The sequence below is a fragment of the Ovis canadensis genome, chromosome 3, assembly GCF_042477335.2.
Source record: "Ovis canadensis isolate MfBH-ARS-UI-01 breed Bighorn chromosome 3, ARS-UI_OviCan_v2, whole genome shotgun sequence".
In the NCBI taxonomy this organism is placed as follows: Eukaryota; Metazoa; Chordata; class Mammalia; order Artiodactyla; family Bovidae; genus Ovis; species Ovis canadensis.
This window is the reverse complement of record NC_091247.1, coordinates 178,304,403-178,376,491: the sequence shown is the minus strand read 5'-3', so window position 1 is coordinate 178,376,491 and position 72,089 is coordinate 178,304,403. Positions and strand designations below refer to the sequence as shown.

Sequence of the window (72,089 nt, the reverse complement as noted above, 5' to 3'; positions counted from 1 at the left end):
CCATGTCCTCAGTGAGTTGATAGTCTAGCTGGTGATGTAGGTATTCCCTAATTGATTAAAAATATAAAATGAAAATAACAGTTGTTATTTTATGGCACTGACTCTTTTTTCTTGTGAGACCTCTCTTGACTGGCTCATTAAATCAGCTCCTCCTCAGCTGATTTATTCCAATGAGGCAGTTCTTTTTCAGCCATGAATAGGAGGGAGGATCTTGGAGGACTTGGCTATGGTAAAATGGTCTGCAAACTAAAGATATTTGGGAACCACTGACCTATAGCAAGGCCCTGAGAATTGCATTAGAGAACATTTCAATTCCCCATCTCTCTTTCTCAGAGTTCATACATTTGCATGCAGAGAACGTGAAGGCCAAGGTCAGAAAGCAGTTTGATGTAAAACCTCTCAGGAGCAAATCAGCATTGCCTTACCCTAGAAAATGCAAAAATAGATACAAACTTAGGTATTTTTATCTTGCACTGTATATGGAATAAATGATTATTTTCTGACTGCATAGAGATCTTTCCCTCTTTTGAGAGAAATTATCTGCTGATTAAGCCTTCTACTTTGGGGACAGTGAGCTTGAAATCTTGACTGGGTTCTTAAATTTTCATGCTAAGAGCACCAAGTGTATTTTCTGATGGAATGAGGAGGTGTTTATTTAAAGAGATCAAAAAGGTCATCCTGCTTGGGACAGCACTAACGGTACTCACTACAAATTTATGTTCACCTCTTCTGCATCAAGGGCAGAGAGCATCCTGGTACTTGGCTTTGACGAGCCATATTGACATGGATTAAGTCACTCATTTTGAGAAAAAGAAGATGGAAGCCAGTTTATTTAAAGAAATGCATTTGGTTGTGAAAACTGGGCATCTCACATTGGGTTGCAGCCTCTCAGAAGAAGAAAAAAATAATTACAGTTTGCTTTAAAATACTACGGACTCCCTATCATCACCTATCTGAAAGGAGGCAGAGAAAAAGGGACAGAGCTTGAAGCTGGCAAAGAAAAAAAAAATCCTAACTTTTGTGAATGTATAGGCATTCAGCTCACACTGTTCATTAACACACATATTGCTAATGTTTGGCAATGAAGCGGACATTTTTCTTGAGTAAGGTCGAAAAACTAATTATTCACCATATGGTGGTTGGCGCAGCAACAATTGCTAAAGTCGTGGAAGCAAAGGGAAGTTGGCTGAGTGATTTCTTTGGGCAGTTTGCACAGCTCTGACTCTCTTGACATATGCCATTCATGTGGCCTCTGGAGAACAGATGGGCCAGGGCTGGGAACGGAGGGGACGTCGTGGCTGGGATCTGGTGGCAGCCCTTGTCTCTTTATCCTTCAGAATGACTTGGAGTCACATGGCATGCGAAAATAACAAGTAGGGGATTGTACTCAGAGGATTTCCCTGCCTTCTTTTATAAAGCCACAGCGTAATTTTGACTGCCTTTTCGTATTTTGTTTATTAAAGGGATCAGGGTTTTAGATGAAAGAGATTCCTTGGTTGTGGGTAGAGTCTAGCCTGTGCCAGTGACCCTTGCTCATTGTCAGCAGGAAAAATGCTGGCAGTTTGATAAGGGATAAGAAAATAGAGGGTTTTTTAAAATTAAAATTTAAATTACTCCTTGTTTGTTCTCCTCCCATTTGTAAATCTCACATCAGCAGGTTAAGATAAGAGCTGGTTCAGATAGGATACTCAAACCTTCTGAAGCGAGTTAGTATGGGTTATTATTATTATTATTTTCTCTTCAGAGGATCCCAGGCAGCAATGTTGAGAGTCATATGGGCATTGAAGAGATACAGCTTGGGTGCTTTCTGGGTATTACATTATCCAAAAGGAACAAGATAGAAGAAGGAGGAAAAAGTCACCAATTACAGAGTAGCTGGGTATTAATATGCATAAAACAGATTAAACTGAAATTGTTCACTCAGTAACTTCAATTTTAATTAAGAAGCACTAGCAGTTAGGGAGGGCCTGCAAGCTACAACCTTGAGAAGGTACTTAGGCTGCCATTCTTGCTTTGCAATGATAGCCCTGGAACTCATACAAAGTATAGGCCTTTGTTCTTGGTCATAATTCTGGACTTTGACTTCCAAAGCTGACTCCTCACAGAGAGAGACATCTTGAATGACAACAACTGTGTTTTACATTTCAGAGCTTTTGAAAGCAAATTTTCTTGGTGGTTTGAAATGAAAGAATTACAGGCATTTTTTCTTGTCTTCCTACATTTTGAAATTTTATCATTGAAAATTTGATCCTAGTACAAGAAGATGATCTTGAAACCAGGTGGTTAAACAACAGAAAAGCACTTTCTCATAGTTCTGGGAGCTGGAAGTCTGAAATCAAGCTGTGGGCAGGGTATGTTCCCTACAGGAGGGTTCTCCCTTGCCCTTTTTGTGTTTCTGGTCTTTGCCAGCAATCCTTTGTGTTCCTTAGTTTTCAGCTGCATCATTTGATCGTCATCAGACGACCTTACTGGGTGTCTCTGAGGCTCTTCTCCCTTTCTAAGTACACTGGTCATTTTAGACTAAGGGCCCACTACTATTCCAATTGGCTTCATCTTAACTTACACCTACATTTCATCCTTAAAGACTCTTTTCAAATCGGTCAGTTTCACAGGTACATAGGATGTGAATAGCTCTTTCTGGGGACAAAATTCAACTCATAGCAGGTGCCTAGCATGGGACAGGCATGGCTGAGAAGACAGTAGCAACCAGACCTAATTCTGCCCCTGGGGAGCCTCCATGAAACAGACGGAAAGACAAGCACATACAGTATTTTCAGGTAGTTGTTGCTCAGTTGCTCGGTCACGTCCGACTCTTTCGATCCCAGACTGCCACACGACGGGCTTCCCTGTCCTTCCCCGCCTCCTAGAGTTTGCTCAGACTCATGTCCAATGAGTTGATGATGCCATCCAACCATCTCATTCTCTGTCATTCCTTTCTCCTCATGCCTTCAATCTTTCCCAGCATCAGGGTCTTTTCCAATGAGTCAGCTTTTTGTATTAGGTGGCCAGAATATTGGATCTTTAGCTTCAGCATCAGTCCTTCCAATGAATGTTCAGGGTTGATTTCCTTTAGGATTTTCAGGTAGGGATAAGTACTATTTAGAAAATCAGACAGGGTAAAAATATTAAAATACAGGTGGCTATTTTAACTGGAGCAGTCAGTAAAGGACTCCTTTCCGCCCCCTCAGATTTATTGAGGTGTGACTGACAAATAAAAATTGTATATACTTAAAGTGCAAAAGATGATATTTTGATATATGTATACTTTGAAATGATTCCCAAATTCAAACTAATTAACATATTCATCACTTCACATAGTTACCATATGTTTATTAACTTTTTCTGTGGTGAAGACACTTATGACCAACTCTTGTAGCAAATTTAAAGTATACGATGCAGTATCCCAGGGGCAGGGGAGCCTAGTGGGCTGCCGTCTATGGGGTCACACAGAGTCGGACATGACTGATGTGACTTAGCAGCAGCAGCAGCAGCAGCATTATCGACTATAGTCACCCTTTAGTTTCCAGAATTTATTTATCTGATAACCAAAGTTTGTACCCTTGGACCAGCATCTCACCATATTTCCCCCCACCTAGCCCTTGGTGACCATTTTTCCACCCTGTTTCTGTGTGTCCAGCCTCGTAGATTCCACATGTAAGTGAGAACACTCAGTATTTGTCTTTCTGTGTCTGGCTTATTTCACTCGGCATGATGTTCCCCAGGTTTCCATGTTCATCTGTGTTGTTGCAAATGGCAGATTTCCTTTTTTTTAAAGGCTTAATATTATTTATATTACATAATATTAATATTTCTATTTATATATATATACATTTTCACTGTCATTCATCTGTTGGTGAACACTTATTTCCATATTTTAGCTATCGTGAGCAATGCTGTACTAAACATGGGAGTGCAGATATCTCTTTGAGATGGTAATTTCAACTCTTTGGGTATATATCCAGAAGTGGGATTGCTGGATGATACAGTAGTTCTAGTTTTTATTTTTTGAGGTTTATCCATTTTGTTTTCCATAATGACTATATAAATTTGCATTATCACCAACCATGTTTAAGAGTTGCCTTTTCTCTACATCCTTGCCAACACGTATCGTTTGGCTTTTTGATAATAGCCATACTACCAGGTGTAGAGTGAGATCTCATTGTGGTTTTGATTTGCATTTGCTGATGATTAGTGATATTGAACACCTTTTCATATACCTCTTGGCCATTTATATGTTTTCTTTAGAAAAATATCTATTCAGGTCCTGTACCTATTTTTTTTTAATCAGATGGTTTCTTTGTTTGTTATTGAGTTATATGGGTTTTAGATATTAGCCACTTTTCAGATATATGGTTTGCAAATATATTTTATCATTCTATAGGTTGCATTTTCATTTCACTGATTGTTTCCTTTGCTATGCAGGGGTTTTTTGTTTGTTTGATATAGTCCAACTTGTTTATTTTTGTGGTTTTTTGATCTATGCTTCTGATATCATATCCAAAAAATAATTGCCAAGACCAATGTCATGGAGTTTTCCTCTGTTTTCTTCTAGGTGTTTGACATTGAAGTCTTTAATCAATGTTGAGTTGGATTTTCTATATGGTGTAAAATACAGATTCAATTTCATTGTTTTTCATTTGGGAATCTAGTTTTCCCAACAGTATTTGTTGAAGAGACTTTCTTTTCTCCTTTGCCTTTGTCCTGGTGCCTTTGTCAAAAATAAGTTGGCTGGATGGGCATGGGTTTACTTCTTTCTCTGCTCTCTGTTCTGTTTCATTGGCCTATATATCTGTTTTATGCCAATACCTACTGTTTTGGTCACTGTACCATTGTAATATAATTTGAAATCAGGAAATATGATACCTCTAGCTCTGTTTTTCTTTAGGTAGGCAGGGTATTTGGTAGCTCCATACAAATGTTAGGATTTTTTTTTCTATTTCTGTAAAAAAATGTCATTGAAATTTTGATAGGGATCGCATTGAATGTGGGTTCATTGCAATAGAGATTGCACTGAATCTGAAGAACACTGAGGGCAGTGCTCTGATGATGACTTTGTTGAAAGTTTGTTAGAACTGAAGATCAGTTTGTTAGATAAGAAGGACATTTTGACAATATTAATCCTAACTCATGAATACAGGATATCTTTTCATTTATTTGTGTCCTTATTTTCTTTCATCGATGTTTTATAGTGTTCAGTGTATAGATATTTAACCTCTTTGGTTCAATTTATTCTTAAGTATTTTTTTTGAATTTTTTATAAATGGGATTGTTTTCTTAATTTTTTGGAAAGTTCATTATTAGTATATAGGAACATGTGGAATTTGTATGTTGACTTTTGTATTCTATAACTTTACTGAATTTATCTATTAGTTCTAACAGCTCTTTGGTGGAGCCTTTGGGCTTCCCTGGTGGCTCAGAGGTTAAAGCGTCTGCCTCCAGTGCGGGAGACTGGGGTTCGATCCCTGTGTTGGGAAGATATCCTGGAGAAGGAAATGGTAACCCACTCCAGTATTCTTGCCTGGAGAATCTCATGGACGGAGAAGCCTGGTAGGCTACAGCCCACAGGGCTGCAGAGTGGGACAGGACTGAGCAACTTCACTTTCACTTTAGGATTTTCTATCATGTAATTTACATGTAAGATAAGATTGTGTAATCTACAAACAGAATTCTCCTTTTTCTTTTCTGATTTGGATTCCTTTAATTTCTTTTTCTTGCCTAATTGTTGTGACTAAGACTTCTAATACTGTGATTAATAACCTTGTCTTATTCCTAATCTTAGAGAAAAAGCTGAAAACCATTGTGTGTGATGTTAGCTATGGGTTTGTCTTATATGGCCTTTGTTATGTTGAGGTGCATTCCTTCTATACCTAATTTATTTAAAGTTTTTATCATGAAAGAATGTAGAAGTTTGTCAGATTTTTTTTTTCTGCAGCTACTGAGATGATAATATAACTTTTATCCCTCATTATGTTAATGTGGAGTACCATATTTACTGATTAGTGTATGTTGAACTATCTTTGCAACCCAGGGATGGGTCCCATTTGATTGCAGTATATGATTCATTTATTGTGCTGCTGAATTCAGTTTGCTAGTTTTTTTTTTTTTTTTTTTTTTGAGAATTTCTGCCATCTATGTTCATCAGCATTTTGGCCTGTGATTTTCTTTCCTTGTAGTGTCCTTACTGGATTTTGGTATCAGAGTGCTGCTGGCTCTGTAGAATGAACTTAGAAGTGTTTCTTCCTTTTCAATTTTTTTGGGAGAGTTTGAGGAGGATTGGTATTAATTCTTCCTTAAATGTGTTGTAGAATTCACCAATAGAGCCACCTGGTTCTGTACTTTTCTTTTGGGGCTGGGCGGGGGGGGAGATTTTGGATAGTTCAGGACTCTTAATGGCTAAATCAGCAACTTCCCTGTACTGTTCTTAGTCTTCCATTTCAAATTCACCTGCACTTCATTGCCTAAAGGATTTTCCCCAAACACTGCTTTCACGACTCTGACTTAGTGCTTCTGGAACAGAAGAAAGTTACTTTAGAAGAAATCTTCAGTGCTGCTACTAGTGGAATGAGATGATTGTGAGAGTTAAATGAGCTAGTTTTGTGGAAGGTACTAAGCTCAGTACCCAGCATACACACAGGTCCTTGAGAAGCAAATGCTCCAGTGTGTGAGGTTTTTCATTTTCTTCTTTTACTCCTTCTTTCTTTATACTTCTTTTGAACAAACTTTTTTCATTGTCATTCTCTTTTCTTCCTCTGTGTATTTCTTAGAACTTCCCCTTCCCAATTTCTGTTAATTAAAATCCTCACCATTTTCCAGAGCCCATTTCAAAGACTGTGCATCTCCCCATTGCATAGGGTGGGAAGGTTAGAACCCATCCACTTAAGACTTCTCTGTAGCACTTTACACCTCCAAGCCTACATTTCTACGCTGTGTCCTAACTCATCTCCCCCGGTTGCCAAGGACTATTTCTATGTCCAGCTCTTTTGTTTAATTCCTTATGTTTAGGATGCTGACACATTTGGCTGTTGTTCATAGTTTTATTAAGATAAATATTTATTTGTTAATGGACTTGAATTTTATTAACCTAATCTCAGATTTGCTGAGGGTCAGAACTGTACTTGGAGCAGTGGATTGGACATATGAGTCTTATGCTCTTTTCCTAAGAAAGGCACAGTTTAAGACAGCGGTTCTACAGGCCAGTCTGGCCTTCAGATGTGCACAGTTTTCCTTGGAAAGCAGATTAAAAAGAAAGAAAGACAAAAACTCACCAGAAAAAAGTATAAGTAGGTGGATGTTAAGGTTTTTTGTTTTTCTTTTCAGAACAAATAACTTACATGTTTATATTTGTGTCATCTACTTGACTCTATAGATATTTGAAGTTGTTAACACCTGTTGAAGCTGAAACTCCAAAACTTTGGCCATCATATGTGAAGAGCTGACTCTTTGGAAAAGACCCTGATGCTGGGAAAGGTTGAGGGCAGGAGGAGAAGGGGACAACAGAGGATGAGATGGTTGGATGACATCACCGACTCAATGGACATGGGTTTGGGTGGACTCCGGGAGTTGGTGATGGACAGGGAAGCCTGGCGTACTGCAGTTTGTGGGGTCGCAAAGAGTCAGACACGACTGAGTGACTGAGCTGACTGACTGAACATCTGCTCTACAGGTAGGAATGTAATATTTGAACATGAATCAATACGTGAGAGCAATGTGTTCCATGATTTATCAGGAACTTTCTTGCACATTGTACTTGAATCTTGTGTTAAGTTCTTGAGATAGAGGGAAATAGTTATCCTTGTTTTATGGGTGATATTACTAAGGTTCAGAGAGTTTGATTTCTGTTCACCTGCCAAGAAAGAGCTAATGCTGCTGCTGTGAGTGTGCTCAGTCAGTCTTTGACCCCATGGACCATAGCCCACCATTCTCCTCTGTTTATGGAATTTTCCAGCCAAGGATACTAGAATGGGTTGCCATTTCCTGTTCCAGGGGATCTAATCTTCCCATCCTAGGGGTCAAATCTGGGAATCTCTAACTTCTGCATTGGGAGATGGGTTCTTTACCACTAGCACCATCTGAGAAGCCCAAATGAGCTAATATTCATCCCCAAATCTTCTGTCTCTACATTTAGTTGCACCTCTATAGTTGTGAAAATAGTGCATTATTGTTCAAAACATTTATTGCCTTGAATTATGGGAGGATTTTGCTTCTCTGCCTCATTGACATCAGGGTTGGCCATGTGACTTGTTTTGGCCAGTGAGGTATGAAGAGAAGTGTGTCACTTCTGTGCAGAAATTGTAAGAGCTGTGCCCTCTTTTCCCTTTGCTCTGATACCAGCAGTGTTCCACGTAGAGCCTGCTACTCTGCAGGAGACCCAGGATGAAGTTAATGTGGAGCAGAGCTAATGCCAACAGGTAGATGAACAGGAATAGAGCATGAGAATAATTCTTTATTTCTATTAACCACAAAATTAGCGGATTGTTTGTTACTGCAGCATAAGTGAGTCTTAAACTGACTCATTAATATAGCTTGAAACCAAGTGCTAGATGATTTCTTATGAGCAGCAGATCTAGAAGAGTGGTTCAGATAATCCTACTTACATGGCTGGAGCAATCAGTCGTAAACATAACACAATAATGGATGACTACTTTAATCATCCTAGCTTCCCTCCCCTTCTAGAAAAAGTCCTGTGTTTCTGCAGAGTTATCATGCTGTAGACATGTAATAGACCAGAGCCTTTTCTGATTCTAACTATCTTGTGCCATATGCCAGAGAAACAGGTTCAATCTCTAGGTCAGGAAGATCCCCTGGAGATAGGCATGGCAACCCATTCCAGTATTTATGCCTGAAGGATTCCATGAACAGAGGAGCCTGGTGGGTTACAGTCCATAGAGTCACAAAGAGTCAGACACGAATGAAGAGACTTAGCACAGCACAGCACAACACAACCTTCAGGAACCTGATGTTTCTGAGCTTCAGTTATCTCATCTGTAAAATGGGAATATTAATGTTTACTAACCCTACATGCCAGAACTACTGTGAGATGCTCCTATCCCATTGGTGCAGGTTTCCATGACAGCTTTTGTTACACTATGTGGCAACAGTATGTTTACTTATTTAGCTCCTTCTGGACTGGAGTCTCTAGAAGGTAGAGATGGGGTTTCATTTAGTTACTGCTATAAGACCACTCTTTGGGGCTTTCCTGGTGGCTCAGAGGTTAAAGCGTCTGCCTGGAATGCAGGAGACCTGGGTTCGATCCCTGGGTTGGGAAGATCCCCTGGAGAAGGAAATGGCAACCCACTCCAGTACTTTTGCCTGGAGAGTCCCATGGAGGGCGGAGCTTGGTAGGCTACAATGCCTTGCACAGAGTAGATGGTAACATGAATTGTTAGGTGAAAGTTGTAAGTCTTCTTTGAGAGTGAATGATGCATGGAGCAAAGGCCTTTCCAAGAGGTGGTAGATGTCTTGTTGACTTTCATGAAAGCATACCCAGTCATGTGTGCCTCTGTGCACTCTGGAGAAATGGGAGTGCTAAAAGTTTGTAGAAGAGTAGTCATTAATCCCTCCCCATCCAAGTGACAGTAGACATAAGAAGACAGAATAGAATCAAAGCCTAAATTTTACCAGCTAATGGTAAAGCTGGATGGGAGAAAGTGGCAGTTTTGCCTGGTGTGCTTACAGCATGAGCATTGAAAGGACCAGGTGAGTCCATCCTGAAGAAGAGCAGCAGGCATATAAGAGAACAGGAGCATGACAAAAGGAAAACATTCCATTTTCCTGCGTTGGGGAACAGTGATTCCTGTAGCTGGCAATCTGGACAGTCTTACCCTGGGAAGAGGAGGAAGCTTGGTGATGGGAGAGAGGACCAATGAGACCTGGACATTGAGTTCCTCCTACACTTAAATATAAACACATGGAAACAAAATAGATGAGGAAGGCAGGTCATCTTTGCAAACAAAGGAGTCCAGTAAGGAACACAGATAACTATAATTCATGATGATACAAGTGGCAAGAAATAAAGCCCAAGGAGGATTAGAACAGAGAAAAACGATGAAAAAGGACACAACTAGAACGCAAAAGATGAGGATTTAGGAATAGAAATGATAGACAAGCACAAAGTTGTGCTTGTCTTGGCCAACTATTGAAATAAATTCAGACCATATTGTGCCTCTATTCTGTGGGCTTGAGCAGCCAACCACTTCAGTGTAAAGTTAATGGTTACAGATTATACAGACTTTGACACCAAGGGACTTATTGACGCTAATGGGTCTAATCCTATTAGGACTCCCTCTGCACTCCTGGGAGCGATTCCTTTACCTCCAGTGGAACTGCTTCCTCATTCTTGAATTTACAAAATAAGATAAGAGAGTCTGAAAATCATTAGTAACATTAACACAGATATAGGTCTGCAAAATTAAGAACCACATCTTCTGTGTATAGCTCGATCTTCAATAGGATTGACCCATTAAATTTTTAAATGGAGTATTAAAAGTATAATACTCATCCCAACCCAACAGTGTAAATAGAGAATGCTTTGATATTGGTCTGAGTGTAAGGGAGAGTATTGTAAAATCACATGAGGGTTGTTTGTTACTTATATTTTGTCATTGCTTCTATCATCTGAAAGGTGAATGAGCAAAGGAAGTACAACAACATTTTATCTCCTTTAAAAGTTTATGGCACTTTAATTTTCTTAAATTTCGGAGTTATAAATCACAGTCTGTTTTGCAGTCTGACATCTTTGCCTGCCCAAATGAGTCATTTCACTTGACAATTTCTTTTTATCGCCTTTGTCAAAAAGACTGTCCAAAATGAACAGTGATATGATCATACAGCAATATTAGAGTCATAAAAAAGTCTCCAAAGAATATTTATTGACATGGAAAATTTCTAACAGCGGAGAGTTAGGTTAAAGATGCATAAACATAAAATCATCTGTATTATTGTAGGTGTTATATATGTATGTGTATGTGTGTATATATATATCTCCAAGGCTACATATATACATTATACATTTTACATATATTATGTTAATATAGATTACAATTATCTATTTGTAAAGAAAGAACAGAGAAAAACCACAATAAAAATAGCATGAAAATGCTAATAGTGATTATACATTTTTCCTTTTTAATACTTTATTTGCCAAATTTTGTGCCATAAGCATTTATGCTTTTATATTAGCAAATTGAAAGCCTTCCTGTTTTGAAAAGACCTATAACATCATTTGGTTTAGTCTCTTTTGGACTATCTTAGTAGCCACTGAAAGAGCAAGGTGACAAACTAAAAGATGTTAAAAATTCTTACACACAAACCTGTGGCCCCTTGTGAAAAGGTAGTGGCAGGAGCCCTCTGTGTGTCCCTGTTGGGTTAAGTGCCACCTCCTGTGCTGCCTCGGCCCCGAATGCATATCTATCTCACTATCTTCATCGCATCATTTCACAGTCTCCTCCGCATTTTTCCCCCACCTCCCTAGGTCAGGATATTCTGAAGGGCACAAACCATGCTTTAGCTATCTTTGTATTCCTAGCTTTCGGCATGGTAGCTAGAACATACTAGGTGCTCCATAATTGTTTTCAACTCAGAAATGGTCAAGAAATACAGAGGAGGACCAGCTCCCTTTCCTTCCAAGGCACTGATTTCACAGTGTTGGAAGAATCTTTGGAATTGGAGTCCTCACCCAGGACGGACTGCCCCCTCCACGTTCATTCCATTCTGTCAGCACGATGGCTTGCCTACTCCTGGAGCTAGGAAACCAGTGCTGGGAGAGGAAACGCATTCTGTCATGGCCTGTCTGTACTTATTGGAAAGGTGGTCCATCTAAGTGGTAGTGACTCAGTCGTGTCCGACTCTTTGTGACAGCATGGACTGTAGCTCACAAGTTCCTCTGTCCATGGGATTCTCTAGGCAAGAATACTGGAGTGGGTTGCCATGCCCCCTTCCGGGGTATCTTTCCTGACCCAGGGATCAAACCAGGATCTCCCACTTTACAGACTGTTTACTTCTGAGCCACCAGGGAAGCCTTCTAAAGAACTGAAATATTTTCAGTTCAATAATTGTTTTCACTAAATGGAACTGGACAGTGGGTTTGCGGGAGGGGGAGAGATGCATTCTGGTATTGCTGTAGAAATAATGGAAGCATAGCTGGAAGAGGATGATTTTAATAAAAGTGTGTTAGGGTGTATGATACCTTTTATATAGCTGGCAGAGATTGAATTTGGAATATAAGACTCTCTGATGTTTTTATCTGCTCTGATTTCCCTTTTCCTCTGGTAAAATCACTGTCCTCCCCTGCTAGCAGTTTCCTACAACTTGGGTGGGGCGACCCTACTCCAAATTTCCAGGAATGAATGAGTCCATAATCGAAATGAGTTAAATACTCATCAGAGCATTTAATTCTGCTGGGCACTGTGAAGCGGGTTTGGGGATTGGCATCTGATACGAGGAGAGACCATGACATCATGTCCTGGTGATTTTACTGAAACTGATGAAAGAGGAATGCTTTCTCCTGGATGAGCTTGCTAACCTGTGAGGATATCAGCCTGGAGCATGGGTGACCTACCTTATCTTTATCCTTATCTCCACCAGAGGAGACTGCCTGAGAATGGAGCTGATGCAGGGAAAGTAGTGCCAGAGATGGATCTGAATTCTGAGGGCATCATTTCTACATATTTCAATTCAGTTATTCCTGAGTCAAGATCTTTTTTTTTTTCAGTGCAAAGTAATAAGTTCATTTTTTTTTTGTTTGTTTTGTTTTTGTTTTTGTTTTTTTTTTGCTTAAGCCTGTTTGAGTAGATTCTAGTCCTTTGCAATGAATGGAAACCCATCTAATACAGAGGTCTGTTTTCATTCCTCTGTAGGATTGAATTTCTAGCACTGGAAGAATCTTTGGAACTGATCCACCCTCACCCAGAACAGACCACTTGTCTCAACATTCACTCAATTCTTTCAACAATATGGGAATGGAAAACCAGTGCTGGGAGAGATAAGCCATTGCACTCTTGCCTGCCTGTATTTACTGGAAAGATGTCTTCAACATCTGGTCTTCATCTGTCCTCTAGAGTAACAGAGGTCATTTCCCTTCAGTTATGAAGGTCGTTTCCCTTCAGCTATGTGAGTATCACTGAAAACCAGGTTCCTTTCTCAATCAAACTTATCTTCTCCAGACTAAATATCATCTCTCCCTTTCAGTTTAGTTCAGTTCAGTCGCTTAGTCATGTCCGACTCTTTGTGACCCCATGGACTGCAGCACGCCAGGCCTCTCTGTCCATCACCAACTCCTGGAGTTTACTCAAACTCATGTCTATTGAATCTGTGATGCCATCCAACCATCTCATCCTCTGTTGTCCCCTTCTCCTCCCGCCTTCAATCTTTCCCAGCATCAGGGTCTTTTCAAATGAGTCAGCTCTTCACATCAGATAGCCAAAGTATTGGAGTTTCAGCTTCAACAGCTGTCCTTCCAATGAATATTCAGGACTTATTTCCTTTAGGATGGACTGATTGGATCTCCTTGCAGTCCAAGGGATTCTCAAGAGTCTTCTCCAACACCACAGTTCAAAAGCATCAATTCTTTGGCACTCAACTTCCTTTATGGTCCAACTCTCACATCCATATATGACCACTGGAAAAACCACTGCCTTGACTAGACGGACCTTTGTTGGCAAAGTAGGGTCTCTGCTTTTGAATATGCTGTCTAGGTTGGTCATAACTTTCCTTCCAAGGAGTAAGTGTCTTTTAATTTCATGGCTGCAGTCACTATCTGCAGTGATTCTGAAGCCTGGAAAAATAAAGTCTGTCACTGTTTCCACTATTTCTCCATCTATCTGGCATGAAGTGATGGGACTGAATGCCATGATCTTAGTTTTCTGAATGTTGAGCTTTAGGCCAGCTTTTTCACTCTCTTCTTTCACCTTCATCAAGAGGCTCTTTAGTTCTTCACTTTCTTCCATAAGGTTGGTGTCATCTGCATATCTGAAGTTATTGATATTTCTCCCGGCAATCTTGATTCCAGCTTGTGCTTCTTCCAGCCCAGCGTTTCTCATGATGTACTCTGCATATAAGTTAAGTAAGCAGGGTAACAATATACAGCCTTGACGGACTCCTTTTCCTATTAGTACAAGGTTTTTCTCTAAGTGTGGTCTGCAGTGTTTTCAGATAGGATATAGGACACTCAGTTTATCCTTCAGATCATTTTTAGTGGTATGAGCATGTCCCATGCAATACATTTTTGTTTATCTGAAATTCAGGCCTACCTAGGCACCCTGGAGTTTTGCCTGTTAAATCTGACAACCCTAACCACAGAGAATCTGCGTCAGAATCACCTGGGTGTTCCCCACCCTGGAGGTCCCGATTCAAAAGGTGTACACTTGTTCACTGAAGCTTAAGAATGACCACTTTATTTCTCATACTCCTACTTGTCTTTCTCAGGCATGCTCTTCTTGAATAATGTTCCACATTTTTGAAATGCTCAAAAGTAAAGCAATCTTAAGCAGCATTAAGGCTCTGGAGTTTTGTGAAACATATTGAGAGCTTTTTATATACCAGACACAGGTTTAGGTAATGAACAAGAGTACATAGGATCCTGCCTTATGGAATGGACACTCTAGTAGGAGAGCAAGGCAGTAAGCAAGTGAACAAATAGATTATTATATCACTTCAGGCAGTGATAAGTCCTATGTCATTTTCTTCATGCCATATTTCTCCAAGTCAAGATAAGGAAAAAGTACTGAGATTTGAGAGGTGATATCTTAGATAATGTGATCAAAGAAGGCTTCTCAAAGGAGGTGAGATATCTGCAGAGTCTGAAGGAGGCAAGAGGTTGAGCCAATGTCAATGTCCAGGGGAAATAACATTCTAAGCGGAGGCAAGAGCAAAGGCATGGGATCTCGGAGGGAATAATCTCAGGCAGTTCAAGAGGCTAGAGTGGACCTAAAAAGATGGGGTGTGGTAAGGTGATAGGTTGGTATGGAGGTAAGAAGGAAATAGACCACATCAGATCTTGTGACCATGATTTGTTATTGTTTAGTTGCTCAGTCATGCTCGATTCTTTTGCAGCCTCGTTGACTGTAGCCTGCCAGGCTCCTTTGTCCGTGAAATTTTCTAGGCAAGAATACTGGAGTGGGTTGCCATTTCCTTCTCCAGGGGATCTAAGAGGTTTTAATCTTTCCGTAAGTGCAGGGGGAAGTCATTGGAAGAGTTTGGACAAAGAAGATTTAATTTAATCTGATTTAATCTTTAAAAAGACGCCTCTGATGGCTCCACGGAGAACAGACTGAGGAGCATGAGGATGGACATTGACCCTGATGTTGAGCTTATTGCAGGGTCTTGGTTCCTGCCTTTGGCAACCTGTTCTTGTCTTACTGACTTTCTCCCAGTCCTCTCTGGAGCTCCATAGAAAATCGGTGGAAGAATATGAGCTCCGACACCCAATGGCCTTGGCCAGCTGTGCCAATTAGTATCTGTGGGATACTAGCCAAGACTCTTAACTACCCGGGGCCTTGTTTTCTTAATTGAAAAAAAATGAGGATAATAATTATACCTACTTCATCAGGTTGTTGTGGGAAATTATATTAGTAAGTACACGCAAAATGCTTGGAACAGTTCCTGGCATATCACAGTAAATAATAAATGCCCAAATAAATATTAGATACTATGATGACTCCGCCCAGCACTCTGTTTCTTTCCTTAGGACAATATTGCCCACTTCCCCCTAGTCATCTGGCTAATTTCTGCTCATCCTTTACACTTCCTATTGTCATAAGAAGTCTTCCCTATCACCTTTGCCCCACTTAATTGGACCTAACAAGTCACAAGTCCAGGGGTAGGGAGACACACTCTTATTTTGCGATGGCGCAGAGTTGTATTCCAAAGGAAAGGTGGAGAATTAGGGCCATTTTTGGAATCTTCCACCACAGAAGCCAAGAGAAGGATTGCCAAAAGGTGCTGAAACACACACTTTTGGTCATTTAAGTACCCTAAGGGCCTTGATCAAAGATAACTTAAGCATCATGCTGTGACCTTCGAGGGTGATAAGAACCAGTTTCCCTGCCGTCCAGAGTGCTGGCTCTTCTCTTGGCTGGATTTGCTACTTTCTAAAGGGAAACGTTGCAAAAGGCAGTCTTGGGATATGAGAGCCTGACAGGGCTGTGAAGGAGGAGGACCTGTGTGCCACTGGACACACACACTTCGAGCCATATAATGATCTTTCAGTGAAGACAGCTCCAGTTGGATGGTAAAGCTTGGGGCCACGGGGCTCGGGGTCTATAAACATCAGATTCTGTTAACGCTGTTGTTCTGGCTTTGCCACAGAGTTGGTGCTCAGAAAGGGAGTCCCCACACTCTGCCCGTGAATGAGGCCCGCCTGCCAACACCAGTTCCAGCTGTGAACATGTAATCAGCTCTTCTATGGCCCCGAAAGGAGTCCCCGAGCCCTAAATTTAATTTTCATGCATATTTGTCATCTCGCTCTACTTTATGCAAACACAGTTCTGTCGCCAACACAGGCGCCAACTGTTTTGTTTGGATAATTGCTCCAAGTCAACCCCAAACTACAGGGAGCTCCCTTTTTCAGAAAAAACGTTTTGGTTAATTTTCCGTTCACCAAATGATACCTTCCTTCGGCACCTCCTTCAGGGGTTCAGCGATGATTTCTGTAGGCATTTTCTTCCTTTTGAAGCAGTTCAACGCCGTCAGGTTTATTATCCTCCGCGCTGGGTTGGTTGGAAGGAGCAAAGAAAACAGGGGCACCGCGGCACCGCGGATCATTTGCGGCTGCTGTTTTTCTTCCAAATAATTCTCTATTCATCTTGTCACAATTGGCCGGTCCTAGAGTGGCTGAACTAACCCGAGTAGAGGTTTGTGGCCATAATAGAGATGAGGAGAGAGAGGAAAATGAACTCTTGGAAAACAAAGGTCTTATTTTCATGGAAATGAATAGAAACTCTGAAATAAGGATGAGACATATGGAAAAGCATAAAATATGAACAGAACATTTTAAAATAGAAGGTCCTCAGAAATGCTCCATATGGCCCAGCGGTATTTAAGGTAACAGAAAACAGTCCATGGTGCAGCTGCAAATGTTCATTCCTGGGGTGCAGGACTCAGTTCACAAAACTGTACTTTTCGCTTTGTCTTGAAGAAGGCCTCCTTTGTCTAACTCCTGGGACTAATTCTTTTAGGGTTAGGGGGAGAGTTAAACTAATAAGTTATTAATTAAGATCTGCAATTTTAATTAATCATATTTCACTCTTAATGAAGTGATACATTACTCATAAGTCATCATCATTTCTCATCCTTTCCTACTTAGAAGTCAATAGTTATGAAATAGTTATGAGTCAATAGTTATGAAAACTGCATGCAATTTTAGAGTTTATTGAAAGCTTATGGACTCTAAATATTACAGCATAGTAATATTGCAGGGTTTATAATTGAAATATCAATCTAAAAATGATACAGGGCATTACAATGACATCCCCTAAAAGCACAGTTGACATACACTGTTAATGCTAGTGAATGATTACTATTCAAAGAGTCAACAGAGGATTTTCTGATTTTTGCCATAGTATTAAAAATGTTTTGGGGAAATTGATGTGAACATCAAACAAGTTTTGTTATTTAGAAATCTCCATAGACAGTATGCATTTCAAAATTCTTTTTGCCCTGTAGAAAATGAAGATAATATTTGATCTACCGAATATGAAGCTAGGCCACATAGAATGATCACATCAGAGTCTGTCATATGACAGACTTAGCAAAAGAGAGTGCTTCTTTTTAATATCCTTAGTTGGGGTGGAACTCAGATCTCTGGATACCAGCTTTGTTTTTTTCTTGATTTGCATCTTAAGCTTGAATTTTGAAAATGAAATGTAACCAAGAGGAAAAAGAGAGAAATATATAACCCCATACAAAATTAATAAATCTGTTTTTGTATATTCAATAGCACCTCTATATTTCTGACAGTGAGCATCAAAAATCTTCCTCTTACTTATTATCCCTTTTAAGTCTATAATCGCCACCAGCGCTTTCACCATGCTATTGTACTGACCTTTGTTTCTTCATTTTATGTTGTCTGCACAGTCCTGATCAACTAATTTAATTTTTTCTGTTGCTAAACTGTATTTTTTTTTTTTTTGGCTGAGTTGACTGGATGTTTGGCTTTGTGTAGACACAGCCTCACTGTAAGTTGGCCCCCTAATTCAATAATTCACCATGAAGACTGGTTTTTATCCTCAGTGTGTTGAACAGGCATCTAATCAACCATTAATTTCCTTTTTGTTGGATGAACATAATAACTATTTCTGTCTTTCTTTCTAATGGGAGACAGAGGCAAAGAGGCTTAGTAGCTGCCCTAAGTCAGAAATGACGGTTGAGGAATTCAGCTTTACGAATCCGTATAGTATTCGGGATTAATGTGGTGAGAAAAGACCAGACTTTGGGGGAAAAAGAGATGGAAGAGAACTCATGGATATGTATACCTATTGGGTGCTAACCATTGTGCTAAGTACTTTAAGTCAAGCCTAGAGGATTGCTTCTGCCGATGAAGAGTTTGGAAGAGTTTGGGACAGGCCTCTTAATTTCACTAGGTCTATTTCTTCATCATCTGTAGAGTGCAACAGATAGAGTGGAACTGAGCAATATTTCATTTTTTTATGTACATAAATGCAATATTTCCAGTAGAAAATGAGCAATTATTATTGTTATTAGCAGCCTTGTCATTATTGTTCTTGTCTTTTGAATTTATTAAGAGGTGGTAATAAATGTTACTATATTTATGAGGATCAAAATTCTTCATAACTCATCTAAGTAACTTTTTAAAATAAATATCCCATTTATTTAAGAGAAACAACAGATGAACCTAATAGCATTCTTGTGAATTTAGACATTTGTGATGGAGAGATCAGTTTAAACGTATAAAGAAGCACAGTTTCAGTTAACGTGATACAATAATAGTGACTAGTTTTATTAAAACTATTTGAATACTCATGGAGATCAATCAGAATTGCTTTGGTCAGAAAGAGAGGTATCTTATACATCTAAATTAAATGGAATTTGGGGTGAGTCAGGCCTCAAGGAACGTCTGAACCAGGGAATATGAGCTTCCTTAAGACCCTCCATCTTGTGCCTCTCATTCTCTCTGCATGTTGCCTTTATTTTCTCAGAGAAGCTTCTTCAATGAAAGCTGAAAACATGGCCTCCAATAATTTTCATTTCACATGTCACAGCATCCCCTCTGGAAAGGAACTGAAATATAGTCTCTTAGGTCCTAAGAACAAAAACCCATTGAAACAGTCTCATTGTCCAAGCGTGCATCAATTGCATGAACCTGGACCCATCAACTCTGGAAAGGCAGTAGGGTACCATCTTGAGTGATTTTTGTCATTGTAGTGAAATCTAATAATCACAAGACTCTCATTCAAACCACTTAGAGCCATAGAATCATTGTCCCAAGTGTATGTCTGAGTGGTCACACTAAAATATGATTATATGTAAACAAAACATTGCCAACAGAGATTTCTTTAGAATTTCCTTACATACTTAAATGCTTGTCCTTATAAGTTACTGCATTTATTTTGAAAATATTCACTCACAGAGTGCAACATAGTAGACAGTGTGTTGAATTCAGAAAAGTATAACTATACAGATTCTTCCCTCAAATAATTTATATATATTTTTTTTGTTAAAAAATGCACACTTATCTAAGACTTTCAATTACAGTGTGGTTCATGTCCATTGGGAATACAGGAAGAACTAGAGCCATTCAGGATTCAGGGAGAGGGCTGTGAGGGGGAATCTTCATCAAAACAGTAGTACATATCCTGGGCCTTGAAGGCTAATACACTGTCGACAGGTGGACCACATTCTACATGGAGGACCTTCTAAGTGGAATTGACACACAAAGGAAGAAAGAAGACCTTAATGCCAAAACATGTGGCTAAGTGTTGTCACTGATATATTATGTATGTAAGTACTTTGCCTAGCAAACACCCTTTACAAAGATGGTTTAAGCTGACTTTCTCCTATCCCTTATCTGGTTATGCTTTGTTCTGAAATAATGGGTTATGAATTGGTGAGGCTTCATTGTAGTTGCTCAGTGTCTTCTCTATAATACAATAAAGGTGAATTGCTCCAATGCTGAATCCTTCCTTCATGTGCACAAAAATTTCTTTTATTTAACAGAAACGTGTTATAAGTCAAGAGATGATAAATTCAGACTTTGTTACAGTTTTGTTATTGAAAGTTACTACTTATGTACAAAAGTTTGTGGAGGACCTATGAGAGTGAAATTGACATATCCTGTCTCTCTTCTTATGAAGTTTGGAGTAATTTTGAAGATAAGTTGATTCAATAAGCATTTTAAAGTGTTGAGTGTTATGATAAAGCAAATCAGAAGAATGATGACAACATACAGCAGAAGGATCTGAGCATATTGGGAGTTGTGAAAAACCGTGGAGGGAGTAGAAACTAGTCAGAGGAACAGGGGCTGTGGAAAAACACCAGATAGAAAGAAACTGTCTAAATGTCAGGAGAGAGTATGAGAGTATGATGCATCCAAGGAACTAAACAGAATTCTCTCTTTTCTTTCTTTCCCTCTTTTATTCCCTCCCTGACCCCGCGCATGACTGTGATAGTAAGGTCAGAGTGAGGGAGCTGAGATATATACTTATTCACTAATCATTCTCTTGATTATATTCTTTCAGCTTTCTTAAATAATTTTCAACTTTTACTTTAAAATGATGTTTAATAAGCAGAACACCATATTTCTAGTATTGAGCATAGAACAGTTTCTGATCAAGACCATCAAGTAAGAAAGCTTGCTCCCTGCTCTTTGCTGTTGTTTAGTCACTCAGTTGTGTCTGACTCTTTTCCACCCCATGGAGCGCAGCATACCAGGCTTCACTGTCTCCCAGAGTTTGCTCAAACTCATGTCCATCGAGTCAATGATGCCATGAAAGCATCTCATCCTCTGTTGTCCCCTTCTCCTCCTGCCTTCAATCTTTCCCAGCATCAGGGTCTTTTCCAATGAGTCAGCTATTTGCATCAGATGGCCAAAGTATTGGAGCTTCATTATTTCATAATGGTTACTAAACCTGCTCTTAGATTTAGTATTAAATGCATGTGCTACCATTTAGTTTTATTCAGTTCTGCTGTCATACTTTATGTAGGTTTTAACAAAGATGCAGTGTTGTCCTCAGTCCCAGACCTTTGAGTCCTTTGGTGCCAATTGTATTAAACCTTATTGACAGAATTTTCATGAACTTGTTGGTCTTTACTATTAAGAAGACCATTCAAGACTCTAAGCTGTTAAACTATGTGATTTCTCTTCTCAGTGTGGAAAGTTATACCTATAAGAAGGAGATGCCATTTGGTCTAATGATTACATGTTATTAAATTAATATTTTAATTGGGTTGCCTGATTATTCTAACCCCCTGAGACCTCAAGGTATATTTCTTAAACACAATCTCTCGCCATAATGTCTGCTGCTTCAAAGAAGTGAAAGGAGATTTGTTAAGAGAGGAGATCATCACTCAAGATCATTGCCTTGTTGCTGTCACCTGTCAGACTAATACATTTATTTGGACAACAGTAGTTTCTGACAGTTTATAAAGTTCTCTTTCTCGGTTGTGAAATATGATGGATGTGCCATACCAGTGACCTTTACACAAGGCCACATGTTAATATTCAGGACCTTCCTTTTGTTGGCCTCAAACAATGGCTGTCATTAAGAAAGCTTGGTTTGCCAATATGCCCTCTGTTAGGATGCTGGACTACTCCTGATTGGTCACTAGGAAGTATCATGTGCCTTTGATGGAAATGACATGGAAGATGTATGGTCGAAGTGCTGTGCTCAGCACCACTGCTGTGCAGGGGAGAAAACCACTATGACCCAAATAGCCCTGCCTTCAAACAATGTCGCACCAACCAAAGACAACATATTGGGAAGAAAAATGCTTGTAAACTGCGTGTGTTAGAAGATGTATTGGCCAGACGGCCATAGGGCAATCTTTGAACTATTGAAATCTTTAGAAATATTGTTTGGTTCTGAAACAATACTTACAAACCTAATTAATCAAGCATAGATGGTTTATTTTCAGGCTTTCCACAGTGTGTTTCTTTAATGCAAGAATAGGGTCTGTTGGGTTCTTTTTGCTGTTTCACAGAGGCATGCAAAAACTCAGCATGGGCATTCATGTTCATACAAGTTGAAGCTCTAAATTTCAAAATAATATCTACATAGATCTCCGGTGATCCCTTCAACAAAGGCCGGGGTTGGGGGTAGCCTGGATTCCTTTTTCAATTGTTTCTGATTCTATGTGTGACTTTTTCTTCCCACCCTTCTTAATGTTATTCATCAGCATCATTTAAGAAAGATCATCATTCCCATTGCATTCTCTGGCTTGAGGGGAAAACACTTTTGCCTTTTTTCTTACAGAATAAATACAATAAAAGTTTTCTTTCCTGAATATGTGCCGTTGAATGGTGTGATTTAAAATGTTTTCCAGTCTTAGTATCTCATTTTAAAAAGGGTCACTGAGAAACTGCACATTCTCAAGGGGGAAAGGGTGAGCAACTTAAAAACCATTTCATGTAAGAAGGCTGGGGTGCCATCTGGAGTGTTACAGATAGACAGACAGGTAGCAGAAGCCCTTTGTGTCTCAAGCAAGCTGTGGCTGAAATAGCTCATCATTCAGATGAAAGAATTGTACAAGTACTTGGTTGCATGCAAAACAATGCTTGGCCAGAGTTTTAGCAAGACATGAAATATTGCACTGGGTCATGGCAGTTGAATTGCGTTGAGTACAATCCCCAAGAGTCAAATCCTGATTATTTATTTTGAGGCAAATTATCAACTTTGTGGATTATCCATGTGCTCCCCACTGTGTCCTCCAGGGCTATGCCACTATGTATCAGCTGGTTAGAATATCAGAGGCAGGAGAAAGGAAAGGGGTGGAAACTCAACCCACAATCACATTGCTTGTAAGCAATTCCGATTAAAGATGTGATGGGTGGAGAGATGCTATTGGGAAAATGAAAAATTTAAAATCACTGTGCAGTCCTGTTTTATACCCACCAGAATAGCACACACTGAAAAACACAATAAAGTAATAGCAAGTGTTGACAAGTATGTGGAATAATAGGAAGACTTATACAGTGCTGGTAGGAGTGTCAGTTGGTAAAACCGCTTTGGAAAACTGTAATATCAAAGACATGGATACCCTAGGACTTGGCCATTCTACTCCTAGAGAAACTAGAGTACATGCAACAGAAGACATGCATAAAAATGTTTATAGCAACCTTTTTTTTTTGTAATATTAAGACCAAAACAAAAGCAAATTTCATGCATATACTCATCAGTAAGGGAATGGATGAATAATTTATAGATATTTGTATAATGAAATTGAGTTGGTCTGTGGCTGTTTGTTTCCTTTAAACAATATGTATATGTCATCTATTGGTTTCCTAGGTGGCTCACTGGTAAAGAATCCATTTGCCAAGCAGGAGACATGGATTTGATCCCTGAATTGGAAAGATCCCCTGGAGAAGGAAATGGCAACCCACTCCAGTACTGTTGCCTGGGAAATCCTATGGACAGAGGAGCCTGGTGGGCTATAGTCCTTGGGGTCACAAAGAGTCGGACACAATTTAACAACTAAACTGCAGCATATGTCACCTATACTCTTATAACCATGATATTAAGTTATAAAATGTGAAATTCCCTACATATAACAATTTTTATCCTATAAAACAGCACTTTTGTATGGTAACATAACGTTTCCAAAAATAAAGTAGTTAAATAAAAGATGTTTCATGCAATGAAAAATAACCTCAGAAACTCACAGAATTATTAGGGCTAGAGGATACTTTAAAGGTCATTTTAATTCTTCCATCACTGAAGAAATCAAGGCCTTCAGACAGTTATTAAATGGATTCACCAGAAACCAAATGTAGTGGCTCTTAAATTATACCTCATGTTTAAAAAATTTAAAAACAAAATATTTGGACATGCATCTGTGTCCCTGGTCTGAAGACTCTATGATTCAAATGCAACTGCATAAGATGGATGGTGTCATGGGCAAAGGGGAAGTGTATCTGCATGCACTTGGGTGACCTTCCAGTGTCCTTTTACCCAAGGACTCTGATCCCTTGCGTCCTTTTACTAGAGGAAGAGAGGTGGTTGAGTGACCCAGGAGAAGGCACATCCCTCCCCCAGAAGGCAGGGAAGGCACCCTCTTACTTAGCAGAGTCCCTCAGCGAGGACAACTGCCTGCCCCTCTTGTGGTCATTTCATCCTCCCACATCCCTGACAGACATCGGTAATTTCCCTTAGAGTGAGACACAGTCCTGGAACTCTTGAAAAATTGAAGCACAAAGGGGTACTGGTGCCCAAAATGGAAGCTTCTTAGTATCGGATATGACACTAGAGCCAGAAAGAATGATTGTGGTGAACTGAGCAACATGGACTAATCCTCGAGGAAAGACTTGCCTTGCTGCACCCAGGCAAGTCTGCAGAAAGGGAGGATGGAGGGGGATAAGGTGGACAGAATGAATAAAGCGAGGTAAACTGGTTGAATGAAAAGGTATTATTTTCCACTTGAGTCCTTATTGCTGAAAGAGTCCATTTAGGAGCTACAGAAGGAGAGAAAGGAAGAACATTTTCCAACAACAGCAACAACAATAATAGCATCTAAGTCTTACTGAGTACCCCCTACCTGTCACACAGGGCTCTAAACTCTTGTTTATTAACTATTTAAAATCTGCACCTCAACCCTAAGTGGTAGATATGATCTTATTGCCATTTTGTGAATGGGAAAACTGAGGCACGGGGCACTTAAGTAGCTTGACTTAAGCAGCACAGCCCGGAAGAGGTGAGCCAGATTTGATCCAAGAAGTCTGGGCTCAGAGCTTGTGCACTTGGCCTCTAGGCTTTACAATGTTCAGGTCAGGGCTTGATGCCTTCAGCCTCTTCCCATGGACTTAAAAAAACTGTCACTCTGCCCCTAGGGGAAGTGGTGACATTGAGGTGGCAGACTTCATTCAAATCCACTGTGTGGTCTAAAAATACTTTAAAAGCACGTGTCATTAGAGTTTTCAGTATTAAATGAAGACCTAGTTAAGGTTTAGGTTTGATGTTAGTTATGTAGGAGATGGGTTTTCCTGGTGGCTCAGCTGGTAAAGAATCTGCTTGCAATGCAGGAGACCTGGGTTCCATCCCTCGGTTGGGAAGATTCCCTGGAGAAGGGAATGGCAATCTACTCCAGTATTCTTGCCTGGAGAATTCCATGGACAGAGGAGCCTGGAGGGCTACAGCCCATGGGGTCACTAAGAGTCAGACATAACTGAGCAACTAACACACTTTAATGCAGGAGATGAAATAAATTATTTAGCCTCTATTTTGAGCTTCCCAGGTGGCTCAGATGGTAAAGAATCTGCCTGCAATGGGCAAGACCTGGGTTTGATCCCTGGGTTGGGAACATCCCCTGGAGAAGAAAATGGCAACCCACTCCAGTCTTTTTGCCTGGAGAATCCTGAGGACAGAGGAGCCTGGTGGGCTACAGTCCGTGGGGTTGCAAAGAGTTGGACACAACTGAGTGACTAACACACACAGCCCCTATTTATGCATACAGTTCAGGGCAAGATGAACTTAGGGAATGAATTTCCTCTGGATTTTTATTTCTCCTTCTAGGACAAGTGCCTCTAGTCTCTTCATAACATGCTGGAGTTAGAAGCCCAAGAGAGAAAAAGACATAGGTCTGGGACTCAAAGACTTAGAAGTTCTGTGTTGAGGGGAAAATGCCAGGAGTAGGTGTGAGGAGTATGCCACCCTGTTCTGCGGCAGCCCAGAGGGGACGCCGCGTGCAGGGGGCTACCACAATTGTCTTTTCCTAATGAATAGAAAATGAATAAATCTGCATCTGTCATGATGTATCGTGAGCTATTTTGCAGCTCAAGAGAAAGATGAATTGTTTCTGTGAAAAAATAACACTCAGCTCTGAGGTTTATCTTATTTGCCTTGAAATCTCCTGTCTGCCACAATATTATTTCAAGAGAAATAGCAACAGATGGAACACCTGTGCGACAGCTTAAGAGGCACAGTTGCCTACACATTGAAATAACCTGCTAAACTTGAATGTCAGGAAGAATTTCTTAAGATGAGAAACACCCAAAAACAAGTAGTTGAGAAAAGTAGAGTCTTTACATCAGTGAGTGAGCCTGGGGAGAGGTTTGGGTTAGACTGTGGGCTTTCGTGGGACCTGATTTCAGTCACCGGTCTTCAGGCAGAGTACTTAGCCTAAAGTGCCCTGCCTTCTTCTGCACAGAAGTTACATGCTGGTTGCATCAGCTGCTGGCAAAGGCATGTCCAGAAGGGTGGTCAGTGCTCACTATTTGCAAGCTGTTGTCATGGACATATGTATCCCTCCCTTCATTAAGCCGCTTCCCTGGTGGCTCTGTGGTAAAGAATCCACCTGCCAATACAAGAGACACAGGTTTGATCACTGGGTCAGGAAGATCTTTTGGAAAAAGACATGGCAACCCACTCCAGTATTCTTGCCTATGAAATCTCATGGACGGAGGAGCCTGGCAGGCTACAGTCCATGGGGTCACAAAGTGTTGGACACAACTGAGTGACTTAGCACCTCATCAAGCCCAGTTCATGGTAGTCACATGTTTCTTCTTGCACCACTGGCATTAATGGGGCAGTAGAAAAAAACCAAACTCCTTCAAAATCTAAGACCTGTGTCCCAACCCCAGCTTCTCTGGTGCTTGATTCATGATATAGACAGATGCTTACTTTCAACCTCAGGTTCCTCCTGAGCGAATAAACTGAAGAGTTGTGGTCTGAATCAAGTGGTGATTACTGGTATGAAAGCAAATAGCATAAGGAATATCTAAGCTGTAAAGTAGCAGATACTTCTGGTATCTGTCATGAGGACTGTTCACAGAGAGATAATGCTTGGAGGAGAGAGACATCCCTGAGGTCATGGCTCTAGCTTGTTCGTGAATGTTTGGGATGTGTACAGTTTGTAACAGTACCTGACACTTCTGATAACTGAGACTGGTGGCTCTACACATCATAATCCCCAAGGGGCTTACTAACTACAAGACTGGGACCCTGGGACCATGTGCTTGTATTTTTCAGAGCCTGCCAGGTACTGGTGCATGAACAGCTAAGACTGAGAAATACTGAAGCAGACTCAAGAGCCAAATAATGTAACAAAGAGCACTGGAATTTCAATCCTGAGCAATGGATTGGGGCTCAAGTTCTGCCACTGTCTTGGTAGGGAGATTTGAAAAATTGAAAAAAATAAAGACACAGCCATTGGAAATTGAGAAAGGCCATTGCATTTCTATCAACACTCTCTGGTTGTTTAATGCCCAGACTACTAGTGAAATCAAGATTTCCAGGAGAAATCCTGGAAAGCTGGAATCAAGATGGCCTGGAGAAATATCAGTAACCTCAGATACACAGATGACACCACCTTTATGGCAGAAAGTGAAGAAGAACTAAAGAGCCTCTTGATGAAAGTAAAAGAGGAGAGTGAAAAAGTTGGTTTAAAACTCAACATTCAGAAAACTGAGATCATGGCATCCAGTCTCATCACTTCATGGCAAATAGATGGGGAAATAATGGAAACAGTGTGAGACTTTATCTTTTTGGGCTCCAAAACTACTGCAGATGGTGACTGTAGCCATGAAATAAAAGATGCTTGCTCCTTGGGAGACAAGCTATGACCAACCTAGATAGCATATTAAAAAGCAGAGACATTACTTTGCCAACAAAGGTCTGTCTAGTCAAGGCTATGGTTTTTCCAATAGTCATGTATGGATGTGAGAGTTGGACCATAAAGAAAGCTGAGTGCCAAAGAATTGATGCTTTTGAACTGTGGTGTTGGAGAAGACTCTTGAGAGTCCCTTGGACTGCAAGGAGATCAAACCAGTTCATCTTAAAGGATATCAGCCCTGAATATTCATTGGAAGGACTAATGCTGAAGCTGAAGATCCAATACTTTGGCCACCTGATGTGAAGAACTGACTCATTGGAAAAGACCATGGTGCTGGGAAAGATTGAAGGCGGGAGGAGAAGGGGACGACAGAGGATGAGATGGCTGGATGGCATCACCGACTCAATGGACATGTGTTTGAGCAAGCTCTGGGGCTTGGTGAAGGACAGGGAAGCCTAGTGTGCTGCAGTTCATGGGGTCGCAAAGAGTTAGACATGACTGAATGACTGAACAGAACTGAACTGGTGAAAGTGAAAGCAGTTCAGTCATGTCTTACTCTTTGCGATCTCTGTCCATGGAATTCTTCAGGCCAGAACACTGGAGTGGGTAGCCTTTCCCTTCTCCAGAGGATTTTCCCAACCCAGGGATTGAACCCAGGTCTCCTGAACTGTGGACAGATTCTTTACCAGCCGAGCCACAAGGGAAGCCCAGACTACTGGTGTTTCTATTCAATTCAGGCAACCTGGCAGTTGTATCATAGAGGAAACCTGAAATTCACGCAGGTGAAATTGGGAGGGTCTGAGTTCCTGTGCTGAAGTCCATTTTGCAAAAAATCAGCTGATCAATTTAACCTCAAAATGATGGACTCTGTTGATGTGGGTAACATTTTGCCTTTGTTGTGGTACCTTAGTATATCATAGGAGTTCAAGGAATATTGGTTGAATAACTAAACAAACATAGTCACCAGCTGTCTCAACATCATATAAGTTGACTTTGATAATTATTCCCTATATAAAACTTGCCTATTTTCCTTTCTATCTATCTATCTAAATGTGCCTTTTTATGTAGCAAATACAAAGTTACTTACTTGCTTTTATGATAAGGAGTGAAATCTCTGATGCAGAGGTAGTGAGACTGAGGGCCCTGGTGGCATATAAACAGAAGTGGGTGATGATGGATGGTGAAGGTCAGCCTCAGATGGCCTTTAAGTTCTCTTTCAACCCATAACTTCTGGAGTGTGAGGGTACTTAAAGTGCTTTCAGGCCCTCCAATCTGTTCTTGATATTTGAACAAAAGAGAGGGCAGATCAAATGCTGTGGGTTCCAAGGCTGTAGATTTTCCTTTGGGATCAAGAGTCCCATAGCTACTCTTTTCAAAGATTCTAGAAGTTTCTCTGCATTTGGGAAAGACTTAGATTTGTTTACCATTTCAAATTCTGGGCTTTATGATGAAAAGGACGAGACAGTTAAGATTAAAATGAAAAGCTAGGTCTCCCTAAAGCGTTGGAGGAAGTTGAGACTTCTAGAACTCTATAGTCTGCTTAGGCACAGAGCTTGCAAACAAATCCCCATGGCTCCAAGCCAAGTATTTAACAAATCATGTTCTAAGATGAAGATGGTATGAGAGGAGGTGAATGATGGTGTGACTTTTATAGGGCTGGCTGCAGCTCAAAGATGCACACTGGTGGCCCTTGATGATTCAAAGAGCAGGTGTTATGTGGAATCCAAACCATATATTTTTCCAAATTGAATTACCAATATTTAAAAATCAGAAGCTTTTACATATATAAAAACCATATGTCTGCTTCTCCTGAAATCCAGAAAAATCTGTCTTCACTGGGCCCACATTCCCTCAGGACAATAAAAGAAGGTCTGAGAAGTGACTGCCCCTTCTGATGGAATATACTCCCAGGGTGCTCCCACTTGACCTCTTCTCTCATTTCTAATATTATATGTGGGGCCTCTGGAGGCATTTCTTTTGATTCCCTACTGAAGACAAAGCTGTGGTTTAGGAATGGTGTGTCCTGGTACCTAACATGGTGAGCGTCTTTGCCACTTGACTGAACATTGAGCACAGGGAATGCAAGTCTTTTTAACAGTTGGTACACCCTGGGAGAATTCTCTGGTGGTTCAGTGGTTAAGACCCCGCCTTCCAATGCAGGGGGCACAGGTTTGATCCCTGGTCAGAGAAATAAGATCTCACATGTCTCAAGGTCCCCCCCCAAAAGCAAAATATAAAGCGGAATCAATATTGTAACAGATTCAATAAAAACTTTAAAAATGGTCCACATTATAAAATCTAAAAAAAAAAAAAATTTTTTTTTCCCCAAAAGGGAGTTGTATCCTGGCACAGTTTCTGCCACATAGTAGAACCGAAGAAATCCACTTCATTCCTGTCTCCACTCCACACTTCCTTACCTCTTAGGTTTTATTCTTTCCTATTCCCCAAACCTAAACAATTTTTTTTTCAGTGAAAAGGGCTGCTATTAATAATTATTCTTAGATAACACGTGTGAGTTGGACTCTTTGTGGGTATATTAGCTTCCGAGGACTGTCATAACAAAAACCCCAAACTGGATGACTTAAAACAGAATTATTATCTCACAGTTCTGGAAGCAGAAGTTGGAAATTCAGGCATCATCAGGCTTGACCCCTCTGGAGGTTCCAGGGGAGAAGCCATTTCATGTCTTCCTCTTAGCTTCTGGACGATGCTACAGTCCTCGGTTACCTTGGCTTGCGGCTACGCCACTCCACTCTCTGCCTCTGCCATCACGTGGCATTCTTCCTGTGTGTCTGTTTTCTCTTCTTATAAGGACACAAGTCACATTGGACTAAGGCCTTAACACTAACAACCTCAGAATTTCCCTGATGCTTTAGCAGGTAATCCGTCTGCAATGCAGACACAGGAGATGCTGGTTTGATCATTGGGTAGTCGGGAAGACCCCTGGAGGGGAGTATGGCAACCCACTCCAGTATTCTTGCCTGGAGAATTCCATGGACAGAAGAGCCTGGCAGGCTACAGTCCATAGATTCGCAACGAGTCAGACACGATGGAAGAGACTTAGCACAAAACACAGCAACCTCATCCTGATTTGACTGCATCTACAAGACCCTATTAACAAATAATGTATGTTCACTGATATAGAAGGTTAAAACCTCAACATATCTTCTTGGGGGACTCAACTAAACCCATAAGCTTCAAACTAGCTTTTCTGACCTGAAAAAAATAGAGCCAATAATTCTGTTTGTTAGATGATGTTCTGATGAGGCTAAATGACCAGCGTGCCCAGGCTCTCATTCAGCACCTGCAGCATAGCTTGACCTCAGTGAAAGCACGGTCCATGTCTTTTCTTCCAGTCCACGTGTTTTCTCTCTTCTTCTCTTGCTTGGGCACCTGGATCCTCGGCTTCTTTGTCATTTTGTTTGCTCCTGAGAGAAACATGAAACAAACAAAATCCATCCATGACTTGATTTCACCCTTCCTGCCATTAATTTAGTAGGTGCTATCGAAGTGTATTCCTTCAAAATAGTTTACCTTTTATGGTATTTAGAGAAAGGACTCAGTTTCCAATGGCATAGAGAAGACAGTGCTACACTCACCAGTATAGCACCCCCTGGGCCTCCAGTACAGCTTCTTGCAAAGAAGAAAACCATGGAGAAGTGAGTCCCTCCCCAACACCACCCAGTCAGTGGGAAGAGACCCCACTCATCTTCACTGTCGGGCAAAATGTGAACATGGGAGCCAGAGGCACACCCAAATGGACCTGGGGTAGTTTATTTCTAGAACAGTCAATGACAAAAACGTGTGTTCAGGCCCACTTAGTAAATCCTATGCACCTGGAGGCCATAGGGACACACATCCAGGGGCCAATGAGACTTCAGAACCTGCCCTCTTGCAGTTCCGAGGGAGATTCTGTTCCATCGGTTGAGTATCAGTTCGTGCTTTCTGTTTTTTACCTCTTTTCATTTGGCCATATTTTGCTTTTAACTTCGATAGAAACAAGCAAAATTATTTGACTCAAGGGCAGATACTGTTCTGCTGCTGCTGCTGCTGCTAAGTCGCTTCAGTTGTGTCCGACTCTGTGCCACCCCATAGACAGCAGCCCACCAGGCTCCCCCATCCCTGGGATTCTCCAGGCAAGAACACTGGAGTGGGTTGCCATTTCCTTCTCCAATGCATGAAAGTGAAAAGTCAAAGTGAAGTCGCTCAGTCGTGTCCGACTCTGCGACCCCATGGACTGCAGCCTACCAGGCTCCTCCGTCCATGGGATTTTCCAGGCAAGAGTACTGGAGTGGGGTACCATTGCCTTCTCCGAGATACTGTTCTAAAACATTCTATAAAAACTGTAGTTGCCAAGTTTTCATGGAAATCCACTTGTTGCCACATATTATATTGGAGGAGAGAACAGGTATGAGCTAATGACACATGTTTGATGATTCAGTTATTGTACCTGATAATGGTGATGAGGGCAATTGTCATCATCAGCAACCTAGCCTCTCACCAAATGCCAGATTCTGTGCTGAGCATTTCACATTATTTTATGAAATCCTCATATAACTCTCTTGGGCAGTTAATGTTATTATCCCCGGTTTACAGATAAGGAGGTGGTACTAGTGATAAAGAATCTGCTTGCCAATGCAGGAGTCATAAGAGATGCAGGTTTGATCCCTGGTTTGGGAAGATCCCCTGGAGGAGGTCATGGCAACCCACTCCAGTATTCTTGCCTGGAGAATCCCATGGACAGAGGAGCCTGACGGGCTACAGTCCATGGGGTCACAAAACGTCAGACATGACTGAAGTGACTTAGCATGCACGTACACACAGATAAGGAAGGTGTAAATTCATAGCACAAGTTAATGTATATAAAAATTAATTATAAAACTGCATAATAGGATGCATGAAGATGGACCAGAAAGAATAAGCTTTGAAATCATGGAAACCTGAGTTCAGAACCAGAAAGACTTGACCTCAAATTTCTGCTGTCTCCAGTTTCAGTTCTTTAGCCATTATCAAGTCCCATAAATGTTCTTTGAGCCTGGTATTTTCTGTAAACTGACAATCACTGCCTTGATGAGATGTTGTTGATATAAAATTCCCTGAACACAGCAGAGCTGACTAAATGGTGGTTGTGAGGATAGCGGTGGTGTTCTGACTGCAGGAGAGATGAAATGTAAGGAAACAACATGTACCTCCAAATATTCTAAAAAGTGTCGTGTAGAATAAGGATTAGTCTCATTTTATGTAGCTCCTTTATGGTTTTATAATGTGCTAGTTTCTGCTCTACAACAAAGTGAATCAGCTATATATATACATATATCCCCTCCCTCTTGGACTTCCCCAGCATCGCATCCCTCTAGGTCATCACAGGGCACCAAGCTGAGCTCCCTGTTATGCAGCACGTTCCCGCTAGCTATCTGTTTTACACACGGTAGTGTGTATATGTCAATCCTAATCTCTTGATTCATCCCACCCTGCTCTCCCCCGACTGTGTCACAAGTTTGTTCTTTACATCTGTGTCTCTATTCCTGCCCTGCAAACAGGTTCATCCATACAGTTTTTGTAGATTCCACATTTATGCATTAACATTAGACATGTGTTTTTCTCTTTCTGACTTACTTCACTCTGTATGGCAGACTCTAGGTCAATCTCCATCTCTACAAACGACCCAATTTCATTCCTTTTTATGGTTGAGTAATATTCCATTGTATGCATGCTCCACATCTTCTTTATCCATTCATCTGTCGATGGACATTTATATTGCTTCCATGTCCTGGATATTGCAAATAGTGCTGCAATGAACATTGGGATGCATGTGTTATTTTGTTATTTTTTTTTTGTTTTTTTTGTTTTTTTTTTTGCATGTGTTATTTTGAATCATGGTTTTCTCAGGGTATATGCCCAGGAGTGGGACTCTTGGGTCATATGGTAGTTCTATATCTAGTTTTTTTTTTAGAAGCTTTTATGCTATTCTCCATAATGGCTAAATATCAATTTATATTTCCTCCAACAGTGCAAGAGTGTTCCCTTTTCTCCACACTCTCTCTAGCATTTATTGTTTGTAGATTTTTTTTGATGATGGCCATACTGTTTTTTAGGTAACTTTATGGGTTGATTTGGAGAAGGAAATGGCAACCCACTCCAGTGTTCTTGCCTGGAGAAGCCCAGGGACGGGGAAGCCTGGTGGGCTGCCATCTATGGGGTTGCACAGAGTCAGACACGACTGAAGTGACTTAGCAGCAGCAGCAGCATGGGTTAATTTTGATGCAAATATTTGTACAGTTTGTTGGAATTGACCAATAGAAGAAAGAGATTTTGAGAGCCTTCTTTGAACTAGAGGATAATGCCCTTCCTGGGCTGTAAATTGTAAGGTTGGTGCTGGGAGACTTCCACCACAGATGTTGAGTCAGAGATTCTTCTTTTCTGGGAGGATGAGCTTGATGATGGGATGTTGAGGATGCTGGCTAGTTAATACACTTTGAGCCTTATGTATAAGGCAATATAATAAAATCTGAATATGCATCTGCAATTATGGTCCATATGGGTACCTTCTGAGAAAAGAACTGTTATCTCCCCATGGCTTAGATGAGGAACTAGAGGCTTATAGAGATTCTGTTACTTTGGGGAGGGAGGAGCCAGGATTCAAGCCTCCATTCTGACTCCATGTCAGAGCACTCTTATTTTAAGATTCTAAACATGACACTAATAGCACTTGGGTACTAAGCACCACAAAGAAGGGTTGAGTGCTGAAGAACTGATGCTTTCAAAATGTGATTCTTTGGAGTGCCTTGGACTGCCAGGAGATCAAACCAGTCAATCCTAAAGGAAATCAATCCTGAATATTCATTGGAAGGATTGATGTTAAAGCTGAAGCTCCAATACTTTGGCCATCTGATGCATAGAACCGACTCATGGGAAAAGACCCTGATGCTGGGAAAGCTTGAGGGCAGGAGAAGAAGGGGACAGCAGAGGACAGGATGGTTAAATAACATCACCAACTCAATGGACATGAATATGGTCAAACTCTGGGAGAGAGTGGAGGACAGAGGAGCCTGGCATGTTACAGTTCATGGGGTCCAAAGAGTTGGACACAACTTAGCAACTGAACGACCACAGCAACAATTGTGCACTTACTATATACTAGATGGTTTACATTTTATTATGTTCTTCCCTTAGATACTTGCTTAGTTTGAAGAAATGCAAAGGCTTCACAGGTGGCTCAGTGGTAAAGAATCTGCGTGCCAATGCAGAAGACTTGGGTTTGATCCCTGGGTAGGTAAGATCCCCTGGAGAAGTAAATGGCAACTCACTCAGGTATTCTTGTCTGGAGAATCCCATGGACAGAGGAGCCTGTTGGGCTACAGTCCATGGGGTCGCGGAGAGTTGGACATGACTAAAGTGACTGAGCACATACTCACACAGTTCAACACCCACTGTTGGGAATGCAATATGCATTTGAAGTCTGCATATTTTTTTAATTTGCCAGTGATGCTTTTCAGTTCAGTTCAGTTCAATCACTCAGTCGTGTCTGACTCTTTGTGACCCCATGAACTGCAGCACACAGGCCTCCCTGTCCATCACCAACTCCCAAAGTTCACCAAAACTCATGTCCATTAAGTCGGTGATGCCATTCTACCATCTCCTCCTCTGTCATCCCCTTTTCCTTCTGCCCTCAATCTTTCCCAGCATCAGGGTCTTTTCCAGTGAGTCAGCCCTTCCCATCAGATGGCCAGAGTACTGGAGTTTCAGCTTCAACATCAGTCCCTCCAATGAACACTCAAGACTGATCTCCTTTAAGATGAATTGGTTGGATCTCCTTGCAGTCCAAGGGACTCTCAAGTCTTCTCCAACACCACAGTTTAAAAGCATCAATTCTTCAACACTCAGCTTGTTTTGTAGTTCAACACTCACATTCATACATAACTATTGGAAAAACCATAGTCTTGACTAGATGGGCCTTTGTTGACAAAGTAATGTCTCTGCTTTTTAATATGCTGTCTAGGTTGGTCATAACTTTCCTTCCAAGGACTAAACGTCTTTTAATTTTATGGCTGCAATCACCATTTGCACTGATTTTGGAGGACAGAAAAATAAAGTCTGACACTGTTTCCACTGTTTCCCCATCTATATGCCATGAACTGATGGGACCAGATGCCATGATCTTTGTTTTCTGAATGTTGAGCTTTAAGCCAACTTTTTCACTCTCCTCTTTCACTTTCATTAAGAGGCTCTTTAGTTCTTCTTCACTTTCTGCTATAAGGGTGGTGTCATCTGCATATCTGAGGTTATTGATATTTCTCCCAGCAATCTTGACTCCAGCTTGTGCTTCTTCCAGCCCAGCATTTCTCATGATGTACTCTGCATAGAAGTTAAATAAGCAGAGTGACAATATACAGCCTTGACCTCCTCCTTTTCCTATTTGGAACCAGTCTGTTGTTCCATGTTCAGTTCTAACTGTTGCTTCCTGACCTGCATATAGGTTTCTCAAGAGGCAGGTCAGGTGGTCTGGTATTCCCATCTCTTTCAGAATTTTCCACAGTTGATTGTGATCCACACAGTCAAAGGCTTTGGCATAGTCAATAAAGCAGAAATAGATGCTTTCTGGAACTCTCTTGCTTTTCTGATGATCCAGCAGATGTTGGCAATTTGATCTTTAGTTCCTCTGCCTTTTATAAAACCAGCTTGAACATCTGGAAGTTCACAGTTCACATATTGCTGAGGCCTGGCTTAGAGAATTTTTAGCATTACTTTACTAGCATGTGAGATGAGTACAACTGTGCAGTAGTTTGAGCATTCTTTGGCATTGCCTTTCTTTGGGATTGGAATGAACACGGACCTTTTCCAGTCCTGTGGCCACTGCTGAGTTTTCCAAATTTGCCAGTTTTCCATATTGAGTGCAGCACTTTCACAGCATCATCTTTTAGGATTTGAAATAGTTCCACTGGAATTCCATCACCTCCACTGTCTTTGCTCACAGTGATGTTTCCTAAGGCCCACTTGACTTCACATTCCAGGATGTCTGGCTCTAGATGAATGATCACACCATTGTGGTTATCTGGGTCATGAAGATCTTTTTTGTACAGTTCTTCTGTGTATTCTTGCCACCTCTTCTTAAAATTTTCTGCTTCTGTTAGGTCCATACCATTTCTGTCCTTTATTGAGCCCATCTTTGCATGAAATGTCCCCTTGGTATCTCTAATTTTCTTGAAGAGCTCTCTAGTCTTTCCCATTCTGTTGTTTTCCTCTCTGTCTTTGCATTGATTGCTGAAGAAGGCTTTCTTATCTCTCATTGCTATTCTTTGGAACTCTGCATTCAGATGCTTATATCTTTCCTTTTCTCCTTTGCTTTTCACTTCTCTTCTTTTCACAGCTATTTGTAAGGCCTCCTCAGATAGCTATTTTGCCTTTTTGCATTTCTTTTTCTTGGGGATGGTCTTGATCCCTGTCTCCTGTACAATATCATGAACCTCTGTCCATAGTTTATCAGCCACTCTGTCTATCAGATCTATTCCCTTAAATCTATTTCTCACTTCCACTGTATTATCATAATGGATTTGATTTAGGTCATACCTGAATGGTCTAATGGTTTCCCCCGCTTTCTTCAATTTAAGTCTGAATTTGGCAATAAGGAGTTCATGATCTGAGCCACCGTCAGCCTCCGGTCTTGTTTTTGCTGACTGTATAGAGCTTCTCCATCTTTGGCTGCAAAGAATATAATCAGTCTGATTTTGGTGTTGGCCATCTGGTGATGTCTTGGGTTGTTCCAAATAATTGAGCCATCTGCATGCTATTCAAAGTCCTTTAAAAGCTCATAAAAAGCAATTTAAAGCATGTAAGTTATCTTAATACACTACTGAAGAATTAGATTTTAATTTGCAAGGTCAATGGACAGGATTTGTTACATAAATATGATTTTTTTGCCCTTGTTACATGGGATGTTAGTTCCCCGACCAGGGATTGAACCTGTGCCCCCTGCAGTTGAAATGGGGAATCTTAACAACTGTACTGCCAGGAAAGTCCCCTGAAAATGATTTTATATGTATGACATATATTAAGATTTGATATATATATATATATATATCTACATACAAATGCATGTGATATATACATATATATTGTTTAAATAAAGAAAAAATCAAATCTATTATTAGTGTATATGTATGTATTGTGTAGAGCCAACATTAGATTAAAACACAGTTTTAATTTCACATGGTTTGATATTTCTAATAAAGCTCATGAAATGATTGCCTCTTGGATTTTAAATTGTCAGTCATAGTCTAAATGGCTGTAAAATTGTTTGTTTTTCCATGATCTCTAACTCCAGTATAATTTCTATTCAAAACCTTTCCCCAAATTTCAAATATGAGGCTTTATTTTAGTCACTCATTCTTCCCTCTCTTTAGAAGTTTTGGATTGTTTTCCTTGAAATTAAAAGTTTTAGGAGGATTCTGTAAAAATTGTTTTGGGAGAAGGAGGTTCTTTCAAACAATAGGAAAGGAATGCTGCTGCTAAGTCGCTTCAATCATGTCCGACTCTGTGTGACCCCGGAGACGGCAGCCCACCAGGCTTCCCCGTCCCTGGGATTCTCCAGGCAAGAACACTGGAGTGGGTTGCCATTTCCTTCTCCAATGCATGAAAGTGAAAAGTCAAAGTGAAGTCGCTCAGTCGTGCCCGACCCTCAGCGACCCCATGGACTGCAGCCCACCAGGCTCCTCTGTCCATGGGATTTTCCAGGCGGGAGCACTGGAGTGGGGTGCCATCACCTTCTCCAGGAAAGGAATAGATAGCACTTTATTTTCTTAAAGAAACATGGGAAGAACACGAGCATAATGTCAGGGGATTTAAAATTTTTTCTCTCAGCTTGATACAAACGTCGTGGATTTCTGAAACATCCAGTTATCAGGAGAGTTTTCTTCTTTTTTTTTAAGTTTTAGCGGGGGTGGACGGTCGGTCGGTGTAAATTCCTCACAGTTGAGCGCCACCTTGGCTCTTCCTTGCCTTCCAGGTCTTATTCTGAGGCCTTACATTGCCATTGGTCTCTTCCGGAGAAGCCAGACCCCCTTTGCATCGCCCAGAGTCTACTGGAGTTCCTCAGAACTGGAGCTGGTGGAGAAGACAGCAGCCCCAGTAGGTGCACCGACCCGAAAGCCTAGATTCCCAAAGCCGGCTCCCAGGCTCGCCCGGAAATCCAGTCCGAATAGGCACAGTTGCCATGGCACCAAAGATGCTCCCCAAGCATCCTCATTCCCCCCGAGGAAAATGGGCCCGGGGCAGACGCCTCCCTCCACAGTAGTCTGGCAGGAGCTTCCCTTCCTGGATTTGCCAGTACTCCTACCCGTCTCCTCCTCAAGAGGTTAATCAAGGTTTGCTCCTCTCCCCACTCCCGCCCACCCCCGCGTTTCCATACGGTTTGTTCACAGGCCCCTCCTAGGCCGGGGGTGAATGCTCACTTACACTGACCGCTGCGAGGGAATTGTTCGGTGAGTGCTGCCTATCTTCAAATCAATGCCTGCCCAGAACAACAGAAAGGGCCTCAGATGTACTGGTTTCCACAGAACCATTGTCAGGCTTCACAGAGGCCGTTCTGAACCTAATAAATAATGTCAAAAGTCTCTATCACAGCCAAAAAATGTTCCTTTTGAAGCATTTCTAATAGTATTTTTGTTCTGCGGTGTCTCTCAGTGTCACAAAGAATTTGCACCTCACAATGGGGATGGGGTACATCGCGTGCCACTTCACCATGGGCCCAGGGATGGGCCCGACCCCACTTTGTTCTTCTCTCGCAGGTAAATGGTTTCGCTTGCCAGCCTGGGCTTCAGTTTAAGGATGTTTTCTAAGGGCCTTTTGAATCTCTAAACAGAGGTTTGGAAAACATAATTGAATGTCTGTAATTTAATAGTTAACATGAAATTTGATTACTCTCCATGTGCCTAGGGGAATTCTTCAGGCTATATTAAGGTTTTTATGTCAGAAACCTGAAGCTAGAACCTCTTTGGAGGCCCCTGAAACACATGGAACTAAGGTTAATGCAGAAGAGACACTTAGGGAACATTTATATCAACTTGAGGTTTTAGGCAGTGTTTTCGATTTTGGTTTAAGGTCAGTTAAACTTAGCAGCTTTTCACTGTGAGGCAATGCAGAAACTAATTTAGCAAATGATTTTATGAGTTTAGTTTTTTCTCTTTTTAATGTACTGTTTTTTTCACAGAGTGAAACACAAATCAATATTACCATGACATTCACACACAGTTTGAATTGCAAGTTTCTTGCAATTTTTCCACAAACTTGGATTTATAGAATTTGATACATGGAGGCTGTAAAATCCTACTGCATTTTCCCCTTCAGTTCAATATATATAAAATATATATAAAGCATATATACTACCATATATATACTATATGTAGTATGTCTACATTTTTGTGATCAGGGAACTCTGATGTGGTGTGTATTTTTTTTTTAAATATAATGCCTATAAATACCTTGGGCACTAGTGTCTTGTGGAATGCATTTGAGATAACATGACTCAAAACTCTATTCTAAATATACTAGAATCCATGTAAACCAGTAGAGGTCAAAGTAAGGGCTTCTTTAAAACAAAAAAAGAGGATCAAAGCTAAAGAGAGCAGTCCTTCATAAATACTTCCAGAAACCCGTTCTTCCTTGGAGGAAATGTAATGAGCTGTCTTAATTTACCTCATTTTGGATGCATATGGTTGGGAGTTTAGCTGGCCTAACTATGACCATAGTTTAGATAGTGATGGTAAAGAACATTTGCAGTTTTGACTGTCATAGTTATGGGGTACGGGTGTTCAGGTCTTTCTGAGAGGCACTAGAACTTAGACAAAAATGCCCCAAGGTAAGCATAGTTAAATCTTTCTTACTGTCATTTTTTTCTGAAAATCATGTTGAACAATTGTAATTGAGTATGAATCAATTTTAAGAAATAAATAATATGTGTATTTGCATTGGAGTCTGACTGAGGACTAGAACAAGGTCCTATAGTATAAAATCAATGTTGCTAAGATTTTGGGTTACAGCTTGCTTTTATTTTTTGGGGGGTATGTGATTTGATTTAAGGGATTTTTTTTTTTTACTTTATCTTACTTTACAATACTGTATTGGTTTTGCCATAAGGGATATTTATTATCACACGCTATAATAGTCTTCCTAAGAAGATAATGTGTCACTTTAGGAAAAAAATGTTTTTCTGAAAGTTTTGCTGAAAAATAGTGATAAAACTAGTACATGGAAGAAACAAAATATTTAAGAGCATCTCTAGTGAACAATGTTTATAAGTGAGGAATCCTTTTTAATATATAAGTAATAGTTATGACAGATAATGCTTCCTGAGTGTGTATTTTATATGAGACTGTTCTAAGCATTTAGAATATATTAATTCATTTAAGTCCTCACAGTGGCTTCATGAAGTAGTTACTATTGTCATTAGTGCCATTTCACATATGAGGAAGCTTTGTTCTTAACGATTATATATACGTTTGTATATTTTGAAGCTTATAATTATACCTGCTAATTGACTCATTTGTGTCCGACTCTTTGCCACCCCATGGACTGTTGCCCACCAGGCTCCTCTATCCATGGGATTCTCTAGGCAAGAAAACTGGAGTGGTTTGCCATGCCCTCCTCCAGGGGATCTTCCCAACCCAGGGATCAAACCCAGGTCTCCTGCATTGCAGGCGGATTCTTTACTGTCTGAGCCATCAAGGAAGCTTTATACGTGATATTATTATATACTAAACAATATTTTTTTGTATATAAGCCATATTATTGTGTACTGTGTCATTAGAACTATTATATAAGTACAATGAATATGTGTGTATATTCTATCTATATAGATATCATATATAAATTAGTTTTTATTTCATGCTATTGGTACCTAAGTGAGGTAAGTCTAGAAACTCTACTTATATCCCTCTTCCTTGTAACAAAGTGGAGAATGGGAGGTGAGTGTTGTGAGTTGAGGACATATATGTCTGAACACTTTGAAGAGCAGAGATGATCGTCACATAGTTCTTTTTGTGTGAAGCAACATCATCTCTGTGAATGAAGTCTCAGAAACTTAAGAAAGGGAAGGTGGTTTTGAGGTTCGTTAAAGATGGTAGCGCTTTCCAAGATTACTAGAGCTGACCTGCATCAAAGTGGTGGAAGGGACGGGACATCGTAGAGGGAGAGGGAAGGAAGAGCTCAGGAGCTGGGCTGACTTGGGTCTGAAGAGCCGGAAGCACGTTCCTATAAATGTGATCTGAACTTAGCATCTCGTCTATCTTTTGGCTGCAATATCTTCTCAGTAAAATTGGGGTAACATTTTGTTTACTGCAAGGGATACTTTGGGGATCAAGTTTCTACCAAATCAAAGCATTTTGAAAAGCACAACGGCAGTGCAAATGCAAATAATTATTTTGTGACTAGTATAGACAGTGGTGGTGGTGGTTTAGTCACCCAGTCATGTCTGACTGTTTGCAATCCCATGGACTGTAGCCCATCAGGCTCCTCTGTCCATGGGATTCTCCAGACAAGAGTACTGGAGCAGATTGCCATTTCCTCCTACAAGTATCAACAATAATTAGCGCAAATATCACCATCAGTTATGCAGGGCTAATGGAAGGCTTCTAGATACAGCTGCCTTACACTGACAGTGAGTATTATTTCTGGTGACCAGGTTATCGTGTCTCTATATTCTTTACCTTCATCAGAGCATTGTGGGGTTAAGTAGTACTGTAGTATCTCTTTTATTGATGAGGAAACAGACAAAGCAATTTGTTCAGACAGTGACTTCCTCCAACACTCATGCTCAACATTCTGTATTTTTAAAATGAAGTAAATAGTTGATGAATTAACAAAATATTTCATTAAGAACCTTCAGTTTAGAAGAGTTCAGAGTACAAAATGATAGTCGGCAGTATCTACCATCACAAGTAACTTTTTTTTTAAAGGTGGTTTTAAACTTAAAAAAAAAAAAATTTCTTGGCTGTGACACATAGCTTGTGGGATCTTAGTTCCCTGACTGTGATTTGAACACATGTTACCTGCATTGGAAGGTGGGTTCTTAATCATGGAACCACCAGGAAAGTCCCTCCAAGTTTTTTTTTTTTTTTTTTTAAAGAATGATTCCAGTTGTAAGTGTATTTCATAATGAAAGAACTTTATCACATTTCTCATGTTTTGACTCTGTAGTTAGTCAGTTTCCAAACCTTAAAGAAGATTTGACAATCACAGATAATTTAATATACTTACATAGCAAACTCATTAAAGAGGAGAAAGGGCTGCATTTCATTTTGAAATTTACCTTTTAAGTAGACTACTTAGGAATGGATTATCTTTAGATTTTAGGGGATAAGGTTGAATTTTGAAATATATTTAAAGATTAATCTTTTAAGATTAAAGTTGAAATTTCAGTCTTACTTTTAGTCATACTACATAACAGTACTCTTTTTTCCAAAGCTATTCACAATGATTTATACTTACTCATAAAAATAATTACTGATGCTCAGTGTTTATTGAGCCCTTACTCTGTGTCAAGCACAGTTCTAATTCTTTTATTATAGTATTTTTCCACCCTCCTTTAAAAAAAGTATTTTTTTTTTTTTTGCCACAAAGGTTTGTCCATCATTCTTGCTTGGTCTCTTTTGTTTATTTTTAGCAACCTTATTGAGATAATTTGTACACTATACAAGTCATCCATTTAAAGTGTACAATACACTGGTTTTTAGTATATTGACAAATATGTGGGGCCATCATCACAGTAAATTTTACATTTCACCTACTCAAACAGAAATTTTATCCCCTTTAGCTATCATCTTTCTATTCTCTTCTTCTCCACTCTCCAGCTCTGAACAATCACTAATTTGCTTTCTGTCTCTAAGGATTTCCCTATTCTGGGAATTTAAAATGAACAGAATTATATAATATGTGGTCATTTGTGACTGGCTTTCTCCACTTAACATTCAATATTCTTCCATGTTATAGGATGTCAGTATATTATTCCTTTTTATGACTGAATAATATTCCACTGTGTGGCTAGACCACATTTTGTTTTTCCATTGGCGTTATTTGACTATTTGACTATTATGAATGATGTGGTGTGTACATTTTTATTATGAAAAACTTGTGTGTATAAGCTTTTGTGTAAATATGTGTTTTCATTTCTGCAGGATGCAGTCTCTCCTTTAATCTTCCCAATATTTCTGATGGCCTGTTGTTACCTCTTTTTACACAAGTGGAAACTGGCAAGAGGGAGGTTAAGTTCCTCGTCCAGAGTCACATGGCCTAAACAAGGCAGAATCAGGCTGTGAATATAGGCATAGAGTTGGGCTGATTCAGATTTTCCTTGTTACTTCTCTTTAGATCATCTTTGCTCTGATGGGTTCTGAGACTTTCCTTTTAAAGATATCTAAGAAATTGCACAAAAGAAATAACTACTATTTAAATATATCCACCCACTCAACTTTTACCCATCATCTGACTACATGTCAAACACTTTTCCCAAAGTGAATCTAGGAAATAAAACTCTTAACAAATGTAATAGCCAGCATGGAATTAACATCACTAGCATAAATTATTTTTAGAAAATCACTCACTTTGCCCTAAATTACACTTACCTTCTTAATACACAGTGTGGATGGATATTTGGAATGGCAAAGACCATCCCCAAACTATCTATTAATTAATCCTCTTGGGGTAAATCCCTTCCTTTCCGAATTCCTCCTTGGGATAAAACCAGTATTGCATGTTAGTTTCTTCCTTCCCACACCTCCTCTAGGTTAGAGTTGAATTCTTTGAGATAGAGATTTTTTTTGTGTGTGTGTGACTTTAACAATGTCCTCTTCGCATGTCCTTGCATAGGGCCAACAATTGCTTGTTGACCCATTTTAACCTCTTTTGAGCGTCATCTTCAAAGTGTAACTGTCCTTGACAATGAAAGAGACCTTCCTATTGTCTGGTCCTTCCAGGCAAGCTATAGCATGGAGCTAAATGGCTTTCAGATGGAGGAGTTGACCAGAGGAAGGAGACAAAGTAAGCTGTTGTTCCTGAGTGACTTTGCGAAAGTTTCCCTTTTCTCTCTTAGAATGGTGCCTTTCTATAGAAGATGACAGACGTTTTGACAGGTGCAATATGCTTTGAACTGCTGTGTCCGAAAATTCTTTTGTCTTGGATTTTCCCAGCAGAGTGGTACATCTTGGGATGCTGATATGCATATTGTTTGCTTTTCATTTACTGTGGCGAAGTCTTCCTTCTCGCTTCCCCTCCACCTCTCTTTTTAGGCCCTTTGCATGCATGTCACTAACCCAGATGGGAAGACAAGTATTGGTGCAGAAACCTCTCCCTAACCTCCCCCCAGCCCCCCTTTTTTTTCTCAAAATGGAAATCACTTCTTGCATAGTTTTCTCATTATTGTCAGAAAAAAAGAAAAAGAAATTACTTAGGAGACAAAAAACAGTGACACATCAGAGGCAATGACTGATAAATTAAAAGCCTAATATGAATAGTACCTAATATATATGGACCATGTGTCAGATACTATGCTGAGACCTTAACATGAATTGTCTACTGTGGAAAAAAGTGAAAATTGTCTATGGCCTAATAAACCCAGTCACAATCACTGTTTACATTTTGGAGCATATCTTTTTAATACTTTTTCTTAACATATTGCATCTTTGTACTCTTCTTGCAAAAATGAGCTCATACTGCACACATTGCTTTATAAGCTGATTTTCCTCCTTATCACACTGAATTGTGGCTATCTTTGCAATATCAATAAATAGTGACCTTTATTGCTGTTTCAAAGACCTACAGAGAATTTCATTGCATAGTCATAATGCAATTCGCCAATCCGTTATTTGGGGACATTTTAGTGACTTGCAGATTTCACTATTAGCAAATATTTTTTGTAATTAATATGATGAATATACCTTACATGTTCTTATTTGTATTTTTTTTGATTATTTTTATACTATAAATTCCTAAATGTGGAAGGCTGGTTGAAATGCATGCAAGATTAAACTTTTGCTTCTCTTTTGCCCTTGTCAGAAAAATTCTAAAGTATTTCACTGGACATGCTCTCTGACTTCTAGAACTTAAAGAACTGGTATTAGAAAAGATTTAGCCTAAACTAAAAATACACACCAGAGATCCTAAATTGAATCATTTTGTGTCTTCATCTTTTGTCATGCTGTTTGATCTGCACAGGTTTTTCCGCTTTGGTATAAGTGTAGGAAAGTTTTTATTTGACAAATTAGAGGACTTCTCTTATTTTAGGAGCTAAACTGGGAACTTCCAAGCACTAACTGTTCCATATCTAAGTGGATATGGAAACAGAACCTTAATATGACCCAATTTGTTTCTCTGGATGGTATTTTGGGTATTTCTGTTAAACGTGGTTGTTGCCCAGCATCTTGTCCCAAGTATGACTAAAAAGAACAGCCTGAACCAATGTGGGAGGGAATTGTTTATTAAATAAAATTGCCCTGCCCTCTGTAATACATGATTTTATATTTTAATTTATATTTTCCTTAGTGCTCAAAAATTTCTAGGATCAGAGGAAGAATGTACTAAATCTCCCTTTTTATTTAGAGAGGGAGTTTTGGATTTTGCTAACATAAGAAATACTTGAAGATAATGTTGAGATGTTCAGTTATCTACCTTTCAGAACCATCTAAAGATACTCTTACAAATAGCTGAAGCACCTTAGCATATAAGCAGTAACAAACAGAAGTCAAAGAAGGTCAAGATGTGTCCAAGTCTGACATAATAATGACTATTTAGGTTTACAGAGCATCTGAAAAATCAAAATACTGTGCCCTATGGAAAATGGTGAAACACAGCATCTATGATTTAGACTGAAAAAAAAAAGGGACAAAAATAAATTTAAATGCGTATGGAAATAATGAGTAAAGGTACTTGTAATTTTCAAATAAGGACACATAAAGTAAAATTGGGTAATATGCTAAGATGTAATTTTTATTTCCAGTTTGCTTTTCTTGTAAATCTTATGGCCAGCTTATCTTGTTTACTTGGTAACACCGCCCCTGTCAACACACACACACACACATACTTTCCCACCCATCTCTGGGTTTTTTTTACTTTATTTTACTCAGTGGCTCTCCACAGTCTAAACTGAACCCTGGCTATGAAAATCAGCATAAGTTATGAATTCGGCTAAGTGGGAAGAGTTACAAAGTCACTTCTGCTTTCCTTTAAGCAGCAGGATGCTGGCCGTTTGGCCGTGGGTCATGTGATCTGCTGACCTCTATCTGGGTTCCGTGACTCTGCCTAGTAACAATTGATTAATGGTGTATGGTGACTTTGAGAGCAGATCTCATCAGTTCCCTTGAGTTTGAAGACTTCCTCATTATCTTAGACCTTTCACTGCTGCCCTTAGGAAATTTTACTCACAAATTAGGTGGAACAAAGTCTTCTCAAAGAAAATTATTTTCGGTGTTTGGTCATCGGGGAGCAGAAGGCTTGATGGTCATTTACTTCATTGAAAAGGGGAGTGGGAGGCAAATGATGATTATAGGACCCAGACAGCATTCAGGCTTCCTCCCTCTATGCTCCAGGACTGGGTTTTTAGAAGAAGCTATGTGGAAAAACAAACAAACAAACAAACAACAACAACAACAACAAAAAACTTGTCACTCCAGTGATGAGTTGGCTTCAAACAGTGTTTTGGTGGGGAACGGTGGGATAGGATATTGATGTTTGTGCTGGCATAGAGGTTATGAGCACATTTATTTCTGAGCTTTAACGTCCAGTGGCTGCCTGGATTCAGTACGGGGACTGCTGGTTGTCTACCCAATCTCTCTACTTCTCAGTAACAGAACCTGAGTTTTATTTAGGGCAACAATGTGCTAGGTTGAGTGTTCACATATCCATACTTCCCTGCAGCTAGAGTAGCTGTGTTAACAGCCTGTTCTGGTCAACTAGTAATAAATAGAATTCTACTGGAAAAGCTACCATTTTCTTGATAAAAAAAGGAACAGATTTGGTTACATGTCCTTTGTCTCTCATGGGCTTCCCTGGTGGCTCAGATGGTAAAGAAGCTGCTGCAATGCAGGAGACCTGGGTTCAATCCTTGTGTCAGGAAGATCTCCTGGAGAAGGGAATGGCAATCCACTCCAGTATTTTTGCCTAGAAAATTCCATTGACAGAGGAGCCTGGTGGGCTACAGTCCATGAGGCAGCAAAGGAGTCAGACACGACTGAGCAACCTTTGTCTGTTGCTTTTCTGCTTCTTCCTGCTTCCCGACAGATGCAGTGCCTGGAGGCGCAGAAGTCCACTTCTGATTCGGCAGACAACAGCCACAGGTTAAGGGTGGTGCCTGTGGGAGCAAGAAGGCAGCTGGGTCTGTGGGTCTTTGATGACTTCCTGGGCTGGTTATGAGCCCTGAGTTCTTTATGCTTCAATTCCTTGTTATGTGAGAAAAATCAAACCCTTATTGGGTTAAGTCACTGAAATCTGGTTCCTATTACACACAACTGAATACAGCCCTGATCAATGCTATTCAAATCCTGGCCCCATCATTTTCCACTTGGCTGATGCTCTCTAAACCTCAGTTTCCTCATCTACCAAGTGGGTGTTGACAATAGCCATTCCTGCCTCAGAGGCTTGTTGTAAGGATGAAATGCAATAGACAATCCATGTCAAAATCATAGCGTAACATCTGATTGTGGAAGATGCTGATATAAATTAGGTGTTATTAGAGATTTAGCTCTGGCTGCCGTCTCCTCTGATGTGCCACTATGTTTTGTCTCTCTGATATTCAAGTTAATACCATCTTTTTAAGATCTAGATGATTAGGTATTGATTAATGTTGGGATAGCATTTGACACATACTTATTTCCCATCTACTGTATATGTACCCAGTCCATGGACAGATTGCTAAATCAAGAAACAAGGTAGAATAAAAGCTGTTAAATATAATGGGATTATGATCTGAGAGGCTGTTTCTATTTCCAGAGGGACAAAGAAACTGGACTCTTAAAAAACTGAAATATAGTTGATTTATTGTACAATGTTGTGTTAGTTTCAGGTATACAGCAAAGTGTGTATATATGTATAGTGTGTGTGCATTTTTATATACATAAATACACACATATATGTTTGTATTCTTTTTCACATTCTTTTCCATTATGTGTTATTACAAAGTATTAAGTATAATTTCCTGTGCTATACAGTAGGTCTTTGTTATTTATTTTATGTATAGCAGTATGCTCAGTCATGTCCAACTCTGTGGTTCTATGAACTATAGCCTGCCAGGCTCCTCTGTCCATGAGATTTCTCAGGCAAAAATATTTGAGTGGGTAGCCGTCCCCTTCTCCAGGGGAATCTTCTTGATTCAGGATTGAACCTGCATATCTTGCATCTCCTGCATTGGCAGGCAGATTCTTTACCACGAGCACCACCTGGGAACCCTCTATATAGTAGTGTGTATCTGTTAATTCTGAATCCCTGATTTATCCCTTCCTCCCCCCTTTCCACTTTGGTAACCATAGTTTGTTTTCTCTGTCTGTGAGTCTATTTTTGAGAAGCAAGAATCCACCTGCAATTTGGGAGACCTGGGTTTGATCCCTGGGTTGGAAAGATCCCCTGGAGAAGGGAAAGGCTACCCACTCCAGTATTCTGGCCTGGAGAATTCCACAGACTATGCAGTCCATGGGATCGTGGAGAGTCAGACACGACTGAGCAACTTTCACTTTCTTTCAATCTGTTACTTCTGAATCCCTGCTTTATCCCTTTCTCCCCCCTTTCCTCTTTGCTAACCATAGTTTGTTTTCTCTGTCTGTGAGTCTATTTCTGAGAAACTAGGTATTTTCAAGGGGACACAAACCATGATTTGATCCCAGATCATTTAAATTTTACTGAATTAGAGATTTCTCTTTGTTTCCAGAGGCAAGGAATCAAGAGTTCAGCTTGTGACTAAGCACACACTTTAGATTATGAAATCTTTTGAAAGCAAGGTTTGTTTATCAGGTTTTTGTGCCATTCAGAAAAACAAGGAAACTTTGGTATTTTCTGTTGTTTACAACCAGAAAACGCTTGCTTATTAACTCTTTTTATGCCAGGATGGGAAGGTAAAATTATGGCAGGTGGGCAGTAATTGACTCCACTAATAATCAGAGTTTATTTTAGGTATTTCTTCCACCTTTAGATTGCATTTTTTGGTAACAAATGTTTTTTTAAAAAAAATTATAGGCTTTAGGAAACCTAAGTTCTAAATTCTGTGTTACCTTGAGTTAATTATTTACCTTCTCTGGGCCCTGGTTTCAGAGAAGACTCATTCATTCCTCTGGTAATGAGAAGGAGTTTCAGGGATCATGTTTTATGATTCTATGCTATTTCTAATTTTACCAACCTCCCTGGTATACCCACAATATCCTATTTTATCTACTTCCATTTGTTTGTGACCTTCCTTTTTCTCTCTCAAGCAATACCTTAACTTAGTCCAATACGATTCTGTATTCTGTGATTCCATCTCTTTATATCAGACCTTAGAAGAGAGGGACAAATGGATCCAGAAGTTGACAGATGGTCTTGATTATAAACATAAAGTACATGTGTTTTGCCTCTCTATTGCATCATCACCACCATCATCACAATCACCACCACCGCCATCATCATCACCATTACTACCATCATCACTATCGTCTAATGGCTAAATTGTACCAATTAGTTAGTAGATGCCAGGCCCTGTACTATGCACTTAATACATATTTCTGGCCAATGGAGCATATAAGAAAGTCTCTTGGGATTCTTAGGAATGATCTGCTTATTGCTGTCAAAAGAGAGGCACTTGGGAAGCAGCAGGTGTTTTTACACTGTGAAGCCAGGTCAGGAGAATTCTGGAGATGCAGGGCCAGATGCTCATCATTGCTAAACAGTTCTGTGGATCGCCCACCCCAGGCTGCTTGTTTACAGAAAAATAAATACATGATTTAAGCCACTGCTGGTCAAGTTTTCTGTCTCTTGTAAGCAAAAACATTCCAACTGATATAAATGACTATGTGCCAGACACCAAGGTAAGTCTTTTACGGTCATCATCCCATTTAATCTCACAGCAATTCTAAGAGGTAAGTACTGCCATTTCCCTAATTTTAGAGATGAGGAAACAAGTTGAAAAAGCTTATGTACCACATCCAAGGCACAGACTGTTAGTGACTCTCTGATGACGCCCTGTCTTCCCTGGAGGCCCTGAGCCACCTGTGGTCAGGGAATGTCAGTATCATATCCTCGTACCTCTAAGCAGCAGGTGGACCTCCATAAGTTGGAGGGATAATTATCGAGTGAATGCTCTGCTTTTCATTTCCAGTTCATTCTACCCTCTTTTCATGTTGGCCTCAAGTCAATACAAGGATCACCATCAAGGGATGGTGCTTATTAATAAAACATTCTATTTTTCCGTGTTTCCAAATAGGCATGATGGAGTAAGAAATAAAAACTCCAAATAGTTATTTATATCATCAGCAGTGCTGCCATTTCATTTTACGTTCTTAGGAGAACTGCTTAGATTAGGAACATTCAGGCATCAAGACTCACAAGATTCATAAATTCTGTCTCAGGTCTTTGAGGAGATTCTGTCGCTTACTTTTTCCTCATCCCCAGAGTTACCTGAAAGGTGTCTTGGGTGGAACTGGAGCAAAGCTTTCAGTCTAACATTTTGTTGTTGTTGTTGTTCAGTGGCTAAGTCATGTTCAACTCTGCGACTCCATGAACGGTAGCACACCTGTCCTTCACTATCTCCCAGAGTTTGCTCAAACTCATGTCCCAACTGAATCAGTGGTGCCATCCAATTAAAATGGAATTTTAACACATTATTGACTGGGGGATTTTTGCAGAAACGTATACTTGTGGAGTTAATACCTCTCTGGTCAATGATGTGCTAACAAAGTATGTATTGCATTAGAAAATTCTTTAAGTTACTTATTTTCTTTCAGCCTTAGTTTTCTGGACTTGTAAGAAGATGAACTCTTCACTAGCTCATTCTTTCCTTCTGTCACAAAACATTTATTGAACAGCTACTATGTGTCAGGGAAGGTGTTAGGTGCCAAGAACAGATAGAAAGAAGACATTACCTTTCACTTTGGGGAGCTTAGTGCCAGTGAGTGGGAAATATGAGGAACTGTCAGAATGTAGAATAGGAGAAAATGGATTTATTAGGGAGTCAAAACAAAAATAAGGGTTAAAGGAAGAAGGTTTAAGGAGGAAACTGGTTGGTCTAAGTCTGGGAACAGGAAACAGACTAGCAGGCTTGAGGCTGTATTTCTGGAGCACAGAGAGCGAGGAGATTGTGATCAGAGATCAGGTTGAATAAATTAGTGGAGGCCAGACCCAAGAGCCTGGAGGCCTTGATAAAGATTCTGATTTTCTACTGATAGTGATGAAAAGGTGTGGAAGGGTTTCTGTTAGTCAGATACACTCTGAATACAGACAAAAGAGTGGGAGCAGGCAGTCCAGCGTAGAGGCCCTACAGCCATGGTCTAGGAAGAGAATAGTGGTGACTTGGACTAGTGACTTCACATGTAGCTCAGTGGTAAAGAATCCTCCTGCCAATGCCGGAGACTCATGTTCGATCCCTGGGTTAGGAAGATTACCTGGAAAAGAAAGCGGCAACCCACTTTTTGCCTGGGAAATCCCATGGACAGAGGAGTCTGGCGGGCTACAGTCCATGGGGTTACAAAAGAGTCAGACATGACCGAGCGACTAAACAACAACTACGATAGTGGTTGTGGAAACAGACAAGTGGGCAGGGTCTGAGGTTACCAGCCACCAGATCTCGTATTCTTTGTCAGCACCTCACTCTGTGCCCGTGTAACATGCTGATTGCAGATTAAGGTATAGGCTAAAATGCTAGGAAACATTTTCAGTTCCAGACGGCAATATAAAACATTGTTTTACATTAAATAAGAGAATATGAAATCAAATGAAACATTCATGTGACATTTTAAAGCCCCGTCAGGAGACTTGAAAGACATTTTCTGCTTAGGCCAGAATGTTTTAGGCTCTACCTTCTGGTTTCCTGGAGTGTTTGTGCACTTGTCATTTGCCTCTAAGAAGAAAGGTGCTTCCATGGAATAACTTGAAAAATACTGTCCTGAGGTTTTACTAAACTCTCCCTCAGGGTGGTTTCCCCATGTAGAACCCTTGTGACATGTCCACATTGCTACAGTGAACAGGCAAAGAGGTGGCACGTGCCATTGATTCACCAGTAAGGACACTAGTGTGCCTGCTCTTTGGCATGGCAGATAAGATGGGGCACCTCACTCCAATACTGACTGACAGATGAAGGGAGCTCAGTGTGTGGGCAGAGGTCAGCATGAGAATCCCACATCACTCCTCAAAGTGGAGTCATCACTCCTCACTGCCTTCTGCATATACAACTGGACAGACCTCATCTTAACAAACCACACAAGCTTGGCCTGTAATGTTATGTCCTTGGTTTTTTTTTTTTTTTAATCTCTTTGCTTCTTTTTTCATAGTGGAGGAAAAAAGGATGATTCTTGAAAAGCATACTTTTATCAAGTGGAGGAAAAATTAATTTCTGGAAGCATATTTTGAAATGAGTTAATTTTATTTTCCTTTACTGTAGGAAAAGATCCGATCAATAATCAAAAATGCCTCCGAGACTTTCTGTAGACAATGTGTCCTTTTTTGTTCTTTGTAAACAAATGTATCATCTGGCCAAGGGTAGTGCTCCATTGAGAGCAATGAGAGACTTGAGAAGCTGACTTAAACCTAAGGTGTATCCTGGATACCTACTGGAGTCAAGTCCAGCTGAGCTCAGCCACACCCAGCAGACCCAGACTCCAATCTACAAGCGTTATTCAGTCACTCAGTCGTGTCCCACTCTTTGTGATTCCGTGGACTGCAGCACACCAGGCTTCCGTGTCCTTCACTCTCTCCCGGAGTTTGCTCAAACTCATGTCCATTGAGTTGATGATGCCATCCAACCATTTCATCCTCTGTTTCCCCCTTCTCCCTCTACCCTCAATCTTTCCCAGCATCAGGGTCTTTTCCAATGAGTCAGCTCTTTGCATCAGGTGGCCAAAGTACTGGAGCTTCAGCTTTAGCATCAGTCCTTCCAATGAATATTCAGGGTTGATTTCCTCTAGAACTGACTGGTTTGATCTCCTTGCTGTCCAAGGGACTCTGAAGAGTCTTCTCCAGCACCAAAGTTTGAAAGCATCATTTATTCAGTGGTCAGCCTTCTTTATGGTCCAATTCTTACATCTATACATGACTACTGGAAAAGCCATAGTTTTGACTATATGTACCTTTGTCAGAAAAATTATGTCCCTGCTTTTTAATACACTGTCTGGGTTTGTAATAGCTAGTCTTCCAAGGATCAAACATCTTTTAATTTCATGACTGCAGTCACTGTCCACAGTGATTTTGGAGCCCAAGAAAATAAATTATGTTTCTATAAGCTGGAGAGTGAAAGATACTGATTGCTGTAAAACATAGTGATCAGGGTTGTTTGTTACCTGACATTGTCACAGCTGCCTGCTGTCACCCTGTTTGTTTAATCTATATGCTGAGCACATCATGAGAAATGCCGGGCTGGATGAATTACAAGCTGGAATCAAGATAGGCAGGAGAAACATCAACAACCTCAGATATACAGATGATACCACTCTAATGGTAGAAAGCCAAGAGGAACTGAAGAGCCTTCTGATAAGGGTGAAGGAGGAGAGTGAAAGAGCTGGCTTAAAACTAAATATTAAAAAAACTAAGATCATGGCATCTGGCCCCATTGCTTCACGGCAAATAGAGGGGAAAAGATGGAAGTAGTGACAGATTTCCTCTTCTTGGGCTCTAAAGTCACTGCAGATGGTGACAGCAGCCATGAAATCAGAAGACTTTTGCTTCTTGGCAGGAAAGCTATGACAAACCTAGACAGCATGCTGAAAATCACAGACGTTACTCTGCTGACAAAGGTCTGTATAATCAAAGCTATAGTCTTCCCAGTGGTCATGTACAGTTGTGAGAGCTGGACCATAAAGAAGGCTGAGCACCGAAGAATTGACACCTTCAAACTATGGCTCTGGAGAAGGCTCCTTAGGGTCCCTTGGACAGGAAGGAGATCAAAGCAGTCAATCTTAAGGGAAATCAACCCTGAATACTCCTTGGAAGGGCTTATGCTGAAGTTGAAACTCCAGTATTTTGGTCATCTGATGCGAACAGTTGACTCATTGGAAAAGTCCCTGATGCTGGGAAAGATTGAGGGCAGAAGGAGAAGAGGGCATCAGATGATGAGATGGTTGGATGGCATCACTGATACAATGGACATGAACTTGGGCAAATTTCAGGAGATGGTGAGGGACAGAGAGGCCTGGTTTGGGGTTGCAAAGAGTTGGACCTGACTGGGAAACTAAACAGCAACAACAATTGTCACAGTATACCTTACTAATCCATGTGGATGAAGGGGTAATTTTTGATGACTGACCAATTTGAGGACTATTGGTCAGGCATTTTGTAGAATGTCCCCCAGTTAGGGTTTGTATGATGTTTTGCTTAAGATTAGACTAGGATTGTGGGTTTTGAGGAGGAGGATCACAGAAGTAAAGTCCCATTCTCATCACATCATGTCAAGAATAGATGCTATCAATATGATTTAACAATGTTGATGTTGACCTTGATCACTCAGCTGAGGTAGTGTTCATCAGTGGTCTCTACTGTGAAGTTATTCTTTTTATTCCATTTTCCAGACTGAACGCTTTGGTTGGAAATCTCTATGGGCAGCCCACACATAAAAATGGGAACATACAGTCCACTCTTTTAGGGTGAGCACCATTTCTAGGTTTTTGCTAGTGTAACTTACTGATGTTTTAATTGATTTTTATATGCAACGACTTATAATTGAAATTTGTGAGTTCTAATAGTTTTTTGCATTTCTTGGGTTTTTATTATAAATCATAATACCATACAACTATGAAAATTCTGACTTTTCTCTTTCAGCCCTTATATCTAATTTTAAAAAATGTTTATGTTGGAAAAGATCTCCAGGACTGTATTGATCAACCCTCATTCAGTTCAGTTCAGTTGCTCAGTCATGTCTGACTCTTTGCGACCCCATGAATCGCAGCACGCCAGGCCTCCCTGTCCATCACCAACTCCTGGAGTTCACTCAGACTCACGTCCATCGAGTCACAATATGATAAGAAATACTATCAAATCTCAGAGGTTTCCAAAATCAACGACGTGATTGCATCTACCCATTGGTAACAATTGGCTGTGAATGGATGCAGTCTTGCCTCCTTTCTTTTGGGATCCAGTGGAAGAAGCAGCTCCCATCTGGGAAATAATAGCCTTCTGATGGCATAGGGGAAAAGGCAATTGCAGAACCATGTTGTAACTCTTCAGTTCAGTTCAGTCACTCAATCATGTCCAACTATGCATCCCCGTGGACTGCAGCATGCCAGACTTCCCTGTCCATCACCAATTCCTGGAGCCTACTCAAGCTCATGTCCATCACTTTGGTGATGCCATCCAATCATCTCATCCTCTGTCATCCTCTTCTTCTCCTGCCTTCAATCTTTCCCAGCATCAGGGTTTTTTTCCAATGAGTCAGTTTTTTGCATCAAGTGGCCAAAGTATTTCAGCTTTAGCATCAATCCTTCAAATGAATATTCAGGACTGATTTCCTTTAGGATGGACTGGTTGGATCTCCTTGCAGTCCAAGGAACTCTCAAGAGTCTTCTCCAACACCACAGTTCAAAAACACCAATTCTTTGGCACTCAGCTTTCTTTACAGTCCAACTCTCCCATCCATACATGACTACTGGAAAAACCATAGCTTTGACTAGACAGACCTTTGTTGACAAAGTAATGTCTCTGCTTTTTAATATGCTATCTAGATTGGTCATAGTTTTTCTTCCAAGGAGCAAGCATCTTTTAATTTCATGGCTGTAGTCACCATCTGCAGTGATTTTGGAGCCCCCCAAAATAGAGTCTCTCACCAAAACCTTGTGTGCACCAGGACCCAGGAGAAAGGAGCAGTGACCCCACAAGAAACTAATCCAGACATGGTAACTCTTAGAGCTTCTTGATGGATGCGGCAGAGCCAGACTTGATAACAATGCCCTGGGAGGTCCACTCTGCTAATGGGTGGGTCCCAAGGGAGAGCTGGCTAAAGATGAGCCTGGTAGAGAGGACAGGGTGTAGTTAGGAAGGGTATTAGAAGACAGTAAGCTTCCACAAACACTAGGGAGAATGATAATGGCAATTGTCACCCCTGTCGGTCTCCAATGTCTAAGAAAATGACTGAAAATGTTTTTCATTAAATATAATGCTTGCTATAAGTTTTTGGTAGCTTGTTACCATGTTATCAAAGTTCTTTCCTATTTGTAGTTTTAAATTTTTAAAAATTTGGCTTGGTATTGAAATTCATTAAAAAAATTTTTTCTAACATACACTGAGGTGAACATGTAATTAAAAAAATGTCTATCTTGATTTTTATAAAAAGACAACTGTTTGATCATGATACATTCCAAAAAAAAATTATTTGAGAGTTTTGCCTCTGTTTTATTAAGTGAAATTAATTCTAATCTTCTTATATGTCTTTACCTAATTTGGGGTATAAACTCATAGCCCCATGAAACGAATTGGGTTCTTTCTGTATTGTTTTTAGCTCTGTAACAGTTTATCTAAGATCAGGATTATTGGTTCCTTTGAAGTTTTGCATAGAACTACCTGAGCTTAGGGTTTTAGGGAGCAGAGGGAAAGGCTCTTAGGCATACAATGTTAATATCTTTAACATGTTGGTGCATTAGTTTTCTTTTTCTTCTTGCTTCAATATTGACTTTTTATATTACTTCTCAAAACTTAATGTGGTTAATATATGTTTCAAAATTACTGGTATATATTTATTTATGATATTCTTATATAGTTTAAAAGGTATCTGTTACAATTTTTTTCTAATTCTGTTAACATGTTTTTTTTTTTTCTGTCAGACTTTCCACTAAAATAATTATTCCTGAAGCTTGTAGATGAAATAACCATAGAAACAAGTTTCTTCTTTTCTGGATGATCAGCCACAGGAAAATGGAATGTAGGAGATGCTGATAAAAATATGGAATTTAAGGATTGAAATCCAACTGAACTTGGGTAAGGCATTTACTTTAAATTTTAAAAATAAACTATAGATGGGAAAAATGAGTGATTTTTTTTTTCTCTAAAGATCATCTCCTTTCTCATGAAAGAAAACTCCAAAATGGAGTGGAGCAGTTAATATAGACCCAAGCAGTTAAAATATCAGGAGGAAAGAGAGTTCAACACTGGCATATCAATTAGGACCTTGGAAACTAAAGGAGATCAGTTTTGAATTGAGCATAAAGTGTTTGGCTAGATCAAAAGAATAGCAGCTGAAAACTTCTGTTTATCAAATTTGAAGAGGGTGTAATTCTGTTTTTTTTTTCTTCCAGACAGAAAATGCTAAACCTTGAGAAGGATTCATTTATTCCATCCAAATGAAAATGTAGTTTAAAATAAGTGCGCGCACACATACGCACCCATACACACACACACCTCAGAAAAACAAATACTTCTTTCTGTTTTCGAACTTTAACTTTCTAGTTCAAATAATCAGTATCTGGAGGAATTCTGCAAGTGTGTTAGTCTGAAACTGCACAAACATTAGTGCTGCTTCAGACCCATGAAATAATCATGTCAGAGGCAAGGGCTTCTCTCCCCCTTTCCATTCCCGCCACCCTCCCCCCCCCAACTCTTCCTTATCTCCCTTCTCCTCCTCGTTCTCTTTCTTCTTTTCCCTAATTTCTGTTTTCTTAAATTTAGTGATCTTATTCCCATACCACCTCCTTATTCTTACCTTTTAGATCTTTAGATACAGCACCCTAGTATAGTAGTAAACTAGACCTATTTTCAGTCATGACACTAAGAATGAAAGAATCCAGACCTTTCATTTCGTAGATGAGAAAATATGCCCTGAGAGTTAAATGATGTGCTCAAGATTACAGAGTGGATGATGGAGTTAAAGTTACAGTTAAGATGTGTCCTCCAGCAGAGTGGTACACTCTCCATTATCATAGGTTATGCCCAAACATAATGCTATGTTCATTTTTAAACTGATTATTAAAAGCAACCATTTATGTCTATTGAATTTTACCTATAGCTTTAGTTAGGTAGTGTATAATGTATGCAAAATACATTCTTGTTCTTTTATTGCATTAAAAAAAAAAAAAACAACCTTAGTGATTCTACATGGAAGAGGAGGGTCATAGTCTTTCTCTTATCAAACTGAATCTGGGCAAGGTTTCCTAGTTGTCCCCTAGTGGATCAGTGGTGAGTCTAAATTGGAAACACAAATTCCAGCTCCCAGATGGTCTGAGACTGAGTCACACCAGCATAGAAAGAATGACTAATGTCCCAACAGCTACGCTTCATCAGGTGTTGGAGCAAAATAACCTGTGTTAAAAATATTCCTCTATTTCATGTCTGCTGCTAACACATAGGTAGCATAAAAATAAACTGGAACAAATGAGCAAACTAGACTTTACCTATGCATATAATGAATGTGTGATTTATTGGAAGCAGACAGCCTGGAAAAGTATTTGAGGAAAAGGCTTGGGTGACTGTTGACAGAGAAGAAAGTCATGCTAGGTTAGTCAAGGGGCCTGCCCTGTCCTCCCTGTGGCTCTCACGAGGTGTGTCCCTGGGCCCTAAGTCACTTCCCCTCCCTGGGCTTCAGTTTTCTCCTGTGTAGAAGGAGGAGTTAAGACTCACTGCTCTCTAAATTCTCTTTAGAGCAAGAGAATTTTAATGGTTCAAGGCCTACAATCCTAAATAGTCTTGACCTTGTACTATTTCCTGGGGGTCTGTTTTCTGTCATTCTGTATCAGATATCAGAGGCAGTACAGTAGAGTTCTTTGAAGCTCTGTTGAATTTTTTTTCCCTTTCTCTCTTTTTTCTTTCTCTTGATAGCCTTTCAGTAGATAGGCTATCTATTCCTTTTGTGTCTGGTGAACTCCTACTGATCCTCTAAAACCCATCTTCAGAGTGACCTCTTGGACTTACCTCAATCCATTCCCACAAAACTGCTTTTCTATGTTTGCACAGTACTTACATCATGTTTCTATCAGAGTGCCCACTGTATTGTATTGTAAATATTTGTTGCCAAGTGCTGATATATCACATAACTCCCCTGCTCAAAATCCTTTAGGGACAGCTCATTAATTTCAGAATAAATTCCAAACTCAATCTGAAATCCAGAATCCTTTGTGGTATAAGCCCTGAGAACATCTCATTTCACATCTTGCCAGCCAAAACGCTTTCATTCGTAAAGCTGGAGTGTTGAAAAGGGCTACATCTCTAGCTCATTATTTCCCCAATGCCTCGAGTAATTACCCACCCCCGACTCTTTCCCACTGCAGATGTCACCACTCCTAAGAACCTTACCTGAGCCTGCCTGGCTTCCCAGGGGCCCTCTCGTGGTGCTTCATGGATCATTACCACCCTACTGAGGCCCCTGCACTGGATTTGTTTTTCCCCCACTAGATCGTGACTGCAGAAGTTCTGGATCTTCTATCTGTATATCCCCAACACCCAACTGAATGCCAGGGACTTTCTAGGTGCTCAGTAAATCTTGTTGAGTTTAATAAATTAAGAACAGCCATGGCCAATGGTGATTCTGATAGACATTGCATGAATATTAAACACTGATTTATAAACCTATAACCAGATAGCAGAAAAGATAACCTGCAGAGCAGGAAATTTTCATGGAACAGACATTCCAAATACCGTGATTATTGATGGTCGTTACTATTGCTATTGTTTGATTCTTCCTAGTTTTGGAGGGTGAAACCCAGCCTCAGCACACTGCTGTGCAGTTTCACTTGGGGCAGAGGTCTTCCCACGGATTCGGCCCAGATATCCCTCCCAAACAAAGCTGCAGCCATGCAGCACCTTGGCTTTACCATGTTATTTGTCTATTTAGGGCATTTATTTGCTGTCACTGAGCTGTGCTCTCTCAACTCTGATTTTGTATTTGACCTCAGCAGCTGTAATATAATATTTTGAGGTGGTGTACAGTTGTTTTAAAACAGCACTTCATTCTGCAGGTTACAAAACTAACAGAGACCCTTAAAATACCGCAAAGATAATGAGGACAAAAAGCAAACACCTCCACAGTTGTAGTCAGAAGTCATGTCCCTCCTCGTTTCTGGTTACTCTCCCTCTTAATTCCTGGCAGCCCTGCATTCATAGAGCTCTGGTCGCCAGCACCAAATGGTAATTTATCATCTTTCTTGGCAGGCTTCCTGCTTCATCCTGCACCTGCCTTCTTGAAAGAAAACAAGACATCAGATACTTACTCAAATAATGGAATAGCTGATCAACTAGGTTTCCACACAATAGTGAGTTATCCATGATAAAAGAACAACTTTTTTTCATGTGTTATATGTGACATATGCATCCTTTCTCTTAAGATTTATGAACCCATGACTTTGAGTATTGTTAATATAATCAAACCTTTTACAGCCTCACTCTGAAGCTTAAACTTACTATCAATTGGCTGCTAGAGGGGAGTCAATCAATTTCATAAACGCTTAAACACCTGCACTTTCTTTGGATCAGGGGGTAAAAATCAATACCAAGTCCCGATTTTTATCCAAGTATAATGCAACCAAATCTTGCTTACAAGTTCAGGAGGACTTGTAATTCAGATAGCCGCACTTAAAAGACATTGTGAGCCTAATCCTGAGTGGTGGTGTGGTTGCTGCTGTTGTTGTTTTTAATCACTGCTTTAAAAAAAATCCTGAATCCTAATGAAAGAGCAAGACTCAGGAAAAAATAAGTGAAATGGGTACTGCTACTACCATTTAGAATTAAGTTCCCTGTTTGAATGTGTGTGTATATGTCCTGTAACAAACATTTATTACTATGTGCCAGTTAAGTAAATGTGATACCGCTCCATAAAACATGCAAGACAGACAGATATGAGACAGAGGCCCAGGCTTCAGTATACTTTAATCTAGGAATGGATGAAGACACTTAAACAACTTCCTCTAATTGTTATATAAAACAGAATAACCTAATTTCTGAGTATCCAAAAAAAGAAAAGAAGGATAAAAAGCAAAGGAAAGGAAAGAAAGTGAATAAAAAAGAAAAGGAAAGGATTGTTTGTAATGCTTGTTGCTACTAGCTAGGCTAGAAGCTCCATTTCTGTGATCACATTTAATTTTTGTAATATGTGGTGAAAACACAGAGGGAAGTATAAATATTCTTACTTACTTACTTAAAGTCGCTCAGTCGTGTCCGATTCTGCGGCCCCATGGACTGTAGCCTACCAGGCTCCTCCCTCCATGGGATTCTCCAGGCAAGAGTACTGGAGTGGATTGCCATTTTCCTTCTCCAGGGAATCTTCCCGACCCAAGGATCAAACCCGGGTCTCCTGCATTCCAGGCAGACGCTTTAACCTCTGAGCCACCAGGGAAGCTATTAATTCCTTTTTGTTGCCTATTTCTCCTTTTTTTAAAAAAAGATATTTCAAAATGCAGAAAAGCAGAGTCTCATAGAGGAAGAACTGGTTTATTCATCAGAAAGTACTAATTAAAATTCACCTTTTTTCCCTTCTGCTTTGTGTTTTATTTAAATAGTATAAATAGAATCTTGCAGATAAACTTGAAGTCACCTCCTTTCCCTTTTCCCATCCTACTCCTTACCCTTCCTGGGTCTCTAGAGGTAACCCCTCCTGGAATTTAGTGTTTCCAGTTCAGTTTGCATGTTTCTAAGTTGACCCCACTTGCTTACTCCTTGTACTTGTCATCTGTGAAGTAATGTTATTAAACTAGCTATTTTTCCTACTCCATTGGGCTTTTTTGAGCACTGAATAAATTCCCGATGTGAAAGTGTCTTGTAAGGCTGTATGTTACTACGGAAACATTATTTATTGTTATTCTTGGAAATAATTCTAATTCTTTTCATAAACAACTGCAGTACCCTTTATACGCTTAGAGCCTGCATAAATTCACACACATACAAATATTGCAGCTATCTTTTTGTTCCTCAGTAAATTAATCCACCTACAATGTGGGAGACCTGGGTTTGATCCCTGGGTTGGGAAGATGCCCTAGAGAAGGGAACTCCAGTATTCTGGCCAGGAGAATTCCATGGACTGTATAGTCCTTGGGATCAAAAAGAGTTGGGCATGGCTGAACAACTTTCACTTCACCTTTCCCCATGTGAATGTGCACTGTTAGAATCATGCCTGGCTCACACTGGGTACTAGACCCATTTGTTGTTCATAGAATGCCTGGCATCTCTGTTTCCATGAGATGCTTGGCAGCTTGAGGCTGTCTATTTTCATTTCTATTGACCCCTCACTAGCTGGCACAGTGTTGGTGAATTGACTGGAACCAGATGTCCGTCCTTCCTTCCTGGAAGGGATGATGTCTTATTGGAGCCTGGAAAGTTATCCAGTGAAGCATGGATGAACTGGAGAATAACAAGAGAAAAAGCCAGTGATGCTGAAAGCAACTACCCCTGCCTTCTCTGCTTTTTGCCAGCTTGTTCCTAGATATGAATTTGGAATTGTCCCTTGTTAGCTTATATCTGTTTCATAATCATATTTTCTTTGTGGTCAAGTTGCAAAGCAAAATTGCTGCCAAGGGTTAGAAGAATCATTGTTTGGCCTTCCTTGGAATTTTCCCCAGATACCCTAGAAGGTTATTTTTCCACTTTTTATACTTGGTGTGCTGTTTGATAGTGTGACACCTGGTGACTGGAGTTTTCTAGCTCTCCACCTGCTCACAAAATATGGTATTTCTTTGATCTAAAAATACTCTTCTTGTAAGATGTAGAAGAGAAAAAAACAAACTAAAAAGTTTAAATAGTCAAATTAAGCAAGCAGCATTCAAGATTAACCTGGGCTCCATCTGATGGCTGCTTTTGTTCCCCCCTCCCCCAGATCCAGAGAGGAAGAGGAAGAGACAGCCCCTACTTTTGCACACGCTTATCTTGACCAAATTGACAGTCCCTTGCTTTTTTCTTTGTTATTTCTTTGAATTTCTTCAGAATTTAAAAACCATAAAGGGATACAAACATAACTACTTTAATCACAGAGAGAAAAATATCTTGCTGATCAGACTAGATAACCAAATAGAAATTAGCCATTCTGACTCCTCTGGTAACACAGTGCATATACATGCTCCTGAATGGCGGTCCTCAGCTGGACAGTCCTGGGGTGGGCCAGCTGACCAATAACATAAAGATCCAGACATAAATATGACCAATCCTGCAGATTTTGTCCCATGGCATTTCCTCCTCCTATTTTGGATATCGAGTTTTTAGGACTTTGGTCTCCTTTCTATATAAAAATATATTCTTCTATGTAATTATCATGATTTGACATTGTTTTAGAAGTATTTTATTTATTTATTCACTTGGCTGCCTTGAGTCTTAGTTGTGGCACACGGGATCTTTGTAGCCTCATGCGGGGTCTTCTGCTGTGGTGCAGACTCTTTAGTTGTGGCACTTGGGCTCAGTGGTTATGACACGTGGGCTTAATAGCTCCATAAGCAACATAAGATCTTAGTTACCTGACCACGGATCAAACCTGTGTCCCCTGGTTTGCAAGACAGAGTCTTAACCACTGAACCACCAGGGAATTCCCCATGATTTGACCTGAAACAGACCTCTTCAAGAATGCACTTGTTATATGCTTTTAGAAGCTTTTTCTAGAAGTTCATTAAAAAGAAGACACAGTGTCTGTGTTCAAGGAGTGTAAACATTACTGTAGAGAATGCTGGTAAATTTGTCTGGGCAAAGATCTTATCCTTTGCTTGCAAGGTTGGTAGGTTTCCTGGTGAGAGGGATCTTTTGTCGAAGGCCAGTGAGAAGGAGAGTTGTTTAAGATGAGCATCAAAGTTGGCCTTGATCAACAGACCTCCCAAAGCAAGAGGTTCAGGATGGAGATAAATAGAATTGTTGCGCAGCATGAGTCCCATAAAACCCAAAATGAATACATAAACTAGCCTAAGAAATTTCCAAACAGTGATGGTGGGCAGTGTGTATGGACTGTGTTTTCTCTGCTAGCTCCTGCTCTCTCCCCTGCCTTGTCCCCATGTGAGACTCAGTCCCTTAGAAGCAATACCTGCTAATGTCATTATGTTCAGTGTCTTGACAGTGTCATCTGTAAAATAATATCAGTAAAACTAGTTCCCTTTCCTTCCCCATAGGATGTTTTTTCATTTGAAGTATAGGTGATTTACAATATTTGTGTTAATTTCTGCTGTACAGCAAAGTAATTCAGTTATACATACATATGTATTTTTTAAAAATACTCTCTTCTATTATGGTTTATCACAGGATATTGAAATGTAGTTCACTGTGTTATAGAGTAGGATCTTGTTGTTATCTGTTATACACACACACACGCACACACACACACACATATATATATAATAATTTGACTCTGTTAATCCTAAACTCCTACCCCACCCTCCCCTTTGGCAACCACAAATCTGTTCTCTATGCCAGTCAATCCATTCCTGTTTTGTTGATCAGTTCATTTGTGCCTTATTTTAGATCCACATGTAAATGATATCATATGGTATTTGTCTTTCTTTTTTTGATTTGTTTCATTTCATATGATAATCTCTAGTTCCATCTATGTTGCCACAAACGGCTTTTTTTTTTTTTTTCACTTAGTCACTCAGTTGTATCTGTCTCTTTGTGATCCTATGGACTATAGCCTGCCAGGCTCCTTTGTCCATGAGATTTTCCAGGCAAGAATACTAGAGTGGGTAGCCATTCCCTTTTTCAGGGGATCTTCCTCACCTAGGCTTGAACCTCAGTCTGCTACATTGCAGGCAGAGAGATTATTTCCTTCTTTTTTTATGTGGCTGAGTAGTACTCCAGTATGTGTGTGTGTGTGTGTGTGTGTGTGTACCATTATCTTTATTCATTCCTCTGTCAATGGATATTTAAGTTATTTCTGCATCTTGTCTATAGTGAATAGTGCTGCTATGAACACAGAGGTGCATGTATCTTTTGAGTTAGTTTTATCTGGATATATGCCCATGAGTGGGACTGCTGGATCATATGGTAATTCTATTTTTAGTTATTTGAGAAACATCCATACTGTTCTCTATAGTGGCTGTACCAACCTACATTCCCACCAACAGTGTAGGAGGGTTCCCTTTTCTCCTTTTCTCTACACCCTCCCATGGAGTTTTCTTGAACCTCAAATGAGATATTGGCTGTGAAACTACTTTATTAACTAAAAATGTCTATTGAAATAATATTTATTGTTTTATTATATAATTCTAAGTCTATTAGAATAGAACAGAATGAAATAGAATCAAATATATAAAGCATTTACCTACCATTTTGGTAGAAGATTAACAGGGCAGGGACATTATCTGTGCTGTTTATGGCTGCATTCCTAGCACCTAGCATAGTGTCTGGAACATAGAAGGAACCAGATAATTATTTGCTGAAGGAAACCAAATGTTTCAAAAAATGAGTGAAAAAATGTTGCTTGGGGCCATTTGCATAGGTATATATGGAGATATAAAGATAAATAAGGAGAAACTGTAAGAGATAAAGTAACCATCCAATCAAATGAAAGCCCCATATGATCAGAGAGTGCTTTAGCTTCAGACTTTGATTTTGGAGTTATAAATAAACATAATTCTTTTTGCTTTTAAGTCCACTCATTTTCTATTTTTCTATGGGTTAGACCCTACAAATCCCTGACTTTAAGTAAACCAGTCAAATCAAAAGATCAAGTCACATGCTAAATTGTAGACTGTTGAATGGGAAATGTCAGGCTATAGAAATTTGTAGGCTAAACTAATTTGGAGTATATGGAATAACATTAAAAACCATTATTCAGTCAGCTAGTAAGTACATCAGAGGGTCTGCTGTGTGCCTGGACAGTGCCAGGGACCACGGCTGCCACGGTCCATAGGGCTTTTCCTTTGTCCATCCTGGATGGTTGGCTCATTTCCTTCCTTCATCCTTTGTGACACAGTAATCAAATGGGTAGTATGCTCTGAATTAAACCTCGCTCTTTTCTAACCATTTCAGCATCATCTATGGGAACATTCAGTTCATTTTACAAAGGACACCAATGACAGAGTTCATTTTACAGCCACAGGGCTGCAGCACAACTGTGACCTAAAGCCAGGTGAACCTTTTAAGTGTGGGTTTACTCTAGGCATGGCAACCCACTCCAGTATTCTTGCCTGGAAAATTCCATGGACAAAAGAGCCTGGCAGGCTACAGTCCATGGGGTTGCAAAGAGTTGGATATGACTGAGCAACTAACGCTTTACTCTAGGTATACGATTTAGAAGCATTGTCACGCTCAGATTTGAAGCTAACAGTGCAGAACATTAAATAAATATATTTCCACGATAAGATATGTTTTGATGGCACGAGCTTCACGAGAAGTGGTTTTTATAGAGAAGGGGAGGACAGCATTTTGCAAGACATATAACCCACCTTAGGCCAGATGGTAAAGGATGGGAAAGAAACTCCTATCCTTCTCTAATGAGACATGGCCCCAGGAGACAGGTTTCAGTTCAAAAGCAAAGTGTGGGAGATATTCAAGGAAGAGATCGGCAATGTAGAATGCTGACCAGGCTGCGCTCTCCAGGCTGTACTAGAAGGGTTTGGAGTCACAAAGGAGTGTGAGAAATGAGATCAGACTAGAGGACGGACAGAGACATACATGAATCAGAGTCCGCGTTATATGGGATGTCCTGGGATCATATATAGTTATGAAGGGGCATGATGGGGTTTGCCTTATGATCCCAAATGCAGGTTAGGTAAGGTTGAGAGTGTGCGGCAGGGAAGGAGAGGGACTCCTGGCCAGAAATGTGACCAATCACCAGGGATTATTATCCTTTAGGAACTTTTCTTGCTCTGTGGGTGCCCTTCAGGTTCAGTCCAGAAAGGAAAGATAACTATGACAAGAGAAAAGAGCTCATTAAAAAGTTCAAAATAAAGAGGTATTATGGCTTCATTTAAACAACTTTTTCCCCCCTGTGAATGTCAGTTCAGCTTGGCCACTTGCTGGGTGGGTCTACCTTGACTAAAAGGTATTCTTTTTACAGTAATATTTGTTTTCACTCCCCTTAGTATACCTGCATACAAGTTTGTTTTATAAATTGGATACACAGAAAAAGTAAAAGAAGAAAGTTAAAATCACTGATTTCTTACTCTGACATAACCATAGTTATGAGTCTGCTTTCTTCAGACTAGGATGGACTGCTGCACACATCTAATTTCATTTTACTAAACTGTGCTATGTTACCTTTTCAAAACTTAGCATTATACCAAGTAAGTCCTGTTATGTAACTGTACCTCATTTGAAACTGTATAGTATTCTGCCATATAGATGTTACATAATTTATGGTTAGGCATTTTGATAAAAATGGTCTTGTATCTGAATATTTGTGTGTACCTCTGATGATTTCCCCAGGATGAATCCCTAAAAACTAGAATTACTGACACAAAAGGTACAAATACTCTTACATTTCTTGACTGTGATTATAAGCATTCTTCAGTTCAGTTGCTCAGTTGTGTCCGACTCTTTGTGACCCCATGAATTGCAGTACGCCAGGCCTCCCTGTCTATCACCAACTCCCGGAGTTCACTTAAACTCACTTCCATCGAGTTGGTGATGCCATCCAGCTATATCATCCTTTGTTGTCCCCTTCTCCTCCTGCCCTCAATCCCTCCCAGCATCAGAGTCTTTTCCAATGAGTCAACCCTTCACATTAGGTGGCCAAAGTATTGGAGTTTCATCTTTAGCATCAGTCCTTCCAAAGAACACCCAGGACTGATCTCCTTTAGGATGGACTGATTGGACCTCCTTGCAGTCCAAGGGACTCTCAAGAGTCTTCTCCAACACCACAGTTCAAAAGCATCAGTTCTTTGGCACTCAGCTTTCTTCACAGTCTAACTCTCACATCCATACATGACTACTGGAAAAACCATAGCCTTGACTAGACGGACCTTTGTTGACAATGTAGTGTCTCTGCTTTTGAATATGCTATGTAGGTTGGTTATAACTTTCCTTCCAAGGAATAAGTGTCTTTTAATTTCATGGCTGCAGTCACCATCTGCAGTGATTTTGGAGCCCCCCAAAATAAAGTCTGACACTGTTTCCACTAATATAGGTTTATTTCTCTTCTATTAGAGTCACTGTGTCAAGAGGAACCAGTAACCATTTCCAGGTACCATGAATGTCATATTGTGATGAATTTCTCATCTATAAACATGTTAGAAAATTTAAAAAGTAACTTCTGAGGGAGGAAAGTCCTGAAACCAACGTCAAAATATCTAGCTGTTATTTCCCACTGTGGCAGCAACCAGCTATTTTCCCTTAGGCCTGACACTACTTCTATAGACTCTTGAAAAATTCCCTCATTGTCCCTGAAATCAGTGTTGAATTAGTAACCCTCAAAGTTCCTTTTAGCTATCAAATTCGACGAGCTTATTTTTTTCATAAATCTGTAAAAAAGCTGTTTTAAGATAAAATGTGTAAAATTCAGTAAATATTTGTTGAATGAGAGGAAAAATGAAAGTTACAAACTTTGATATAGGAAGTAGTTAAATCTTTACAAGTTTAATTAAACAAATTTTGTTCTACTCAAAGAATAAATTATTGCCTGTCTTCTCCGGGTAATAATCTTTGTTAAATTTTATGGAAGACAAAAAATACAAACAGAAGATCTGCAGAACTTTTACATGAATCAGTTATGAGTTTTGGTGGGAGAATTTAAAAATATGTAGGAATTACTATAACATTTACCCTTAAGGTGATTGTAATCTCATAGAGATAGTTTGTGGGCCCAGGTGACATAGCTCAAATAAAATGGTTAAGAAAAATTTTAAAGTGTAAATGATACCACTAAGAAATTGTGTAAGAAAGTGTTATGCTAATCCCAAGTGCAACCCTTAAATTTCTTGAAGACAAATATCAGAAGAAATTATATTATGTTTTTAGGAAAACTACCCTCACGTTTGTTAAGGTAGGAGAGTTCAGGGGAACACTAAGACAAGTATGAAAACGACCTGAGTTTGACAGTGTTACTGAGACCAAAGATATGCCTTCAAATTCACCATTATAGTGAGGTGGCAAAACTCACCTTAACTTCTTGGAAATGGTTTCTGAAAAAGCCATGCAAAAGCAGATATCCATTTGGGATAGTTTGCCTGATAGTTTCATATTTTGGCAAAGCACTAAAGATCTCTTTGTCCACATTTAGTGAGAACCATGTGATATCCAGCAAACTAATCTCTTAGATCTTGTTATTTGGGCACTTGTTCTTTAATATTATTATTGTTAAGTTTTAATTTGCTTGGTCACCTTGTACTCTCCTACACTGGTTAGCATATCCTCATTTTCCCAAAGAGCACTTGAGTTTAAAACCATTTACTTAAGACAATTTTTAATGCCCATGACTTAGAAAGTTCATTCAAAAGCCAAATGGGCAGAACTAATATACAAAGCTCAGTGTATCTGGTTGCCTGGGCAAGTCGACTTGCCTTGCATATGTGAAGATATTAAATTCCTAACCAGTTAATTAAAAGAGCTTCTTCATGTGTCAGTGTAAGACCTGGTCTATAAATGGGGCATTAGGAGTTGACTCTTGTTTCAGGAAACAGCATCCTCTCCAAGTTTCTCACACTTTAAAAAATTTGTTTTTTAGAAGAGCCTACTAGTCACCTGTGCATTTCTTGGCAACAGGCTAAATAGTCTATTAAAAAATAAAATTGACCTAGTTCTATAAAGATATTTTGGGGAGAGATAACTGGTTGGTTTTAATTAATTCAGATTATATAATTTTCCCTTTATTCTGATTTTAATATTGAAAATGTACCCATTCAATTTCAAACAGAACAATAACAATATTTTATAGCAAGACTGTGGAGGAGTCATCAAGAGATCAAGTGCTGCAGTTCAACAGACATAAATGTAAGTCCATGCTTCATTACTTCCTAGCTAATTGACCTTGACCTTGGGTAAATTACTAATCCCTTGTACCCTCAAATGCACCAAGCATAAAACGAGAGTGACACACTGTCCTTGTAAGGTTGTTTTCAGGATGAACTCCTATAAGTTATATAATATGTTGAGTAAGAGTGTCAGATTATGATAAAGGCTCTAACAGATAATTATATTTGGCCTTGAGACAGAGGGATACCTGAAAATTTTTGAAGTGCTTTATGAATATTATTGCATTTTATCCTCAGATGAGTTAAGATGGGTGAAGTCACTAGCCGCTGACAAAAGACAACACTACAACTGACTTCTACCTTCCATGCCAAAATTTTTTCACTCTACCTTAATGGAAAAATCTAAAAAAAAAAAAAAGCCTATACTATTTGGACTGAACATTCTAAAATTTAAATTTATTTATAACAAAGTTATGATTCTAGGAGAACCGTAAGGTCTTTTTGAGTTAAAGATCTCTGAGCCAGGAAGATTGATCCCCTAGAGAAAGGAATGGCTACTCACTCCAGTGTTCTTGCTTTGAAAATCCTATGGACAGAGAAGCCTGGTGAGCTACACAGTCCATGGGGTCAAAAAGAGTTGGACATGACTGAACGGCTAACACTTTCACTTTCAAGGTCTTATAATAGTGAAATCTGAGCCCCGACATAATGCTGGATTCCAGACTAAAACAAAATCAAGTAAGTCAATCATGACTCAGGATTCAAATTCCCATTTATGTGTTTCTGTTTTTGGATTCTTTGACCTATTCAATTGGTCTATGTGTCTTTTAGGCTACCCGAACCACCACTATCCTAATTACTAAAATTTTGATTTAAGAATTATAATGTCTGGGAGGTTGAGGACACTAGCTTGTTTTTCAAAACTGCTTGGCCATTTAATCTCTCATGTGAATTTTAGGATCAACTTTTTGTAGGGTTTGAATTGAAATTATGTCAAATTTATTGATTAATTTGAGGAGATGATATTTTTATGATGTTGAATCAGGTCATCTATGAGCATAGTATGTCTCTTCTTTTATTTCAATCACTTATTGAGTCTTGCAATAAAGTTAGGAAAGGCCCAGTATGATGTTTCAATATGTAATTTCAAATCCTTTTTTTTTTTTTTAAATTTAAGGAAGTTTTCTATTTTGCTTCTTTACTTTGGTTCTATTCTTCAGGAACTCCTAGTATCTATATACTAGATAATCTTTACTCATCTTTGTATTTGTCACTTTCTCTTGAAATTTTTTAAAAAAGTCTTTCTTTCCATTGATTTTAAAAAATTCCCTTTTCACCTTCTATCCTTTAGCCCATTAGCTGAATGTTTTTTTTCCAAACTGTATCTTTCTATTCTTGTCTTCATTTCTTAGAGGATATTTTATTTCTAGTTCTTTCCTG

General features: G+C 39.8%; 1 protein-coding gene across 1 annotated transcript; it reads left to right on the top strand.

The window, feature by feature from the left end:
• The first annotated feature begins 17,017 nt into the window (after positions 1–17,017).
• C3H12orf42 (chromosome 3 C12orf42 homolog) lies at positions 17,018–39,170 on the top strand. The gene is given in 3 exon segments (XM_069581979.1): positions 17,018–17,037; positions 38,875–38,965; positions 38,967–39,170. Coding segments are annotated over 3 exon segments (315 nt in total).
• Positions 39,171–72,089: the final 32,919 nt, after the last annotated feature.